Source organism: Lolium perenne, chromosome 1 (assembly GCF_019359855.2).
Source record: "Lolium perenne isolate Kyuss_39 chromosome 1, Kyuss_2.0, whole genome shotgun sequence".
Classification (NCBI taxonomy): Eukaryota; Viridiplantae; Streptophyta; class Magnoliopsida; order Poales; family Poaceae; genus Lolium; species Lolium perenne.
This window is the reverse complement of record NC_067244.2, coordinates 23,653,877-23,725,965: the sequence shown is the minus strand read 5'-3', so window position 1 is coordinate 23,725,965 and position 72,089 is coordinate 23,653,877.

Here is a 72,089-nt window from a genome sequence, read left to right as displayed (position 1 = left end):
AATTCCGAGAATATTTCGTTACTAGGATTTCTGAAACCAAAAACAGCAGAAAACAGGAACTGGCACTTCGGCATCTTGTTAGTAGGTTAGTTCCAGAAAATGCACGAATATGTCATAAAGTGTGCATATAACATGTAGATATCATCAATAATGTGGCGTGGAATATAAGAAATTATCGATACGTCGGAGACGTATCACCAACATGTCGGTAACATAACTTTTACAATGGTTTTAATTAATCGACACTTGACACGATTACAACCAGCAGCACGATATGACTAAATATTGTTTTAACACAAGCAAAATCGACAATCGCATAAAGAGTCTTACAACTTAATTTAAACCTAAAGGGGCTGCATATTTGGACACACGGGCACCATGAATCACTGACTAGCTACTCCAGATCGATTTCAGGCACATGGGTAGCAAACAAGTAAACCCCTGCATTTACCAGGTAAAGCAAGAACAACATCTTGTCACCCATCTCAAGGTGCTTTTCCTTGTCCATGAACTCCTTCCACCCACTGACGCAGAGACGACCATCGTCAGAAGAAATTGCGTAGGACGCACGCACCAAAGTATTGGGATGGCACACAATACTGAATGCACCATATTGTTCCATATCTTTAGGAACCAAACGGCTAGGGATTTTCTGTTCCAACAGTAGAGACATAGTTTAGTTAACACTTGTACGTAATGTAGGTCGCAAAGTTAATGAAATGATATGATCTATGTAATTTTCGCTGTTTGTCCAATTCAGAGTATGCAACATTGGGACAACTAGTGCTCCTTGATCATAATCTCCAGCATTGTGGTACTGAACAAGGTAGTCCAAGTTGTCCACCTGAAGAATGACGGTATGCATCATCCTCCAATTTATCATTGTTCCATCAGTAGTACTGAGCGAGACAACAATGTCACGCTTCGTACGGGACAACTGGTAGTAAGCTGCATAATTAAAATAACTGACATAAGATGGAATAATTAATATGATCAATTGATACGTCCAAAACGTATCTACTTTCCCGAACACTTTTGCTATTGTTTTGCCTCTAATTTGTGTATTTTGGATACAACTAACACGGTCTAACGCTGTTTTCAGCAGAATTGCTCTGGTGTCTCGTTTTTGTGCAGAAATCCAACTTTTAGGAAAATCCTCGGAATTTATGCGAAAGATCTTATTTTTTCCGGAAGATTGACGGAGCCAGAAGGGCAAGCCAGGTGGAGGCCCGAGGGCCCCACACACTAGGCCGGCGCGGCCCAGGAGGGGGGCGCGCCGCCCTATTGTGTGGCCCCCTCGGTTGGCCTCCGACGCCCCTCTCTGGACTACTTAACGCCTTCGACCTAAAAACGCACGGGGGGGTAGAAGAAATCGCCAGAAGACATCCAGTACGCCGCCACCGTCGCGAAACTCCATCTCGGGACCAGAAACTCCGTTCTGGCACTCCGCCGGGACGGGGAATTAGAGGAGATCATCGCCATCATCACCACCGACGCCTCTCCATCGACCAACCATGTTTCCCCCATCCATGTGTGAGTAATTCCCCCGCTGTAGGCTGAAGGGGATGGTAGGGATTGGATGAGATTGGTCATGTAATAGCATAAGATTGTTAGGGCATAGTGCCTAGTGTCCGTAATTGGTACTTTTATGATATTGTTGCAACTTGTTATGCTTAATGCTTGTCACTAGGGCCCGAGTGCCATGATCTCAGATCTGAACATGTTATCAATTCATTATGATATTCATTGCTTTATGATCTTACCTGCAAGTTGTATACACGTATTGCTGTCCGGAACCCGAGGCCCCAAAGTGACAGAAATTGGGACAACCGAAGGGGATGGCGGTGATATGAGGATAACATGTGTTCACGGAGTGTTAATGCTTTGCTCCGGTGCTCTATTAAAAGGAGTGCCTTAATTTCTAGTAGATTCCCAAGAGGCCCGGCTGCCACCGGCTGGTAGGACAAAAGATGTTGTGCAAGTTTCTCATTGCGAGCACGTACGACTATATATGGAACACATGCCTATTGATTGATTAGTACTTGGATACCGCTTTATTATTATCTGCAAATGCCCTGCTTTGATTGTTACATGAGTTTCTCTCATCCATGCAACGCCCATTCATCCATCCCTGTGCCTACAGTATTTTAATCCTGCTGTTTACTATAATCACTACTGCTGTCTTTGTTACACTGCTGCTGTTATTTCACCACTGCTACTGCTATAAAACTGTTACTACTGATAAACTCTTACGAGCAAGTCTGTTTCCAGGTGCAGCTGAATTGAGAACTCCGCTGTTAAGGCTTTCAAGTATTCTTTGTCTCCCCTTGTGTCGAATCAATAAATTGGGTTTTACTTCCCGCGAAGACTATTGCGATCCCCTATACTTGTGGGTCATCAAGACTATTTTCTGGCGCCGTTGCCGGGGAGCATAGCTTTATTTGCAAGTTCACTTGGATTGATATTGTTCGCTGCAAATTCTCCATCATGGGTAAACCTCGCGATACTAAAGTCGCCATATTATCATCCACTACAAGAAAAGGTACAACTCTGAGTACCTCTGCTGCTCTTGATTCACCGTCTGTGATTGATAAACTTGTTTCACCACCACATGCTTCACATGCTGGTACTTCTGCTAGATCTGAAAATTCCTCTCATAATTTTGATGATGCTTCTACTGTGCTTGATAATGATGGTTCATTAGGATATTTTCTAGATGCTACAATTGCTAGGTGTAGACAAATTGAAAATACTAAAAGTACTAATGAAAATGCTGCTACACCTGTTAATTCACCTGAGTCTGTTGAATACTCTAGTGATGATCTTGATGAAGATTATGTAGAGCTTGATGATGATTTTATTGATAAATGCAATGCTACTACTGATGCAAGAAAAATTAAAAAGTTGCTTGCACAACATACTGTTAGATATAAACTGTCTCATGATCCTAAATTTTCCACATCTCCTATAAACATTAAGGATAAGGATTATGATTTTTCTCTTGATTTGTCTCATATATCTATTGTTGAGAAAACACCTTTTTGTGGTACTGAAAAAGAAAGTGCTGTAGAACACATGATTGAGCTATCCACTCTGAGTAGCTTGTTTTCTGATGATGTTAAGAAGCGTACTTATTTCGTTGCTAAGATTTTCCCTTTCTCATTAAAGGATGATGCTAAAACTTGGTATAATAGTTTGCCACCTGATTCTATTAATAGTCCAAAAGAATTGCTTGATGTTTTCTTCCGGAAATACTTTCCTGCTAGTGCTCAACGTATTGCTTTGCAGAGAATTTATAATTTTGATCAGGAAGATGGAGAGAAATTGCCTGAGGCTTGGGCTAGATTTTGCTCTCTTATTAGAGCTCGGCCTGAACATGATTTGGAAAAGCATGATTTACTTGATATATTTTATAGTGGACTAACCATTGAGTCTAGGGCATACCTGGATAGTTGTGCTGGTTGTGTTTTCAGGAAAAGAACTCCAGACGATGCTGAAGAATTATTGGCTAGAATAGGCCGGAATCATGATGATTGGTCTACACATGAACCAACCCCGACACTAATATTGAAGAAGAGGGGTATGATTAAATTAAATGATGAAGATATGAGGGAAGCCAAGAAATCTCTTAAAGAGAAGGGTATTAAATCCGAAGATGTGAAGAATTTACCTCCCATAGAAGATTTATGTAAGATCACTCCCCCTTCATCCATGATTGAGGTACACTCTCTTGAACGCTTTACTAGAGAAGATATTATGTATTCAAAACCTCCTGCTCAATGTTTAGATGAGTTTGATAATTATATTGTTAAGCAAAGTAATTTCAATATGAGAGTAGAGAATCATTTAATGGAAAATTCTCAAGCTATTAGTGAATTGCATGGTATTGTGGAGAGAACCTCCAATGATGTTAAGATACTTGTTAAACATTTTCAGATGGTTCAAACTCAAATTGACCAACTCACTAAAGTGCAAAATGACTTGTTAAAAAATAATTCTAAAGAAAATTATTCTTATGAAGTAACAACTAGAGGCGGTGTTTCTACCCAGGATCCTCTATATCCTGAAGGGCATCCCAAAAGAGTTGAACAAGATTCTCAACGAACTGAAATTAGTGCTCCATCTAAGAAAAAGAAAAAGAAACATAAAACTATTGTAGAATCCTTTGAGCCTGTTAATGATCCTAATAGTATTTCTATTTCTGATGCTGAAACTGAAAGTGGTAATGAACATGATAAAGATAATGATAAGAATGATGCTTCTGATAAAGAAGAGGTTGAAGAAGAATCTGAAAAGCATGCTAAAAATAAAAAGTATACTAAAGAAGATTTTATTGCTAAGAAACATGGTAATGAAAGAGAACCTTGGGTTCAAAAGCAAATGCCTTTACCTGCTAAGAAACTAAAATCAAAGGAAGAAGAACACTATAATAAATTTTGTGATTGGATGAAACCTTTATTCCTGCAAATACCTTTGACTGATGCTATTAAATTGCCTCCTTATTCAAAGTATATGAAAGATATTGTCTCTAACAAAAGGAAAATTCCTAATGAGGAGATTTCCACTATGCTTGCTAATTACTCTTTCAATGGTAAGGTTCCAAAGAAGCTTGGCAACCCAGGTATACCGACTATTCCTTGTTCTATTAAGAATAATTATGTTAGAACTGCTCTATGTGATTTGGGAGCGGGTGTTAGTGTTATGCCTTTCTCTCTTTATAAGAGACTTTATTTAGATAAGTTGATACCGACTGATATATCTTTGCAAATGGCTGATAAATCTACTGCTATTCCTGTTGGTATATGTGAGGATGTTCCTGTTCAAATTACTAATAATTGCTTGATATTAACTGATTTTGTTGTGTTGGAAATGCCTGAAGATGATAATATGTCTATTATTCTTGGGAGACCTTTTCTTAACACCGCAGGGGCTGTTATTGATTGCAATAAAGGAAAAGTTACTTTCAATGTTGATGACAAGGAGCATACCGTTTATTTTCCCAAGAGGATTGAGAAAGCATGTGGAGTTAATACAATTTCTAATGTGAGAAATATCAAAGTGGGGACCATTGATTGTCCTATATATGAGCCTAAAGAAGAATATCAAACTCTTGTGATTGGATCCATATCAATACAATACAAGGCAACATGATTGATTTGAGGTTTAATTCTTCTTATGCTATGTAAAATCTATTTGGTGGCAAGACTTGATCAACCTTGTTAACAAATTCATTTTATATGCATAGAGGAGCTAAACAACATCTCTTTCTTCCTCCACTTGTTTTACTTGCTGTAGCACTTTTGTTTTGCAAGGTTCTTTAGTTAATTAGAGATTTCAAAATCTTTTTCTGCCCAGTAATAATAAAATTGACACCCAGATACGTGCATTTTCAAAGTTTTCAAAAATTCACAAAAATTATACCATTGGTCCTATTTTTCGACGAGGCACCTGGGAACACCTGGGGATGACCAGTGGGACACCCCAGGGTGGCACCCCACAGGCCGGCGCGGCCAGCAAGGGGGGGCGCGCCACCCTGGCGTGTGGGCCCCTCCTTGCCCTACCACTTCATCTCTTCCTCCCACTCTCTTCTCTCTCCCGAAAAAACTCGCACCAGGTTCCTCTCACTCGCATTTCTGCTCAAGAGCTCCAGATTTCTCGATCTCTTTGCTCAGCCCAGATTTCTGTCTGAAATTTGGCACATTTGCTCTCCGGTATGTGACTCCTCCGATCATCCAAGTAGAATTTTGTTTGGTTGAGTATATCTTGAATATTTTGCTGCTGTAGGTAACATGTTTAGTGAGCTTGCATGCTTGTTCTAAGTGGTAAAAACTAGTTTTGATGCATGATTAGTATTCTAGCAAGTTCCTATGGTAGTTTTCCTCAATTATATGTCACCAAATCAAATTTTATATTGTTTGTTGAAAAATTTCAGAAAATGGAAGGGAGTAGGTGATACGTCTCCGACGTATCGATAATTTCTTATGTCCCATGCCACATTATTGATGTTATCTACATGTTTTATGCACACTTTATGTCATGTTCGTGCATTTTCTGGAACTAACCTATTAACAAGATGCCGAAGTGCCAGTTGCTGTTTTTTGCTGTTTTTGGTTTCAGAAATCCTAGTAACGAAATATTCTCGGAATTGGACGAAATCAACGCCAAGGGTCCTATTTTGCCACGAAGCTTCCAGAAGTCCGAAGAGGAGACGAAGTGGGGCCACGAGGTGCCCAGACCCTAGGGCGGCGCGGCCCCCCCTTGGCCGCGCGGCCCTATGGTGTGGGGCCCTCGTGCCGCCTCCTGACCTGCCCTTCCGCCTACTTAAAGCCTCCGTTGCGAAACCCCCAGTACCGAGAGCCACGATACGGAAAACCTTCCAGAGACGCCGCCGCCGCCGATCCCATCTCGGGGGATCCAGGAGATCGCCTCCGGCACCCTGCCGGAGAGGGGAATCATCTCCCAGAGGACTCTACGCCGCCATGGTCGCCTCCGGAGTGATGTGTGAGTAGTCTACCCCTGGACTATGGGTCCATAGCAGTAGCTAGATAGTTGTCTTCTCCCCATTGTGCTTCATTGTAAGATCTTGTGAGCTGCCTAACATGATCAAGATCATCTATCTGTAATTCTATATGTTGCGTTTGTTGGGATCCGATGAATAGAGAATACTTGTTATGTTGATTATCAAAGTTATGTCTATGTGTTGTTTATGATCTTGCATGCTCTCCGTTACTAGTAGATGCTCTGGCCAAGTAGATGCTTGTAACTCCAAGAGGGAGTATTTATGCTCGATAGTGGGTTCATGCCTCCATTGATATCTCTGGGACGATGTGAGAAAGTTCTAAGGTTGTGGATGTGCTGTTGCCACTAGGGATAAAACATTAGTGCTATGTTCAAGGATGTAGTTACTAGTTACATTACGCGCAATACTTAATGCAATTGTCTGTTGTTAGCAACTTAATACTGGAGGGGGTTCGGATGATAACCTGAAGGTGGACTTTTTAGGCATAGATGCATGCTGGATGGCGGTCTATGTACTTTGTCGTAATGCCCAATTAAATCTCACTATACTCATCATAATATGTATGTGCATGGTCATGCCCTCTTTATTTGTCAATTGCCCAACTGTAATTTGTTCACCCAACATGTTGTTTATCTTATGGGAGAGACACCTCTAGTGAACTGTGGACCCCGGTCCAATTCTCTATACTGAAATACAATCTACTGCAATACTTGTTCTACTGTTTTCTGCAAACAATCATCTTCCACACAATACGGTTAATCCTTTGTTACAGCAAGCCGGTGAGATTGACAACCTCACTGTTTCGTTGGGGCAAAGAACTTTGGTTGTGTTGTGCAGGTTCCACGTTGGCGCCGGAATCTCTGGTGTTGCGCCGCACTACATCCCGCCGCCATCAACCTTCAACGTGCTTCTTGACTCCTACTGGTTCGATTAAACCTTGGTTTCTTACTGAGGGAAACTTGCCGCTGTGCGCATCACACCTTCCTCTTGGGGTTCCCAACGGACGTGTCAACCACACGCATCAGTAGGCACCAACTCAACCAACAAGAATTGGAGGTGCAACAAGTTATGAGAGTTCACCGTGAAGAAGGAGTATACCCCGTTTACTACCCGTGCATGGATTTTATGAGAAGTGCAGGAATCTTGCAAGATGTTCAAAGTCTAATTTCTCGTGCAGGGTTGGATGATTTTGTTGTTGGTGAACCATGCCAATATGCAAAATTGACTATGTCTGTAGTGCAGGATTTTGAATTCAATTGGTCGCGATCTAACCCCATGGTTCGGTACAAAATTTATAATAAAACTGTCAACTTGCCATTCGATGATTTTTGTGTAGCAATTAGAGTTCCGCAATGGGGATCATGCGAGAAGATAAGGGGATCGCTGCAAGAGTTCTTGGACCTCTTCAAGATGATTTGTCATGGAAGAAGCTTCTCAGAGGATGGTGGTAAAATCAGTAGCATTCAACTCCCAGCTATTCACTACTTTGCCTATTTCATTACCAAGTGCGTTCTTGCTAGAAAGAATGCAAGTAAATTATCTATCCATGATTTAGCTTTTCTAGCTGCTGCATTGCAAGGTAAAAAGACCTATAATTTGGGTGCTTTGATAGCCTATAGACTTGCTACTAACCGTGAGAAGGGCAGAATTTGTGGAGGTCTCATCGCCTCCCGTTTATCAGCTATACATTGTGGTATCCTCCTCTGAATAATTCACTTGAATCAACTTGGCACATGCTCATGCATGCATATGACTGAACAAATGTCAATTAAGCCTCGATGATTTACTTTACCTCAGAGTTCTTGTATCACTTTTATGCCTCCGTTAATTTATTTTGTCGCAAGCATGATTATGACAGTTACTGCTCTCTTGATTGTCGCTTCCCAGTCTATTGCTAGCCTTCACTTGTACTGAGCGGGAACGCTGCTCGTGCTTCCAAACCCCTGAAAACCAAGTTATTCCAAAGTGTCCACCATAAATACCTATGCATGGTATTTCAAACCATTCCAAGTAAATTCTCATGTGCTACCTTTAAACCTTCAAAATGCTTCTCAATTTGTGTCAATGTTTTATAGCTCATGAGGAAATATGTGGTGTTTATCTTTCAATCTTGTCATTTACTCCTGACAGACTTTCATAATGGACTAGTGGCACATCCGCTTATCCAATAATTTTGCAAAAAGAGCTGGCAATGGGGTTCCCAGCCCCAATTAATCAACTTTCATTAATAATTCTCTTCACATGTTTTGCCCTGATTTATCAGTAAGCAACTTAAATTGCAAATAGACACTCCTCCATGGTATGTGATTGATGGAAGGCACCCGAGGATTCGGTTAGCCATGGCTTGTGTAAGCAAAGGTTGGGGGGAATGTCATCCATAATGAAACTAAAGTACGTGTGTAAACAAAAGAGAAGAGAGATGATTTACCTTGCTGGTAGAGATAACGTCCTTCATGGGAGCCGCTCTTGAAAGTCTGGTTGACGAGGTAGTTAGAGTACCCACTATCATTCGTTGACAACAACAAACACCTCTCAAAATAATTTTATTCTTGTTTTACAAATGAAAAGCTCTAGCACATGTTAATCCCTGCTTCCCTCTACGAGGGTCAATCTTTTACTTTTACATTGAGTCTCCATCCTTTCTTTGAGCACCTTCTTGAGAGCACAACTGTCATTCTTAGTATAATATGCTTGTCCCAAAATGTGATTAATTGTGGTATAACTTTGATGCTTTTATCTTTGATAATCTCTACTTACAGTCTTCCCATGAACTTCAAAGGTGCCCAAGCATTTATGTTTTGCTATACAAACACGGGCAAGCGAGATACCACTTTATCATATCCTTCTATGAACATTGCAATCCTGCTGATAGACATGATTCATGATGCTCATTATTAATTTGTTGGTACCTTTTCCATGATTGACATAGCTATTAGATGATTTTATTCGCATGTACCCTATTATGAATTGCTTAAGTACTTGCCATATCATGAGAATATTTACATCATATGAACAAATGTGTTCGTGAAAGTTCTTTTATCGCACTCAGTTGTTAACTGAATTGCTTGAGGACAAGCAATAAGCTAAGCTTGGGGGAGTTGATACGTCCAAAACGTATCTACTTTCCCGAACACTTTTGCTATTGTTTTGCCTCTAATTTGTGTATTTTGGATACAACTAACACGGACTAACGCTGTTTTCAGCAGAATTGCTCTGGTGTCTCGTTTTTGTGCAGAAATCCAACTTTCAGGAAAATCCTCGGAATTTATGCGAAAGGTCTTATTTTTTCGGAAGATTGACGGAGCCAGAAGGGCAAGCCAGGTGGAGGCCCGAGGGCCCCACACACTAGACCTGCGCGGCCCAGGAGGGGGTCGCGCCGCCCTGTTGTGTGGCCCCCTCGGCTGGCCTCCGACGCCCCTCTCTGGACTACTTAACGCCTTCGACCTAAAAACGCACGGGGGGTTAGAAGAAATCGCCAGAAGACATCCAGTACGCCGCCACCGTCGCGAAACTCCATCTCGGGACCAGAAACTCCGTTCTGGCACTCCGCCGGGACGGGGAATTGGAGGAGATCATCGCCATCATCACCACCGACGCCTCTCCATCGACCATCCATGTTTCCCCCATCCATGTGTGAGTAATTCCCCCGCTGTAGGCTGAAGGGGATGGTAGGGATTGGATGAGATTGGTCATGTAATAGCATAAGATTGTTAGGGCATAGTACCTAGTGTCCGTAATTGGTACTTTTGTGATATTGTTGCAACTTGTTATGCTTAATGCTTGTCACTAGGGCCCGAGTGCCATGATCTCAGATCTGAACATGTTATCAATTCATTATGATATTCATTGCTTTATGATCTTACCTGCAAGTTGTATATACGTATTGCTGTCCGGAACCCGAGGCCCCAAAGTGACAGAAATTGGGACAACCGAAGGGGATGGCGGTGATATGAGGATCACATGTGTTCACGGAGTGTTAATGCTTTGCTCCGGTGCTCTATTAAAAGGAGTGCCTTAATTTCCAGTAGATTCCCTAGAGGCCCGGCTGCCACCGGCTGGTAGGACAAAAGATGTTGTGCAAGTTTCTCATTGCGAGCACGTACGACTATATATGGAACACATGCCTATTGATTGATTAGTACTTGGATACCGCTTTATTATTATCTGCAAATGCCCTGCTTTGATTGTTACATGAGTTTCTCTCTTCCATGCAACGCCCATTCATCCATCCCTGTGCCTACAGTATTTTAATCATGTTGTTTACTATAATCACTACTGCTTTCTTTGTTACACTGCTGCTGTTATTTCACCACTGCTACTGCTATAAAACTGTTACTACTGATAAACTCTTGCGAGCAAGTCTTTTTCCAGGTGCAGCTGAATTGACAACTCCGCTGTTAAGGCTTTCAAGTATTCTTTGTCTCCCCTTGTGTCGAATCAATAAATTGGGTTTTACTTCCCGCGAAGACCGTTGCGATCCCCTATACTTGTGGGTCATCATCAATCATTCTGTCCAAAGGTGGAAAATTACCTGGATGGATTAGTGGTTCAGTTCCAGTTATTACAAGAGTATCCTGACCAGATGAGTTAATTCTGAAAATTAACTCCATGCCAACCTTAAAATTGTACACTCTAGCAAATTCGTTCCAAAATCTTCCATTGATATAGGTTCTGCCAGCTCTGTTGGTAACATTAACAACAAATGCATGTCCATCTTTGGTTCTAAGTGCAGCTTCAAAAGTTGTCCAGTGGGAGGTCTGGACACCATACTTCTGAAGGAAATACGGTCTATAGTAGCAAGGGATGACCTAAATTCAGTAGAGTTAATACAAAAGTAAGTTAACTATTCTAAAAATTCAATAAGATAGAAACATGTGAATGTTACACATCGTGTCATATTAGGACATTGAAGAATCACGAATTGCATGTAGCTACTGTAAAATCTAATGATGAGGTAGAATTATGCGTCTACTCGGATAATCACCGAGTCTTAGATCTCATTAATATATAGGGGAGGTACATTGTTGCGCAAGTAATACATCGTATGTATCTAGGACTTCTATCAGCACATATCTGAACTTCTATCGGTATAGGACTGAACTACCGATACCTCTATCTCTAACAGCTACAACTATCGTAAAACTCATATGAACGTAAAAGTTATCAGAACTATCCTAAAACTGACCAAACCACCATGGATTGGGGCAAGATTTGGCACCCTTGTGCACATTGTGATATGACACCTTGGTTGCTATGGGTTTTGATTTTTTGGAGTTGGTGGCATGGTGTCCCCATGGTGGAGATGTGTCGAAAGAGGGGTTTTCGGACGAAAAGAGGGGGGAATGGCCAAAAAACTGACCAAACCACCATGGATTGGGGCAAGATTTTTCACCCTTGTGCACATTGTGATATGACACCTTGGTTGATATGGGTTTTTATTTTTTGGAGTTGGTGGCATGGTGGCCCCATGGTGGAGATGTGTCGAAAGAGGGGTTTTCGGACGAAAAGAGGGGGGAATGGGCGAAAAATGACCAAACCACCATGGATTGGGGCAAGATTTGGCACCCTTGTGCACATTGTGATATGACACCTTGGTTGCTATGGGTTTTGATTTTTTGGAGTTGGTGGCATGGTGTCCCCATGGTGGAGATGTGTCGAAAGAGGGGTTTTCGGACGAAAAGAGGGGGAATGGCCAAAAAACTAACCAAACCAGCATGGATTGGGGCAAGATTTGGCACCCTTGTGCACATTGTGATATGACACCTTGGTTGCTATGGGTTTTGAATTTTTGGAGTTGGTGGCATGGTGTCCCCATGGTGGAGATGTGTCGAAAGAGGGGTTTTCGGACGAAAAGAGGGGGGAATGTGCAAAAACTGACCAAACCACCATGGATTGGGGCAAGATTTGGCACCCTTGTGCACATTGTGATATGACACCTTGGTTGATATGGTTTTTGATTTTTTGGAGTTGGTGGCATGGTGTCCCCATGGTGGAGATGTGTCGAAAGAGGGGTTTTCGGACGAAAAGAGGGGGGAATGGGCAAAAACTGACCAAACCACCATGGATTGGGGCAAGATTTGGCACTCTTGTGCACATTGTGATATGACACCTTGGTTGCTATGGGTTTTGATTTTTTGGAGTTGGTGGCATGGTGGCCCCATGGTGGAGATGTGTCGAAAGAGGGGTTTTCGGACTAAAAGAGGGGGGAATGGGCAAAAACTGACCAAACCACCATGGATTGGGGCATGATTTGGCACCCTTGTGCACATTGTCCTGTGAGGTTTCAATTTTGCTGATTACCAACACAGATTATATTTATGAAAACAAAACTTGAAACTAACAACAGCAACTACAAGTCGAAAAAAGGAGACATAAAAGTAGTAAACTTGTGGGACGAAGGGATATGTAATCTACACAACTCTGGTGTAGCCAAACATTGGTAGTCGAAATTAACTCGAAACTTGCTTAGCTACAGAATAAAGCATCTACACAAATGCAGCGTGCATCAACATGAAAAAAGAGATAACATGTGCAACAGTAATGCTTCTGCAACAGCAAACAACATATAAACATGACATAGTCTTAAACAACTGGGTATGATTGCCCAGGTTCCAAATAAAAAAAGTAGAACATAGTCTTTGAAACATGACATAGTTTAACCATGAACCTCCAGGGGAACAACTAAATAGAAACTAAATTTAGTGGAGAACATGAGGGCCAATAGCTGGACCGACGAGCGGGATGAGGCTAGTCTTGACGTAGTCCCTGAGGAACTTGCCAAAGGCAGCGTGCTTCGCCTTGCTAGCAGCCTTGTGCTTGTGCGCGCTACCTTTTCCAACTCCCGTCGCGTGCTGGATCAGACTCTCAATATCCTTCGGGAAAACCCTGCCGCAGAATGGGCAATTAGGCTTACCGTTCCGGCGGAAAGGGATCTGGCCAGTCTTCAGCTTCTTCAGAACGAAGCGGCTCTTCCGGTCCCGGTCCTCCTTGTCGCTGTCAATGTCCTCAGAGTCTTCCTGCGAATTTGAAAGTAAAGAAGAAGTGAGAGAAGGAAATTAACTGAAATACAATTCAAGCATTAAATATTTTTTTATGAACATTATTAAGAATTAATCATCATGTAGAATCAACATTTATGATCCAGATCCAACCATAGATAATTAGTTCACTAATATAAATAAGCACCAATTTAAACTGTTCTCACAAATTGTTCATGGGTAGTCCAATCATTATTTCAGTAATATAACTAAGCACCAATTTAAGAAAAAAATGGTGATTATAGATTTCATGGATCAGGGATCAATCATTTGTTCCCTGAAGATGTACTGATTCATAAAACAATATGGATTCATGACGTCAATAAGCAGGAATTCAAGAAAAATGGTGGTCATAAATTACATGCATCTGATCATTCATTTGTTCCCTAAATAAAAATGATGTACACACTATGGTTTCATCGTATAAATAAGCACCAGTTTAAGACAAATGGTGATTATAAAATCCATGGATCAGATCAATTAATAGTACCTATAATATAATTCTTGTAATCATAATCACTCTGGTATGATTCATATTCGGATGAATTTAAGTTTGAAATGCAGTGAGCATTACACTAAGCAGGTATGATTCATCACACAAAAGGAATCATGACCTAATTAAGATAAGTGTCATCTACTAATTTGAAACATGCATGAATATTCATGGTACCATAAATCATTTGGTTGATACTTTGGTACAGTTGAATCAAGATGTGCATCAAATATTACAAATCTAGTAACTACAAACCATAAATCAGATGAGTAAGAACCCCATAATCATCAATTTGTACAAGAAGTAGCAGACAGGGCAAATTAATCTACCCTATGAGCAAACCCTATGGTGAACAGTAAGATCAAGAAAAACAGGGGATCGATTGGAATAGTAGAGTACCTCGCTGCAGTTGTCGGAGGCCTCCTCTTCGAACTCGTTGCACTCTCTGGGGCCATATAGCTCGCGGTACTGCTTGGAGTCGCGGTAGTACGGGTCCTTCGGATCGAAGCCCTGGTCATCTGCTTGTGCCGCGGGAGCGAGGACGTCTCCCTTGGCCTCATCAGCGACGACGATCACGGCCGGTTGGGCGGAGCCCTCCACGGTCACGGCGCGACGAAGAGCGGCTCTAGTTCCGGAAGAAGATCCCGCCTCCGCGGCATCGACTACTACCGGAGCATCGCCTTCACCTCTGTCGACGTTGACGACCGCACTCGCCTCCGGCTCGTCTCCGCGAACATGCTTCATCTTTGGGATCTTCGGTGGAAGGGGAGGTCGGTGGTGCGCTGGTGGAGGTGCAAGCAGGGTTTTTTGCCAGAGATTGGGGAATAGAAGTTGCGGGTGGGGGAGACGATGGGGCCGATGGATATACAGTACTTGCAGCCGTTTGGGTTCCTCTGTGTGACGCGTGCGTGTGAAAACGTGGATTCGTGCATGTAGTCCACTTTCCCATTACTTTGACATGGGTCCCACGCATGACGGATGGGCAGGCACAGAATTTTCAGTATGGGTATTAAAAACTATAAAATATTTTAAATACGAATTAGTGATCACACATAGTGAACGATATTTGTTTACAAACCTTTCCCACCTTTAACATGGTAAGAAAGAAATAAATAAAAAATGAATCGAGTATGTAAATTCTTTCAAATTTCTAAGAATTTCATACCATGATTAGGGCTGGAATTTTGAGTGTTTGGTCAAACCTAGGTTGACCTCATTGTAATAAGAGGTTGTCAAACATTTTTCAAAGTGAAACTTCTGTTCTAGGGTAATGTGGTGATGCCAAATCAGACCAACACGTGCTCCCAATTTTCCCAATACCCTAAGATGTACATGCTTCACAAGTGATGCCTCTTCTTGAGTTTAGGGGATGAATTTTTGAAAATTTTCAAACCAAACTGCCAAGATAGCATGCTAGCGTCATTACCCACATGTTGATGCACCCTTGTGCCAAATTTCAGTCCATTTCAAGTTAGCTACCTCAAAAAATGGTCAAGAACTGCCCGTTCGGGGTAGACGGGCATAATCTTTCACTACGCACCTCACTTTTGTGAGTGCTTTGGTAGGGAAACAATTTTTTTCTAGTTTGTTATTTTCCATGGAAAGTGTTAGCCACACATTGGCCAATACACAAGGTTTGGAAAGATTTCAATAAATTTTCAATTTTATATGAAATTTTGAGTGTTTGGTCAAACCTAGGTTGACCTCATTGCACTAAGAGGTTGTCAAACCTTTTTCGAAGTGAAACTTCTGTTGTAGGGTAATGTGGTGACGCCAAATGAGACCAGCACGTGCTCCCAAATTTCCCAATACCCTAAGATGTAGAGGCTTCACAAGTGATGCCTCTTCTTGAGTTTAGGGGATGAATTTTTAAAAATTGTCAGAAAAATCTGAAACTCCTCAGGCACACATACCTACCCTTCATGACCACTCACAAAAATTTGCAACTCAATCTGAGTCTTTGAAGTGCAGCTTGCTTGAAAAAGAGCCCTTCACCGACATGATCGATGTGGGTCCACACATGGATCGACCCAACCAACATGAGGTTTCACAAGTGTTTTCAGACAAAATCTCACATGTGTGAACAATAACATGTATATGTGGGATGTGTTCTCACATATACCTCACATGCAAAAGGTTTTACAACTTCCGGGGTCGACGATTCGACCGTTATGCCGAAAATGCCCTCACTTGTGTAAATTCACATAAAACTACACCAAACCTCATGAAAAATTTAAATTTGATTTTCCACATGAATGTGACAACATTTACTCAGTCCCACGAGTTAATGATGATTTTACATTGAATTTAGCATTTATTATGAGTTTTACTCGTTTTCTGTCATTTTTTAATTAAAAAAATAAACAAACACCTAAAATTGTCAGAAAAATCTGAAACTCCTCAAGCACACATACCGATCCTTCATGACCACTCACAAAAATTTGCAGCTCAATCTGAGTCTTTGAAGTGTAGCTTGCTTGAAAAAGAGCTCTTCACCGACATGATCGATGTGGGTCCACACATGGATCGACCCACAACCAACATGAGGTTTCACAAGTGTTTTCAGACAAAATCTCACATGTGTGAACAATAACATGTATATGTGGGATGTGTTCTCACATATACCTCACATGCAAAAGGTTTCACAACTTCCGGGGTCGACGATTCGACCGTTATGCCGAAAATGCCCTCACTTGTGTAAATTCACATCAAACTACACCAAACCTCATGAAAAATTTAAATTTGAATTTTCCACATGAATGTCACAACATTTACTCAGTCCCACTAGTTACTGATGATTTTACATTGAATTTAGCATTTATTATGAGTTTTACTCGTTTTCTGTCATTTTTTAATTAAAAAAATAAACAAACACCTAAAGTTGTCAGAAAAATCTGAAACTCCTCAGGCACACATACCTACCCTTCATGACCACTCACAAAAATTTACAGCTCAATCTGAGTCTTTGAAGTGCAGCTTGCTTGAAAAAGAGCCCTTCACCGACATGATCGATGTGGGTCCACACATGGATCGACCCAACCAACATGAGGTTTCACAAGTGTTTTCAGACAAAATCTCACATGTGTGAACAATAACATGTATTTGTGGGATGTGTTCTCACATATACCTCACGTGCAAAAGGTTTTACAACTTCCGGGGTCGACGATTCGACCGTTATGCCGAAAATGCCCTCACTTGTGTAAATTCACATCAAACTACACCAAACCTCATGAAAAATTTAAATTTGAATTTTCCACATGAATGTGACAACATTTACTCAGTCCCACTAGTTAATGATGATTTTACATTGAATTTAGCATTTATTATGAGTTTTACTCGTTTTCTGTCATTTTTTAATTAAAATATACATGTACAGTTCCATTTTCAGAGTAATATTTTTTTCTTTCACGGCAAAAACTTGTTCCCTCCAAATTGTAGTACGCCGGCTGCCAAAACGCCCAAATTTTTTGTTCCCTCCACTCCTCCCGCGCACCCCACCTATCAAATATTTCGCCCTCCCTTATATACGTCGTGCCTCTCCCCCATGATTTACGAGCATCTTAACTCCCCACCCCCCGACCTCATCGTCTCGTGCTCACCCCGATCCGGCGTCTTTGCTGGACGTTCTTCCATCTCGCATCTATCTCCCCGGCCGGTGGTCTCCATGGCCGGAAGTCGTCGAAACGTCGGGGGGAAGGTAAATCGCGCACACACGCCGAAGAAGGCGCCCAGCTCGAAGAAACCCCAAGGTAAATCTGTCGGTGATCGGCTTGTTGTTGTGTTTTTCGGATGGTTCGATCGAGTGATCGGTTTTACATGTCTACCACGCCCGTTTGACCTATATCTAGATCTTGCATATTTGATAGATCCAATCCCGACATCATACGTATAGGGTTTATCGTTTTTATTCCAGAGACAATCATGCCGTGCTATACAATCTTTGCCATCCCGCTGCTGTACAATCTTTTGCATAGACAATTGTTTGCCGAAACACTTAACTGAACTAATTCCAGCCATTGCCGAAAACAGCCTGATGAGCTACAGTGAACAACGACATTGCTTCAGACTTTTATTCCTCAGTTTGAGAGGGAAGCAGAGTTTGATCTAGAACAATTGTTTGCTGTTTTCTATGGAACTAGTTAGTTTGCACGTGCAATGCACGTCTTAACAATATAATGAAGTTTTTTGAATCATGTACTTTGTTTCATCAGTCTATTTCTTTCCACAATTTTTGTTTATCTATGTCTTTCAAAAGTCAAAAATCAAATTTCAGCCTAAAAATGCCCATGTTTCCCAAATCAATTTCATTTCTTGTGAAATTTGTCTCATGTGTCAATTTTTTTTGCGGGTAAAAAAGGAACTTTATTAGACAGGATGGGTTACCTTGAGATCAGATTCCAACAACTGTTCCAACACCAGCAAATTCACCAGAACTATAAGACCCATCAATCGACAGCTTAATCCATCCAGTCGGTGGCTTAGTCCAAGGCTTTAAAGATGGAGTCACACGTTGCGCTGGCAGTGGTGCCATACCCACTAGTGAAGCTGGATGTTTTTCTTTAACTAGGTTCTCTGTAGGAATGGACTTCACATCCCCGACCAGCTTGATATATCCACTCAGAAATCGGTGAGACCCAATAATAGGGGGTAGAGGCTTATCATGAGTAACCTCATTACGTGCATACCAAGCCCGCCAAGCAACCAGAAGGGTAGTATCCACCATGTGAGGTGGTAGTTGTCCAATAACATACTGAAACCAGCTATCAACAGACATGCATAATTCAGTGTCCGAGGGGAGTCTCATGTGTCAATTAACTCTACATCTAGGAGGTTGATCAGGTCCAAAGGCTATCAACCAAACTACCAAACAATTGAGCCATATCTAGGTGATCACAAATCATACTTCCTTTTAAGTTCTTTTCTGATTCTAATTTTGTAACCTCAATGATGCTTTTGGTGCGCATGTGCGTAAGTAACTGAGACAAGGGATTAATCAGGTACAAATGGTGCATCCTAATTACGACTTCAAACAAAAGTAGAGGGACTTGGCTGCCTCCCATTGAAAATTATTTGTTATGAGTAGATATCTAAAAGCACATGATGTCCCTTAGCCTGGCATATGCCCCCTCTTATGTTTTGTTCGCCCACATCATACGTAGACTCTTATGTTTTCAATCATTTGCTGCTGTACAATATTTTGCAAAGACAACTATTTGCTGTTTTCTATGGAATTGGCCCCCTCTTATGTTTTGTTCACGCTCCGCTCTTCCGATTATTTCAGCGGAGACACAATACCCCGTCAAGCTGGCATATGAGCTTGTCAAGGAGAAACAGATGCAAGAAAATATAGTACGCACGGAATTTTTTTTGGATGAAAGATATGGACCTGGCCACAAAATTCAGCAAGATTTCTCTGGTTTTGCACGTTCATTAGTGTATGGTGGGGTACAAATAGGAACTAGTAACAATCTAAAGGACACAGACTGCCAAGATAAGGAGGTCGAAGAGGACCCTTCGTACGAACCGAATCCAGAAGAGATAGCTACTGCTGCTGATGATCTTCATTCAGATGAGGATCAGCGCACTGTCGGCAAAACTTCAGCTCAGGTCTGTGGAACTATGTCTGAACTATGATAGGAAATACGTACATGCTAAATGTTTCTTACTAATGTAGCCTCTACTTTGCTTGCAGATAGTTGCTTCTTCTACAACAGTTGCACAGAAGAAGCGATCCAGACCTGAAGTTGCACCATCCAACATTGCAACAAGATCAATGGCAACAACTGAACCTGAAGCTGGGTCATCTGATGAGCCGACGGCCACTGCTGGTCAGAACACTGAAGGAGCACCCTCACCTAACCAGATCATGACATCTGGAGGCAGCACCTCATCTTCTGAGGACAATCAAATTGTAAACTTTCAGCGGCAAGGTATGAAAGTTTGTAAAAACTAAACACTGTACAACATATTTTCATATAAAAGAGAATCATTTCATATCTCTTATTTCAGAGACATTGACAACATCTGGCGGTAGTAAGAGAAAGAGAGGTGGACGTAGACCTACCATGGGCCATGGACTACATGAGTACACAAGAAGACATGGTGGCAATAAGATGCCAATTGAATTCTCTGCTGGTGTCAGGAGACCCAAGGATTATATCCAGTCAGCAAAGCTGAGCAGTGAGGTTGGTATTCACATCCGTGAGAAAATGCCGCTTGCAACACACTGGACGCAGTACAAGAAAGATGAAACTCTCAGACATGTCATTCCTCATGCTATAAATACAGTAGCGGTGAGTCCAGTATAATCTTGGTTTAACCTAATTAGTATGCTACATGATCAACTATCTAAGAATCTACGGATTAATGCATCACTATTTTGCAGGGAAAGTTTAGTATGGACAAAAATGATAAGGTGGCTCAAGATGTGTGCACTGATATGCTGCAAGTTAGTATTCGGCAGTTCCGATATAGGCTTAAAAAGGAGTATTGGCCGAAAATTAAAAATCTCACAGTGGAGCAAGCATATCTGAAGAAGCCAGATCATGTAGAAGAGAAAAGCTGGAAAGAACTGGTGAACAGATGGTTTGATGAGAAGTACCAGGTACATAAACGTTATTCCTTTCAATAACAGCTACTGAATTCTTACATTTTTCTGATCTGGATAAATAAAATGCATGTACTGAACATAGGTAGTGTGTGTAAAAAATGGAAAGAACAGAGAAGCTGTGAAACAGTTCCATACCACTGGATCTCGAAGCTATGTTGCTCACTGGGAACATATAGTAAGTGTTCTGAATTTCCCCATACAGTTCATACTTCTGTCATACACAGTGTACAATGGTAATGTGCATTCTACATTTTTTCAGGCAGAAGGCTAAGCAGCAGGAAGAAGAAACCTCTCCAATTGAATTATTTAGAATCACACACACTAACAAGGATAACATTATGAGTGCTGAAGAAAAAAGTGCATATGTAAGAAATATTTCATATTAGCACAATATAATATAATCCAGTTTTGTATGTTGTCCATGCAATGATTGTAATCTTTATGCAGGATAAAATGGTGGCAAAAAAAGCGGCGCCACGCAATGAAGATGAACCTGATTTGACTGATTTGCAAATTGTTCAGCTAGTTCTGAGCGAGAAAAGCCCATCCACCACCTGCAACAACACATTCCTACCAAGATTGGGCGTCGCAACAAGTTCCAGGAAGTCTTCTGTCTCAGCTACACGCATCCGAGAGCTACAACAAAGACTGGCAGATCAAGAGCAGAACTCCATACAGGCAGCTGAAAGGTACCACAGTGAGATGCAGGCAAGACTGCAAGAAAAAGATCAAAAATTTGAAGAGATCAGGAAGAAGCAGGAGGAAGAACTTGAAGCTGTGAAGAAAGCCCAAGAAGAAAAGACTCTGGCTTATGAAAAGAGGCAGAGAGAAATGGATGCCGTGCTTAATTTGCTCTTGAGGACATCCCAGCCACCATCCATGTCTGAATCCCAGGGCAACTAATCTATTGCACCACCGTCCTACAACATTATTAATCATAGGTCTTTTAATTTCTTTGTGTTCCAATTGTAATTTTTCTTATGAATCTTTCGGTCTGTGAGAGACATATATACTTCTTGTGCCACCATTTATGCATGATATTTATTGTCTAGTTTTTGATATTTCGCCTGTTTTTTGTTTCCCAAATTTCGCAAATAATTCAAATGCTCTCAAATTTTGTCAAATTCAAAAGGTGACGGAAAATGTCACAACGTCACTATTAAATGAAACCACGTGGCACCAATTTCTGGTCCCACTTGTCAGAATTTGTGGGTCCCACCAGTCAGCATTATTGGGACCCATATGTCGGCAACAACCTGGTCCCACTTGTCTGAATTTTGTGGATCCGACCGGTCAGAATATTGTGGGTCCAGCTTGTCATAATATTTTTTGGGTCCCACCAGTCAGCACCATGCCGGTCCCACATGACAGATATCCATGTCAGCGCCGTCGGACCCATGTTGTCAGAAGCCAAATGGGACCCACATGTAAGGCCACGTATGCTTTTTTTTGGACCAATCAGAAACTTCCCAAGATTTAGATATTGACGAAAGTTGCAATTTTTCATGACAAACCTGTCTGTCAACAATCAACCTTCGATGTTGACGAATTTGCAGGTCGTCACCATCAAACATTTGATGTTGACGAAAAAATGCATACCGTCACCCCCGATATTTTATGACGGAGCTTCCTTGACGAACCCCATGACGATCAAATTTCGTCACCGCGAATTAATCCTTGACGAAAATTGGCCTTCACATGACGAAAGTGATTTGTCAAAAAAAAAAGGTTTTCCTTTGTAGTGACATAGGAACATTCTCATCGCGTTGGTTGAAGCAGACTCCACAACCCGAACACAAATGAGGAGCTACCAGGAATAGCGCATCATCAGCAACAACGTCAACTTGCATCTGATCTGCAAGGTTGGGCACTAGGGCTAGAATCATAGGTGTGTGGACAACGAAGTCTTCTTCGGTAGCATGCGCGGCTAAAGGCCTTGAGCTTGAGAGGATCGATGTTGATGACAGCGATAACATCTCAGAGGCAGCAGCAAGAGCAGCAATGACGTTGATGGTCGGCCGTGGAGCGGCAGCAGCCACATTCCCGGGGAGGGCCGAGACCTTCACACCGACGTTCTAACAACCCTAGGTCCCCTACCTGTTGGGGGCATCCTGAGCTGCGAAAATTGGTGTCACCCTTGCCACCGAATCTAACAACCCTAGGCCCCCTTCTCCTCGCCTCTTGGAGGCTGGCGGTGGAGGGCTGGCGTTCGGCTACGGCGGTGCCCAGGCGTGTGTGGTGTCTCCGGACTATGCGATCTGTGTGGTGCCTCCGGCGGCAACCTTGGCCAGCCTGGGATGGCCACCGGCGTGGGGCCCGACCTGAATAAAGGCGGCGGTCCTAGGGTCTCTCTTGGGCGAAGCTGAAGACTTACCTGAGGCCTGCCCTTTTCGATCTGTCTGGAGTGTTGAGTTCCAGAAGGCGCCGCCGGTGAATGTAACAATGCTTTTTTTTCTTGGAGTTTGCTGGATCGGTGGTATTCGGTAGTGCATACCCATGCTTTTATTCGAACCGTTTGGTTCTGGAGGGAGTGGCGCGAAGCTCTGTTCTATGTTGGAATCAAGAGACATTTTGGTCCATGATGTAGTCAGAAGAAGGGAATAACATGAAGGCCGAATTGGAGGACTAGCTAAGTGGGTTCAAGTCTCCACATTGTTGAGGGACTTGCTTGGTGTCCCGGGCTCCGCAGCAGTGGTATGAAAATGTGGGCGGCATCACATGTGAAGTTCAGAGTCCTACCTTTCAGGGTGAAAACCCAATGTCTGGCCTTAACTGGTTATGCCTGACAATGACCTTGTTGGAGGCATTGTTTTGAGAGCAGGGACTATCTTGAGGGTGAAAACCTAAGATCTTTGGTCGGGCAATGACGGCGCTGGTATGCTGATGGTAACGCCTATCCCAGATTTGGTTATGCGAGTTCCTTCTTTCGTTTCCTAGGCTGCGTCGCAGAAGATACCATTCACCATAGAATTCGTAACCTCCTGTAGCTAAGATGAGGGCTGCAAATAAAGAAGAACGAACAAGAATATTTGCATGAGACACAAGATTTTAACATGGAAAACCCTCTCCAGTAAAAAGAGGCAAAAATCACGGGGCGCCAACCAACAAAATTTCACTACACCAAAGTGTGTTTACAAACGCCACGAGTTATCATATAATCTGATAAATTCTAGCCGCGCGACTTACAAGATGTATAAATAGACAGTGATTTGGCATAAGCCTACCGGCGTCAGGCCTCGCTCTACTCTGTCTATGGCCATCTTATTGAATTTTTGTGCAAGGTTATTCTTCTTTTGTGTTGACATTTCCTTAGTCTACATAGGGGCTCCTGTGATAATTGCATTTGCTTCCCCAAATACTTTTGATGGCTTGCACACTTTCCTGCAAAACAAGGTGTGTTCTAATTTTTTCATAGACACCACAAAAAAGTGTAATATTAGTAGAGTTAATTTGCAGATGTTGGGAAGTAATCAAAGCTTGGACCAAATTAGGAATAAAATGGTGATGCTCTACAATGAGTTCAGTTTTAATAAACCAAGGATAGTAGTACCAAGAATTCTTAGAAAAAGGGCACAAAACAACATACATAATTCATCCTCAAGATTACTGCATCTAGAGCAACTTTTGTTAATGTGTTTTGAATACTTACTTGCCCTCTTAACAGTTGGACTCGCCTTTCTAAGTAATCTCCATGCGAACCGTTTGAACTCGTGGTGCCATTTGGTTGTCTCTACATACTTGTTTAAGTAAGGAAAAATAACTTGTAATGGAACAAACTTTGATCTTTGTTATTGGTGTTATTGGGGAAGCTTAAGATTAGTAAAGTAGTGCTTGTAAGCACTTTGGGCAAGAATTGACCTATAGGGGTTAGTTAATCAAAGTATCATATTCATTTGCGTTAATAATGGCCGTTTGGAGGATAGTGTTTGCAGCTGTGGGGCTGGACAAAGAGTTTATCAAATCCGAGTTCCAAGTATATTTTGGCCAGTAATCCATATATCTTTAATTTGGGAAGTTTACATAAATGGTGGCTGCTGAAGTATATCTTTATCATAGATGGTCTCCCAACCATGGGGAGCTTCAAATAGAGCTATTGCCATCACAATTTGACAAAGAGTCACTGAAATTAGTAGAAGTTTTACCTTAAGTATTGCAGATCAGGATGCTGATTTAGGATTTTTTTACATGGCCCTCCAAATGGAAGTATGATGATGGTACTTAGCCTTCAGAATCCGAGCTATCTGGCTGTGTGGTTCCTTCACCAACCTCCATGCCATCGAAAGGATGAGACCTTAATTGATCGACTATAAATTTCTTATATCAAGACCACCCATTTTTTGTCAATACAAACATCCTCTCACGCCTGAAGGCAAAGGTTCCTAGTCGTTTGGTCATCTTGAACACCTATCCACCAAAAATTCCTGATAATTATCGTGAGTTTTGTGATGATTTTTTTCAAAAAGAGAATATTAGAAATTTACTAGACATGAATGGAGGAGAACACCTGATTTTTGAGTGTTAATTTAGTTGCATGTGAGAGGCGATTTTCTTTATAAGTGGAGAGCTTGGATTTCATTTTGTCATAAATAAAGTCGTAAGTAGCCGATCTCTCTTTGGAGGGCAACATGATAAGGGGTTGCCCAATCTTCTCAGTAAGCACGGTGGTGATGATGATCACGGGATGAACACAGCGGAGATAACTTGATGAAGTGGATGATAACTTGTATGACGCAACGAAGTCTCCTCGATTGGTCCCTGTCGCCAATGCAACAGCTCTCAACCCTGCAAGATATTCGCAACTCCACACACTTACGCACGTAGCCGCCGACCACGAAGCGGTAAGTTGCAACCGTCTAATTCCCAATGGAACAGCAGATCACACAAGACTTTCAGGGTTTACACCAAAACAATGCAATATGGTGTAGAAATTCGATAGAGTTGCAAAGCAATCAACTATGAACTAGGGTTTATCTTAAACATGGTCTAAATCTAATTTGGGGGCGTCCTGGGCACTTATATAGGAGTTCAGGACGACCAGAAGTCGAAAATACACATAGAAACCGAGCCAGATTGGATCTGGTCGAGACAGACTCGAAGTCGGCCAGTAATACGACCGGTCGACCGGGCCTAGGACCAGGCAGGCCGGTCTAAACCAGACCTGGCACCGGGTGGTGACCGGGCTAAGGGTCCAGGCATACTGGATAGTGCCCGGTTGGCACCAGCTGGGGATCCGGTCGGCGCCGGACTGGGCCGGTCGGGCGCCCGGTTGGACCGGGCGTGGGACCGGGCACGCCGGCGTGGCGGCCGATCAGACCGGGCCTGGCACCGCCCTGGATTTCGTCTTCTTCCCTCGCGCATGCCTCCCTCTCCTCCCTCGCGCTTCCATGGAATGTCTTCATGTCCAACTTCATGGCCAGCTCCATGTCTAGCTTCACGTCCAGCTTCTTCTCCAACTTCGCCTCTCCTCCTCGTGCGATGCTTGCTCCTTCTTCATACCTGATCATACATAAGTAAAAGGACTTAGGCAGTATAAAGTTCTCGTCGATCAAAGTATCACTTAGAAACAAGTTCACATGTTGTTTGAGTAGCTTCGCACGACCTCTTGTCATAGGTCCAATTCTGACTTCATTGGACTTGAGCTTCACAGCAGCGTCGTCTTCATCTTGCAATGACGGAGGTAGTAGTGTAGTAGGGATGTCCTCATCATCTCCCCCCCTTCGAAAGGCGTCGACCTCGACGCTCCAAGGTCTTCTCCGTCATATGGTGTCAAATCAGCCACATTGAAAGAATTGCTGACACCAAACTCATCACTTGGAAGATCTATAGAGTATGCATTATCGTTGATTATGCAAGCACTTTGTAAGGATCAGCACCACGAGGAAGCAACTTGAATTTCCGTAGCTTCGGGAACCTATCCATGCGAAAATATACCCAGACCATATCACCAGGCTTGAAAAACATCTCCTTGCGCTTCTTGTTCACTCTTGTAGCATTGTTCTTACCTTTCTTCTCTATAAACTCTTTAGTCTTCACATGAATCTTTCGCACAAAATCTGCCCTCTTTGATGCCTCCATATTGACTCTCTCATGTATCACTACAAGAAAAGTTCTGATAGACAACGTCTCAAAATCGTCCGCTAAGGGGTATTTTTCGTCGCATATGGGCCTAACCCGACGATATGGGTTCTGTTGTGGAAACTGCGTCAGGCAAAGTCCTACGACGATTTTTTCGGTCCGTCGCGCTTGGGCGCCCTTCCGCCACGGAAAATCGGACCGTTGCCCAAGTGTTTCCGGGAGCCCGTTGATCGCCGACGTCATGCAACCGACACGTGGCGGACGCCGTTAATCGCGCGATTAACGGCGTTAACCGGCTGAAACCCCGTGGTAGATGGTAGGCCCACACGAGGCCTGCCACGTCTTAAGCGGGCCGGCCCATTAAGTTTGCGGGCCGGGCCAGCTGACTTAGTTTGACCGGTCAACTATATAGCTGGGCTGGTCAATTAGTTACGTGGGCCGGGCCTAACCTCTAAGGTTGACTGGTCAAAACTTTAAAGGGCTGGCCCACTAAGTATATGGGCCGGGCCGAATGCACTCGTTTGACCGGTCAACAGGCAAAAGGGCCGGCCCACAAGACATGTGGGACCCACTTTCCTGCTATCGGGCCGGCCCATTTACAAAAAGTGGGGTCCACATTAAAGAACCTGGGCCAGCCCAAGAAGTTATTGGGCCGGCCCAATAAGCATGTGGGTCCCACTTTCCTGCTATCGGGCCGGCCCATTTAGTACGTGGGGTCCACATTTGATCGAATGGGCTGGCCCAACAAGCCAGTGGGCCGGGCCAAAAGCACCGGTGGGTCCCACTTTCCTGTTAAAGGGCCAGCCCATTTAGTATGTGGGGTCCACCATATAGCAAGTGGGCCGGCCCAATAAGATAGTGGGCCGGGCCAAAAACACAGGTGGGTCCCACTTTCCAGTTAAAGGGCTGGCCCATTTAGTATGTGGGGTCCACCATATAGCAAGTGGGCCGGCCCAACAAGATAGTGGGCCGGGCCAAAACACTGGTGGGTCCCACTTTCCTGTTAAAGGGCCGGCCCATTTAGTATGTGGGGTCCACCATATAGCAAGTGGGCCGGCCCAACACGCTAGTGGGCCGGGCCAAAAACACAGGTGGGTCCCACTTTTCAGTTAAAGGGCCGGCCCATTTAGTATGTGGGGTCCACCATATAGCAAGTGGGCCGGCCCAACAAGATAGTGGGCCGGGCCAAAAACACAGGTGGGTCCCACTTTCGTCTTAAAGGGCCGGCCCATTTAGTATGTGGGGGCCACCACAAAAGCAATTGGGCTGGCCCAACTAGTTAGTGGGCCGGCCCAGTAGTGGGTGGGGTCCGCCTTAAAGCAAGTGGGCCGGCCCAATAGGGTCCACAGTAAATCAAGTGGGCTGGCCCAATAAGTAAGTGGGCCAGCCCGTTTAGTTGCTGTTTATATGCCGGCGTAATAGGCGCTTTAGGATTTTGCGGGCCGGCACATATGTGATTTCGCTTAATTGGGCCGTTTAAGGGATGGGAATTCGTGATTTAGATACTGAGAATATTTACGCAGCATTGATTTCTGTCGGATAGCCTCACTTACCACAAGCACCAAAGAAAAAATGCGCGAAAGAACTATAAAAACTAACTAAATATTACATCAGCTGCAAGGCATTGAAAAAATATTACAGAACCCAGAGAAATTGAATGGTAATTAAACCTAGCAATACAATGAAGGGATCCGGCAATCTTTTAAGTTGTCCATGCAGCACCTATATCCGAAACAAAGACATTACAAGTTAAGACAGCAACAATGGAAAGGCAAAGACACTACAATATTGTTTGCCAAAGAATTTGGAACTCATCATTTCGTCGTTATAACAAGATCATTGTAATGCGCACAATAAGCAAACAAAGAGTGCATGCCGCATACCAACAGCCAATATAACAGAGCATGTTAGAATGAAACAGCAGACTTACTACTGTCGAGTCCCATGCAAATGAACATGTTCAGGGAGTACAAAATTGGCATGAACAACATAGTAGCAGGCTATAAATTTTGTAACAACGACTGAGCAAGATGAAGTTATGATGGCTACATCTACAGAGCAGGGAATGTAAACCAAAAATAGAAATTACGATGGCAAAAGCTAAAGAGGAGGGAATGTGAACCAACATGTGCCAAGTGCAATTACTTCATTTTGGCCGTGAACTAAATAATACTCCTGAACTTATAGTGAAGGGGATGCAAATCAAGATGTTTCGGGATATAAACTTGTAATGAGCAACACATAGAGGATAGTTAATGCTGGAGCTTAGGATGGACCAGATACAGAATATAGTGGGATCACCTGTGAACTTGTATAAGAGGGAATGCAAACCAATATGTTCAGCTTTCCATATGTGAGCGTCATGCCAAGTCAGAGAAACAAGTCAATAATGCAGCTTTTGAAGAACAAGATGGCACGCAAAATTATTATCTAGTAGTATGACAAGTTTATTTGTACTACAGGCTAGATAGCAGAGTGATAGCACGCCAAACTAAGTCCTTACTTTGTTAGCTTACAATGAACTAGATACAAAACAATGGCATCACCTGTAGTACAGGGAATGCAAGCCAACATATTCATGGAGTAAAAAATTGGCACAAACAACATAGTAGCAGGCCATAATTTTTGTAACAACGACTGAGTAAGATAAAGTTATGATGGCTAGATCTACAGAGCAGGGAATGTAAACCAAATATAGAAGTTACGATGCCAAAAGCTATAGAGCAGGGAATGCGAACCAACATGTGCAATTACTTAAAATTGGACGTGAACTAAATAATAGCAGGATGTTACTATAATACCTATAATTTTTGTAACAACGACTGAGCAAGATAGAAGTTATGATGGCTACATCTACAGAGCAGGGAATGCAAACCAAAATGTTCAATCGCTTAAAGTTAGCAATGAAGTAGAAAATAGCAACGTGTTACGGTCATAGCTAGGAATGAACTAAAAGAGCTTCAGACAAACAAGCATCTGAACCCAGAACATGGCGCTAAAACAAGGGACTTACATTAGGAGAAGCACTCTGTGGGAGTCACAGCAGATCTTCCTGGGGTTGATAGATCCGGTGATGAAGTACGCTACATGTGCTACTTGGGGTTGGAGAGACGGCCATTACACTTCATGGTTACTCATCTCATCTGCAAAAACGTAACGGCGCGTCGTTAGCACAAACAGGTTCCCCCAAGATTAAGAGTTTAGATCATGCACGGCGCCGGTGAAGCAGATCCGGTTCATGCACAGCGGTGTCGGTGAGCAAGATACGATGCGGTGGACGACGGATCCGGCGAAGCGGCTCCGGTGGGGTGGACGATACCGCAGCTGAAGCGACTGCGGTAGACTGCTGGATGAGCATATGGTTTCGAGGTTCGGCGGGGATGATCCGGTCCGGTTGATGACGGCGTCGATGAAGCGGCTCCGGCAGGCAGCCGGATGACGAGGATCGCGAGGGCTCGGGTAGGCCAGGGAAGTCCGGCGGGGATGTTCCGGTGCGGTGGTCGTGGAGGTGGGAGAGAGGGACTTGGAAGTTCCGGTGGGTGGTCTGAAGGAAATGTATTTTTTTGGGAGGGTTTCCTGGGCTAGGGAGGTGGTGATCCAAAAAATGACGAGCAGACCCCCCCACCAACCGACTTTGCTGCCATCTCCACAGGGGTAGAATAGGAATTTGGAAGCATGTGAAATTTTTGTATTTTGTGGGCGGGAAGTTTTGCCGCTATGAGATTTTGAATTTGGCCACCGTCCAAGTATAATGATAAAAAATTGTGACACCGTACTAGTACCTCTGTTCAAGGCCGAGTGCAAAATCAAATCATCATCACGTTGAATATAGGTCACTACCATGATCATGATCTATCTTCTGGACAGAGATCCAGTGCCCCCACGTTCACAGGGCACAACGTGACCTGAGGCTTCCCATCCACCATTCGTTTCAATCCAACGGCAAGGAAAGCAACAGCGTGACCCGATTAATTTCTGCTGAGCTGAAGAGCTGCTGTGTTCTCTCGAACCTGAAGAAATAGAGAAGGGAACAGAAGATGATTTCGGTTCCGAGCGCATCTGTCCGGGCCAAAAATGTATCTGGTACAAACTCCAGCGGGACGACGCATAGTGACTGGGCCGTTCGCAGCGACGCAAACATGCCCAAATATGTGTCTCGGATCCGTCGCGCGGACGCTGCGTGGACGCGTAAAGTGTCCGCTCGCATCTGGAGAACGTTTCGTCGGGCCCGCTTGGCAGTGACCCAGTGTCGATGCGTCTTCTCAGCGGTGCCGCTTCGGCAGTCTGCGGTCGCGTAAAATGGCGATGCCTCGGGTGGCACGCATCGTCACCTACCTCTGCGAATGGCGATGCCACGCGTGCAGCGGCCGTCGCGTGCCTCCGACCTATATAAACAGGAGCGTACGCATATCATCTCCTCCCACACTAAACCCTAGCCGCTGCCGCTCAACCTCCTACTGGGTTTTGTATAGAACTAGAACGCATAATTTAATCTCAAGTTTGATGTGCCCTGTGAACGTGGGGGCACTGGATCTATGTCCCTATCTTCTTAATCCCAATCAAAAATGCGTTTGAAATATTTCAGGATTGGTGGGAGATTTTGCCGCCCGACTGAGATTAAATTAAACCACGCGTTCGACAATTCAAACTTGAGACCAAGGCTATGATACCATTTAAGTTCGAACTGATTGAAAAAGGCTATGCAATTAATTTATATAACATCCACAGGAACAACTACCAAGTTGATCCCAACCGCAGATAAATGCATCCACCAACAATAGTAGGAACGGTGCCTTATTCTAAGGAAACATTTCACAAGACCAATGTACTCACTATGTAGTGTTCATCTCCAATTATCTATGGCATTTTCTAAGTCTTTGGAAGATTATAACGAACTTGATTGGCCTCGTGCAATAGGGCATCACATGCTTCTAATCTCGATCTCAACATGTTAACTTTTGTTCTTAGCATAGCTGTTGCAACTCGTTCTACTTGGAGTTGTTCCTCCAAAACTTGAGCAGAGAAAGACTTGGACTTGGGCTTCAAAACCCAGTATTTCGTAGGAAAGAGATATCTTTATCTTTCCCATGTTTTGCCATCTCGAATTTCATATTAGCATGACAAGTTTTGAGTTGTGTAAAAAGAAAAGTTATTACAAAGAAAAATGCAGATGGTAGATTTAATGTGTACGAACTACTTTTAATCATACAAGTTGGCATGCCTGACTATAATAAGGACCGTCTATCTTGCTAGCAGGCATAATTATTAAGGTATTATTAATGGGCTACCATGTTCATAGTCTTCGAAGAAACAGCCTTTATTGCATTACGAGCAGAAAACAGTTCACACGTGCGCTCAGATTCAAATTTTCAGCATGCAGCCGATTTATGGTTTAATTGAAGTACACATCATTATATTATTTCACACAAAATACAGCAGCCACATGGAACATATCTAATTTTAGTACAACAACAAAATTTGCAATTATTACAGACCAGGAAATTTTGAACGAAATTTTGAGCAGTAATTAATTACAGCATTGGCATCAGGTGCACTTGACTGAACAACATAATCAAAGTTTATTTAGACACCTTCAATTCCCAGACACATCACAACTGGCTTACCATGACAAGTGCATAGGAGATTCTTTGGAACATTTTCTGTCAAAGTTTGCCTATTTTTCAATTCATGTATCTCTTGGTGTGTGTTGGCAATTATTTCATCAGCATCTTTGTTTTCCCGCCCAAATATATCAACTGCCTCTTGGAGTGCATCCCCCAAATCTCTTTGTGCCGGATTAAGTTGAGCAATAGATACCATGGGCTTACAGCTTTGTTTGCAGGCTGAAACTAAGACAAAACAAGTTAAAATGCAATACAATACACGGCAAACAAACAGCACTGTTGACATAATTTTGAAAGAACCATGGGCAGATATAACAAAGAAACCAGTTAAGCCACATGCCTCTTAGAACAAACCAAACTAGATCATGGCGATGATGTATACAATGAACCAAGCAACTAGACATCATGTGCCCAATAACGAAGCCAGGTCACTGCACAGAAGAAATCTAGCAAATAGCCAAATACAGTCAAAACGTGCTACTTACTAGTAGATTACTAGAAAATGAATGAAGCAATTGAACATGGAGTGTATTATATAAACAGCCAGATCATTTGAATATGGATATACCACATCATGTCAATGGGACTCAGAAAAACAAAGCTAGACATTTAAACAAGTAATATAACTATTTTTCACAATGTTTCAAGTAGAATAGGAAGCTAGGTTAAGAATAAAGCAATCATGTTTCAAGTAGAATAGGAAGCTAGGTTAGGAATAAAGCAATCATGTTTCAAGTAGAATAGGAAGCTAGGTTAGGAATAAAGCAATAAAAAAACACGAAGTGCATCATTTCAGCTAGGATCATTTCTATCAAACTTCATGCACTAGCCATGGAACAACAGGCAAACTCAATGAAGCAACAGGCAAAAAATTAACATAATAGAATTTTAGGACTTGTTTAACATAGCCAAATCATGTAACTTATACCCAGGCATGCCGGATGCCAGATGGGTCAAAGGCAGTGTGCAATGTTCCATATGGTCATTGTTTATATTTTATTAGATTCCATTAGGCAACTTAGGTAGTGCAACATACAGAAAATGATGCAATTGAACTACGCACAGAGGTAAATTAACATTCCAAAAAAAACAGGGAACTTACGTGAGCTTTTTTTGAGTCACACGGACCTCATCAGGTACTTGGGCAGAAGAACCTGGTGCCACACTGTTTCTCCTCTGCATGAAGGAGAGGCCAATTGTAAACAGAAACAGGATCCAAGATATAGAAGTTTGCATTAAGCAATATACAAAAAACAGCAGGTACTTACATGATTATAGGCGAGCTTTACTCTACGTTTCTGAGTGTAAGATGTGCCTGCTGCACGTGTAATGACAACAAACAGTTACGAGTCAAGGATTTGCTATAATTAAATTGACACCAAACAGTAGTAGAAACATTATGACGTGCATAAACATGTAATACAGGATCGCAGAAAGATATCAAACATGATGTAACTAGAGCAGTAGCCTACGGCCAAATAGTGAGAAATTGTAATCGTGTCAATGGTGGACTTGTATAGCCTACCCCAACTTGTTTGGGAATAAAGCTTTGTTGTTGGTGGTGTTGTTGTTGTTGTCAATCGTGGACATGTAGAGCATTCAACGGCTCATGATTGGTGGCTCATATTTTGTAGAGTTTCAGCGAATGGGTGGGTTAGGTCACTCAGACCACGACACTCTGTATTTATATCATCTGAGTTAGGGTTACAATACCACTGGACATGGGCCTCTATGGGCCTCACACTGGATACAATATTACTACAGCGCTACTACTAAACTCACTCATGGTCCAACACACCCCCTCAAGATGATCATGGGTAAACAACCATGGCCATCTTGCAACAACATGACACATATGACAACTACAAGTAATGAACTTTCAGCATAACTCCTAGGATACATGACAGCATTGCACTTTCCATCATCTTGTCATCTCGATTCATCTCTTCATCAGCAGCGAAGACATCCAGCTTCAACCATCTGGGATACGCACAACTCCTAACCATACACATCCTCAACAACCCCGGCTGCCTCACCACACAAGTTCCGCAGAACCATCCACACTCGCCTCAATGTCCTCAGCCTCTCTTCTCCACTCTGCCCGGCCACTGACCTCTTCCGTCTCTCCCACAAACCCCCAGCCAACTCCTGCCTCAACCATCCACTCCTCAAGCACCCATGCCTATCCCCCGGTCAGGCCTCAACCAGTCTCACCTCAGGCACGCATGCCTTTCCCCTGGACATATCCACAACCATCACCATCACCACTAAACCGCAGCCTCATCAACTCCATCACGACTCAATCGCAGCCTCATCAACTCCATCACAACATATCCTCACAGCCTCACATCTCCATTTTCTCCTCACTTCCACTCGGATGGCGCCTCGTCTGCGCGCCCTGGCCAACCTGGCAGACCGCACCTAGCCACATCGACCGGCTCGCGCTGGTCAACGTCCAGCACCAACCTCCGGCTCCGCCCTGCGCTCAAAGGCTCGGCCCACTCCGCACGCCTCCAACATCTCCCCCTCGCACGGATCCAGATCTCTCTGCCACGGATTCACTTCCTCTTCTCTCCTTTCTAAACCAAAACGATCTTGACCCTATTCTTTGTCCCCGCGCGAGCAGCCGCCGATCTCACACAACTCGCATCGCTGTGTGTGATAGCCGCAACCCACGCAGAGCACCTGATGCGGCCTCCCGCCGCCTGGATTTCTGCATCTCAACGGTGGTTTTTGTGGTCAAAGGAAGAACTTGTATGGTACTGTTTGGGGCGGCTAGCACTAGCAGGAAGGAAACCTAGGCTCTGATACCATGTAGAGTTTCAGCAAATGGGTGGGTTAGGTCACGGAAAAAAAATACTTATGCGTCGTGTTTAAATCTAAAGGATGAGGTGGTTACAAACGAAAGCACTTGTAAGTTAAAAATATACTAGCACGAATTCAGAAATACAGTCAGCTGCAATACTCCTAACAGAACAAAACGCGTAGGGATGTCTGGTTACCTATTTCTGGGCGGCGTTTAGACGTGTTCCGCGTTCTTACGGGTGACGTGGAGGTCGGCGAGGGGACTGCTGTTGCGGTGGGTGCCGGGGAAGCAGATCTTGGGGGGTCGGAGAAGGACATGCTGGGCGGTCGATGAAGTGTTCAGCGCGCCGGACGAAGTAGAAGGTCGGTGAAGCAGATGATGTGCAGTGCACGGGGACGTCGGTGTCGGCGAAGCTGGTCAGGTGCGGTGGTCGATAGAGTCGGCGAACGAGATACGGTGCGGTGGACGCCGGAGTAGGTGCAGATCAAGCGGATAGGGCAGCCTCGAGGTTTGAAGCCGTGGCAGCTTGAACGGCGAAGTGCGGCGGTGATATTCCGGTGCGGCGGCCGTGAAGGTGGGAGGTAGGTAAGAGGAGCGGTTTCTCTGAGGGCTTGCGGGCGAAACTAGGGCGAAGCTGGGCGATAGAGGAGAAAAAGGGAATTTTGCAGTCCTTCTTTTGAGGGAAAAAAATATTCGCAGATCTGAAACTTTGCGGCGCGAGATATTTGGGCGTTGGCGGGGAATTTTACCGCTCGATGAGATTAAATTTTGCCTGCAGTAGGTAATAATAATAAATAGTAGGCCCTACTAGTAGTACCGTAAGTCCTGTTCGCAATCCAAGGGGGGCGAGTAGAGGAATCCATTATGTGAATCCACATTTCAAAGTGTCCAAAAATTCTAAACTGAAATTTTACATGTATATCTAGACATTTTATGTTGGTACATAAGTTTTTTTTAAAAATATGTGGCTCCTGTAAAAAAAGACAAATTTTGATGTCAGAACACGACTACGTACATTTTTTGCCTTTTTTGTACACACCACACAAAATGTTGTTTTTCCACGAAAACTTATGAACGAACATAGGATGTCACAATGTATACCAAAAAATTTATATCAGATTTTTTTAACATTTATATAATTGTTTTTTTATTATTTCCAATAATCGGTGTATATGCACGTGTGTGCCAAAACGCCACCTCCAGGGGCTAGGAGTTTCTAAACTTCTTATGGCACATCAAATAAAATGTTGTTCAATCAATAATAATAATGTGCTTATGATTGTTACTCCCTTCCACCATTAATAAAGTCCACATCGGTCTCGTGTCAAACTTTGACTCGAGATTTAGGTACCCACATGATAGTGCTAGTATCATAGCTAGTATCATACACATTGGTCCCACAAAACTGCTGATGTGGCAGCTAATTAAGTAGGAGAGAGGAGATTAGTGTAACATAGGTAGATATTGTATCATAGCACAAACAACGAGATACATGCTTAGGGTTAGGGGTAGATACATGATTTTTCTGGTTTGAATATGTCTAGACCTTATTTATCAACTTAATTGAATGCTTACTATATAACATAAGAAGACCTTGTTTTTTTATTTTGTTTTTTAATTTTTATACGGATTTGAATCTTGGTCAAATCCTAGGTTTCACCAAGATTTGAATAAGTTTAAAACATGAATATGAAAAAGTAAGCATGCATGTATGCTTCATAATTAATCACTTCAAAATGAAGCTCTTGGGAGGGTTTTTGAAATTTCTATGTTTGAAACCAAAAACCACATATCATCATGCTTGAATTCATGAGACAGAGTTTAGGTTAGGGGGTAGATACATGATTTCTCTGGTTTGAATATGTCTAGACCTTGTTTATCAACTTAATTGAATGCTTACAATATAACATAAGAAGACTATGTGCCTTGGTTTTTCATTTTTTGTTTTTTTTAAATTATGCCCATTTGAATCTTGGTCAAATCCTAGGTTTGACCATGATTTAAACAAGTTTAAAACATGAATATGAAAAAGTAAGCATGTATCCTTCGTAGTCACTCCAAAATGAAGCTCGATCTTGAGAGGGTTTTTGAAATTTCCATGTTTGAAACCAAAAAACCACATACTTATCTTCATGCTTGACTTCATAAGACAGAGTTAATTAGGGGTTAGGGGTAGCTTGATACATGATTTTTCTGGTTTGAATATGTCTAGACCTTATTTATCAACTTAATTGAATGCTTACTATATGACATAAGAAGACCTTGGTTTTCATTTTTTATACCCATTTGAATCTTGGTCAAATCATAGGTTTGACCAAGATTTGAACAAGTTAAAAACATGAATATGAAAAAGTAAGCACGTACGTATGCTTCTTAGTCACTCCAAAATGAAGCTCTTGGGAGGGTTTTTGAAATTTCCATGCTTGAAACCAAAAACCACTTCTCTTCATGCATGCTTGACTTCATAAGACAGAGTTTAGGGTTAGGGGGTAGATACATGATTTCTCTCGTTTGAATATGTCTATACCTTGTTTATCAACTTAATTGAATGCTTACTATATGACATAAGAAGACTATGTGCCTTGATTTTTTTTTTAAATTTTGCCCATTTGAATCTTGGCCAAATCCTAGGTTTGACCATGATTTAAACAAGTTTAAAACATGAATATGAAAAATTAAGCATGTATCCTTCGTAGTCACTCCAAAATGGAAGCTCTTGAGAGGGTTTTTGAAATTTCCATGTTTGAAACCCAAAACCACTTCTCTTCATGCTTGACTTCATAAGACAAAGTTTAGGGTTAGGGGTAGATACATGATTTTTCTGGTTTGAATATGTCTAGACCTTATTTATCAACTTAATTGAATGCTTACTATATAACATAAGAAGACCTTGTTTTTTTATTTTGTTTTTTAATTTTTATACGGATTTGAATCTTGGTCAAATCCTAGGTTTCACCAAGATTTGAATAAGTTTAAAACATGAATATGAAAAAGTAAGCATGCATGTATGCTTCATAATTAATCACTTCAAAATGAAGCTCTTGGGAGGGTTTTTGAAATTTCCATGTTTGAAACCAAAAAACCACATATCATCATGCTTGACTTCATGAGACAGAGTTTAGGTTAGGGGGTAGATACATAATTTCTCTGGTTTGAATATGTCTAGACCTTGTTTATCAACTTAATTGAATGCTTACAATATAACATAAGAAGACTATGTGCCTTGGTTTTTCATTTTTTGTTTTTTTATATTATGCCCATTTGAATCTTTGTCAAATCCTAGGTTTGACCATGATTTAAACAAGTTTAAAACATGAATATGAAAAAGTAAGCATGTATCCTTCGTAGTCACTCCAAAATGAAGCTCGATCTTGAGAGGGTTTTTGAAATTTCCATGTTTGAAACCAAAAAACCACATACTTATCTTCATGCTTGACTTCATAAGACAGAGTTAATTAGGGGTTAGGGGTAGCTTTATACATGATTTTTCTGGTTTGAATATGTCTAGACCTTATTTATCAACTTAATTGAATGCTTACTATATGACATAAGAAGACCTTGGTTTTCATTTTTCATACCCATTTGAATCTTGGTCAAATCATAGGTTTGACCAAGATTTGAACAAGTTTAAAATATGAATATGAAAAAGTAAGCACGTACGTATGCTTCTTAATTAGTCACTCCAAAATGAAGCTCTTGGGAGGGTTTTTGAAATTTCCATGCTTGAAACCAAAAACCACTTCTCTTCATGCATGCTTGACTTCATAAGACAGAGTTTAGGGTTAGGGGGTAGATACATAATTTCCTGGTTTGAATATGTGTAGACCTTGTTTATCAAAATAATTGAATGCTTACTATATAACATAAGAAGACCTTGTTTTTTTTTTGAATTTTTATACCCATTTGAATCTTGGTCAAATCCTTGGTTCCACCAAGATTCGAATAAGTTAAAAACATGAATATGAAAATGTAAGCATGTATGCTTCTTAGTCACTTCAAAATGAAGCTCTTGGGAGGGTTTTTGAATTTCCATGTTCGAAACCAAAAACCACATATCTTCATGCTTGACTTCATGAAACAGAGTTTAGGGTTAGGGGTAGGTACATGCTTGATTTTTCTTGTTTGAATATGTCTAGACCTTGTTTATCAACTTAATTGAATGCCTACTATATAACATAAGAAGAACTTTTTTTTAATTTTTATACCCATTTGAATCTTGGTCAAATCCTAGGTTTCACCAAGATTTGAATATAAGTTTAAAACATGAATATGAAAAAGTAAGCATGCATGTATGCTTCTTAATTAATCTCTTCGAAATGAAGCTCTTGGGAGGGTTTTTGAAATTTCCATGTTTGAAACCAAAAACCACATATCTTCATGCATGCGCTTGACTTCATGAGACAGAGTTTGGTGTTAGGGGGTAGATACATGATTTCTCTCGTTTGAATATGTCTAGACCTTGTTTATCAACTTAATTGAATGATGCTTACTATATGACATAAGAAGACTATGTGCCTTGATTTTTCATTTTTTTAAAATTTTGCCCATTTGAATCTTGGCCAAATCCTAGGTTTGACCATGATTTAAACAAGTTTAAAACATGAATATGAAAAATTAAGCATGTATCCTTCGTAGTCACTCCAAAATGAAGCTCTTGAGAGGGGTTTTGAAATTTCCATGTTTGAAACCAAAAAACCACGTACTTCTCTTCATGCTTGACTTCATAAGACAGAGTTTGGGGTTAGGGGTAGCTTGATACATGAATTTTCTGGTTTGAATATGTCTAGACCTTCTTTATCAACTTAATTGAATGCTTACTAGATGACATAAGATGACTATGTGCATTGGTTTTTCATTTTTTGAATTTTTATGCCCATTTGAATCTTGGTCAAATTCTAGGTTTGACCATGATTTAATCAAGTTTAAAACATGAATATGAAAAATTAAGCATCTATCCTTCTTAGTCACTCCAATATGTAGCTCTTGGGAGGGTTTTTGAAATTTCCATGCTTGAAAACCAAAAACCACTTTTCTTCATGCATGCTTGACTTCATAAGACATAGTTTAGGGTTAGGGGTAGATACATGATTTTCCTACTAGTTTGAATATGTCTAGACCTTGTTTATCAATTTAATTGAATGCTTACTATATGACATGAGCAGACCTTGGTTTTAATTTTTTATACCCATTTGAATCTTCATCAAATCGTAGCTAGGTTTGTTGACCAAGATTTGAACAAGTTTAAAACATGAATATGAAAAAGTAAGCATGTATGCGTCTTAACTAGTCACTCCAAAATGAAGCTCGATCTTGGGAGGATTTTTGAAATTTCCATGTTTGAAACCAAAAACCACTTCTTCTCTTCATGCTTGACTTCATAAGTCAGGGTTTAGGGATATATAGGGGGTAGATACATGATTTTTCTGGTTTGATATGTCTAGACCTTGTTTATCAACTTAATTGAATGCTTACTATATGACATAAGAAGACTACGTGACTTGTGCTCACTGAAGTGTGGGACCTCACGCATGGGAACCACACGTAAGTGACAGACTTGTTGCTCTAATAACTCGGGTGATCATTATACTGTATTAGTACATAGTTTCCTATGGATCCTTCTTAGTCACTCCAAAATGAAGCTCTTTGAGAGGGTTTTTGAAATTTCCATGTTTGAAACCCAAAACAACTTCTCTTCATGCTTGACTTCATAAGACAGAGTTTAGGGTTAGGGGTAGATACATGATTTGTCTGGTTTGAATACGTCTAGACCTTGTTTATCAACTTTAATGCTTACTATATGACATAAGAAGACTATGTGCTTTGGTTTTTCATTTTTCTGATTTTTTTTATTTTTGATGCCCATTTGAATCTTGGTCAGATCCTAGGTTTTACCAAGATTTAAACAAGTTTAAAACATGAAAATGAAATAGGAAGCATTTATCCTTCTTAGTCACTCTAAATGAAGTTTTTGGGAGGTTTTTGAAATTTCCATGTTTGAAACCCAAAACCACTTCTCTTCATGCTTGACTTCATAAGACATAGTTTAGGGTTAGGGGTACATACATGATTTGTATGTTTTGAATATGTCTAGACCTTGTTTATCAACTTGAATGCTTACTATATGACATAAGAAAACTACGTATGTGCTTTGGTTTTTCATTTTTCTGTTTTTTTTTTGAATTTTCCGCCCATTTGAATCTCTGTCAAATCCTAGGTTTGACCAAGATTTAAACAAGTTTAACACGTGAAAACGAAAAAGTAAGCATGGATCCTTCTTAGTCACTCCAAAATGTACCAATTGATAGATGTGTTAACTTTGCTTCATGGAAAAAATAATGTCATGTAAATGAGTTAACTTGGATTTCCTACCCTTGAATCCATAGGAAACTTTGTTCTAATGCACTATAATAATCAACCGAGTTTTTACACCAACAGGTCTGTCACTTACGTGTGGTGCCCATGCGTGAGGTCCCAAACTTCAGTGAGCACAAGTCACGTGCAGTAGGTACGCAAACTCCCAGCCATCTTCTTTGTCAAGAGAAGACGCATCAGGATGCGTATTGGAAGTATGTGGGTCCTTCTGGATCCTTCGGTTGTCCCTCTCACAAAAAAAAACAAATCTCTCTCATTCTCGGCCTCGCTCGCTCGCACCTCCTGCTCACTGACAAACCCTGCACAAAAGTCAACATCATCACCCGAAAAAGGGGAGACACCATAATGCTCTCCCTCCTTCTTCTCTCCTTCCGAGTGATCCCTCTTCCTCCGAGTTTCACTCGACGGGCAAACACATATGTGCTGCATAGTAGAGTAATACTAATAAAAAGGAACGTAGAAAAATCGACCTACGAATCTATAATTAAATAGGTTAAACTAGGGTTTTGCCCAATACTACAGATCAAGGTTCAAAAAAATCCAACTACGGGGTTCGAACAACCCCATTTCTAATCAAAGAATTTTTTCGACGTCATCCAAATGGCCTCAAACTATAGCATGGGCGGATCCAGACTATAGCATGGGCGGACCAAGATAATTTAAACAAGTTTAAAACATGAAAATGAAAAGGGAAGCTTGTATCCTTCTTAGTCACTCTAAAATGAAGTTTGGGGAGGTTTTTGAAATTTCCATGTTTGAAACCAAAAACCACTTCTCTTCATGCTTGACTTCATAAGACAAAGTTTAGGGTTAGGGGTAGATACATGATTTTTCTGGTTTGAATATGTCTAGACCTTATTTATCAACTTAATTGAATGCTTACTATATAACATAAGAAGACCTTGTTTTTTTTATTTTGTTTTTTAATTTTTATACGGATTTGAATCTTGGTCAAATCTTAGGTTTCACCAAGATTTGAATAAGTTTAAAACATGAATATGAAAAAGTAAGCATGCATGTATGCTTCATAATTAATCACTTCAAAATGAAGCTCTTGGGAGGGTTTTTGAAATTTCCATGTTTGAAACCAAAAAACCACATATCATCATGCTTGACTTCATGAGACAGAGTTTAGGTTAGGGGGTAGATACATAATTTCTCTGGTTTGAATATGTCTAGACCTTGTTTATCAACTTAATTGAATGCTTACAATATAACATAAGAAGACTATGTGCCTTGGTTTTTCATTTTTTGTTTTTTTTATATTATGCCCATTTGAATCTTTGTCAAATCCTATGTTTGACCATGATTTAAACAAGTTTAAAACATGAATATGAAAAAGTAAGCATGTATCCTTCGTAGTCACTCCAAAATGAAGCTCGATCTTGAGAGGGTTTTTGAAATTTCCATGTTTGAAACCAAAAAACCACATACTTATCTTCATGCTTGACTTCATAAGACAGAGTTAATTAGGGGTTAGGGGTAGCTTGATACATGATTTTTCTGGTTTGAATATGTCTAGACCTTATTTATCAACTTAATTGAATGCTTACTATATGACATAAGAAGACCTTGGTTTTCATTTTTTATACCCATTTGAATCTTGGTCAAATCATAGGTTTGACCAAGATTTGAACAAGTTTAAAACATGAATATGAAAAAGTAAGCACGTACGTATGCTTCTTAATTAGTCACTCCAAAATGAAGCTCTTGGGAGGGTTTTTGAAATTTCCATGCTTGAAACCAAAAACCACTTCTCTTCATGCATGCTTGACTTCATAAGACAGAGTTTAGGGTTAGGGGGTAGATACATAATTTACTGGTTTGAATATGTGTAGACCTTGTTTATCAAATTAATTGAATGCTTACTATATAACATAAGAAGACCTTGTTTTTTTTTTTGAATTTTTATACCCATTTGAATCTTGGTCAAATCCTTGGTTCCACCAAGATTTGAATAAGTTAAAAACATGAATATGAAAAAGTAAGCATGTATGCTTCTTAGTCACTTCAAAATGAAGCTCTTGGGAGGGTTTTTGAATTTCCATGTTCGAAACCAAAAACCACATATCTTCATGCTTGACTTCATGAAACAGAGTTTAGGGTTAGGGGTAGATACATGCATGATTTTTCTGGTTTGAATATGTCTAGACCTTGTTTATCAACTTAATTGAATGCCTACTATATAACATAAGAAGACCTTTTTTGTTTTTTTTTAATTTTTATACCCATTTGAATCTTGGTCAAATCCTAGGTTTCACCAAGATTTCAATAAGTTTAAAACATGAATATGAAAAAGTAAGCATGCATGTATGCTTCTTAATTAATCGCTTCGAAATGAAGCTCTTGAGAGGGTTTTTGAAATTTCCATGTTTGAAACCAAAAAAAACCACGTACTTCTCTTCATGCTTGACTTCATAAGACAGAGTTTGGGGATAGGGGTAGCTTGATACATGAATTTTCTGGTTTGAATATGTCTAGACCTTGTTTATCAACTTAATTGAATGCTTACTAGATGACATAAGATGACTATGTGCATTGGTTTTTCATTTTATTGTTTTTTTTGAATTTTTATGCCCATTTGAATCTTGGTCAAATCCTAGGTTTGACCATGATTTAAACAAGTTTAAAACATGAATATGAAAAATTAAGCATGTATCCTTCGTAGTCACTCCAAAATGAAGCTCGATCTTGAGAGGGTTTTTGAAATTTCCATGTTTGAAACCAAAAAACCACGTACTTCTCTTCATGCTAGACTTCATAAGACAAAGTTTGGGGTTAGGGGTAGCTTGATACATAAACTTTCTGGTTTGAATATGTCTAGACATTATTTATCAACTTAATTGATGAATGCTTACTTGATGACATAAGAGTTTTTGAAATTTCCATGCTTGAAAACCAAAAACCACTTCTCTTCATGCATGCTTGACTTCATAAGATAGAGTTTGGGTTAGGGGGTAGATACATGATTTTCCTGCTAGTTTGAATATGTCTAGACCTTGTTTATCAATTTAATTGAATGCTCACTATATGACATGAGCAGACCTTGGTTTTAATTTTTCATACACATTTGATTCTTCGTCAAATCCTAGGTTTGTTGACCAAGATTTGAACAAGTTTAAAACATTAATATGAAAAGGTAAGCATGTATGCTTCTTAATTAGTCACTCCAAAATGAAGCTCTTGGGAGGGTTTTTGAAATTTCCATGATTAAAACCAAAAACCACTTCTCTTCATGCTTGACTTCATAAGTCAGGGTTTAGGGATATATAGGGGGTAGATACATGATTTTTCTGGTTTGAATATGTCTAGAGCTTGTTTTTCAACTTGAATGCTTACTATATGACATACGAAGACTATTTGCTAACGGAGGGAGTAAGCACTCTAGCTATGAAAAGTACCAAACGATGCATACCAAAATGATTTTTTAGAGGAATACTAGTTCGGACTATATAATTTTATATTAGCAGGCCAAAATCGAACCTCGTAGTTGGATTTTCAGAAATTGATCCGTAGTACTGGGAAAAACCCTAGTTTAGCTTATTTAATAATAGATTCGTAGGTCGACTTTTTTACGTTATTATTATTATTACTAGGCAGCACATGTGTTTGCCCGTCCAGTGAAACTCTTTCATTTCATTTTTCTTTTCCGCAAGGTCGGGAGTCGGAGGAAGAGGGATCACACGGGAGGAGACGAAGGGAGAGCAGTCACGGGGCCCCACTTATTTATGGTGTCTGTCCTTTTTCTGGTGATGTTGACTGTTGTGCAGGGTTGTCAGTGCGCAGGGGGGTGCGAGCGAGCGAGAAAGGCCGAGAATGAGAGAGATGTTTTTTTAGAGGGACAACCGAACGATCCTGAAGGACCCAGATTTCCAATACGCATCAGAGCGGAGTTTACAGCAGGACACAAAATAAACAGGAAATTACGTCTAAATCCCTAAGATTTACATGGTAGACCCCATGCTGAAAGCAAGAAATGCGATCGGGTCCTTAATAGGCACCGTCCGGATTGATCCTCGTCGGAGCCGGGGACGAACCACTTGGCGCGACCAAATCGCCATGGCTACAGAGCCTGCACACCATGGCATACGAGCTGAGCTAGAAACGACCTGTCAAAACCGGCAGCCAACGGAGGTGGATAATTGGAGAGAGAGAGAGAGAGAGAGAGAGAGAGTGTTGATGCCTCTCTCTTGACAAAGAAGATGGCCGGGAGTTTGCCTACCTAGCGTACGTGACTTGTGCTCACTGAAGTGTGGGACCTCACGCATGGGAACCACACGTAAGTGACAGACTTGTTGCTCTAATAACTCGGGTGATCATTATACTGTATTAGTACATAGTTTCCTATGGATCCTTCTTAGTCACTCCAAAATGAAGCTCTTTGGGAGGGTTTTTGAAATTTCCATGTTTGAAACCAAAAATAAGAAGACTATGTGCCTTGATTTTTCATTTTTTAAAATTTTTCCCATTTGAATCTTGGTTAAATCCTAGGTTTGACCATGATTTAAACAAGTTTAAAACATGAATATGAAAAATTAAGCATCTATCCTTCTTAGTCACTCCAATATGTAGCTCTTGGGAGGGTTTTTGAAATTTCCATGCTTGAAACCAAAAACCACTTCTCTTCATGCATGCTTGACTTCTTCATAAGACAGAGTTTAGGGTTAGGGGGTAGATACATGATTTTCCTGGTTTGAATATGTGTAGACCTTGTTTATCAAATTAATTGAATGCTTACTATATAACATATAAGAAGACCTTATTTTTTTTGAACTTTTATACCCATTTGAATCTTGGTCAAATCCTTGGTTCCACCAAGATTTGAATAAGTTAAAAACATGAATATGAAAAAGTAAGCATGTATGCTTCTTAGTCACTTCAAAATGAAGCTCTTGGGAGGGTTTTTGAATTTCCATGTTCGAAACCAAAAACCACATATCTTCATGCTTGACTTCATGAAACAGAGTTTAGGGTTAGGGGTAGATACATGCTTGATTTTTCTTGTTTGAATATGTCTAGACCTTGTTTATCAACTTAATTGAATGCCTACTATATAACATAAGAAGACCTTTTTTTTAATTTTTATACCCATTTGAATCTTGGTCAAATCCTAGGTTTCACCAAGATTTGAATATAAGTTTAAAACATGAATATGAAAAAGTAAGCATGCATTTATGCTTCTTAATTAATCTCTTCGAAATGAAGCTCTTGGGAGGGTTTTTGAAATTTCCATGTTTGAAACCAAAAACCACATATCTTCATGCATGCGCTTGACTTCATGAGACAGAGTTTAGTGTTAGGGGGTAGATACATGATTTCTCTCGTTTGAATATGTCTAGACCTTGTTTATCAACTTAATTGAATGATGCTTACTATATGACATAAGAAGACTATGTGCCTTGATTTTTCATTTTTTTAAAATTTTGCCCATTTGAATCTTGGCCAAATCCTAGGTTTGACCATGATTTAAACAAGTTTAAAACATGAATATGAAAAATTAAGCATGTATCCTTCGTAGTCACTCCAAAATGAAGCTCTTGAGAGGGGTTTTGAAATTTCCATGTTTGAAACCAAAAAACCACGTACTTCTCTTCATGCTTGACTTCATAAGACAGAGTTTGGGGTTAGGGGTAGCTTGATACATGAATTTTCTGGTTTGAATATGTCTAGACCTTGTTTATCAACTTAATTGAATGCTTACTAGATGACATAAGATGACTATGTGCATTGGTTTTTCATTTTTTTTGAATTTTTATGCCCATTTGAATCTTGGTCAAATTCTAGGTTTGACCATGATTTAATCAAGTTTAAAACATGAATATGAAAAATTAAGCATCTATCCTTCTTAGTCACTCCAATATGTAGCTCTTGGGAGGGTTTTTGAAATTTCCATGCTTGAAAACCAAAAACCACTTTTCTTCATGCATGCTTGACTTCATAAGACATAGTTTAGGGTTAGGGGTAGATACATGATTTTCCTACTAGTTTGAATATGTCTAGACCTTGTTTATCAATTTAATTGAATGCTTACTATATGACATGAGCAGACCTTGGTTTTAATTTTTTATACCCATTTGAATCTTCGTCAAATCATAGCTAGGTTTGTTGACCAAGATTTGAACAAGTTTAAAACATGAATATGAAAAAGTAAGCATGTATGCGTCTTAACTAGTCACTCCAAAATGAAGCTCGATCTTGGGAGGGTTTTTGAAATTTCCATGTTTGAAACCAAAAACCACTTCTTCTCTTCATGCTTGACTTCATAAGTCAGGGTTTAGGGATATATAGGGGGTAGATACATGATTTTTCTGGTTTGATATGTCTAGACCTTGTTTATCAACTTAATTGAATGCTTACTATATGACATAAGAAGACTACGTGACTTGTGCTCATCGAAGTGTGGGACCTCACGCATGGGAACCACACGTAAGTGACAGACTTGTTGCTCTAATAACTCGGGTGATCATTATACTGTATTAGTACATAGTTTCCTATGGATCCTTCTTAGTCACTCCAAAATGAAGCTCTTTGAGAGGGTTTTTGAAATTTCCATGTTTGAAACCCAAAACAACTTCTCTTCATGCTTGACTTCATAAGACAGAGTTTAGGGTTAGGGGTAGATACATGATTTGTCTGGTTTGAATACGTCTAGACCTTGTTTATCAACTTTAATGCTTACTATATGACATAAGAAGACTATGTGCTTTGGTTTTTCATTTTTCTGATTTTTATTTATTTTTGATGCCCATTTGAATCTTGGTCAGATCCTAGGTTTTACCAAGATTTAAACAAGTTTAAAACATGAAAATGAAAAGGGAAGCATTTATCCTTCTTAGTCACTCTAAATGAAGTTTTTGGGAGGTTTTTGAAATTTCCATGTTTGAAACCCAAAACCACTTCTCTTCATGCTTGACTTCATAAGACATAGTTTAGGGTTAGGGGTACATACATGATTTGTATGTTTTGAATATGTCTAGACCTTGTTTATCAACTTGAATGCTTACTATATGACATAAGAAAACTACGTATGTGCTTTGGTTTTTCATTTTTCTGTTTTTTTTTTGAATTTTCTGCCCATTTGAATCTCTGTCAAATCCTAGGTTTGACCAAGATTTAAACAAGTTTAACACGTGAAAATGAAAAAGTAAGCATGGATCCTTCTTAGTCACTCCAAAATGTACCAATTGATAGATGTGTTAACTTTGCTTCATGGAAAAAATAATGTCATGTAAATGAGTTAACTTGGATTTCCTACCCTTGAATCCATAGGAAACTTTGTTCTAATGCACTATAATAATCAACCGAGTTTTTACACCAACAGGTCTGTCACTTACGTGTGGTGCCCATGCGTGAGGTCCCACACTTCAGTGAGCACAAGTCACGTGCAGTAGGTACGCAAACTCCCAGCCATCTTCTTTGTCAAGAGAAGACGCATCAGGATGCGTATTGGAAGTATGTGGGTCCTTCTGGATCCTTCGGTTGTCCCTCTCACAAAAAAACAAATCTCTCTCATTCTCGGCCTCGCTCGCTCGCTCGCTCGCACCTCCTGCTCACTGACAAACCCTGCACAAAAGTCAACATCATCACCCGAAAAAGGGGAGACACCATAATGCTCTCCCTCCTTCTTCTCTCCTTCCGAGTGATCCCTCTTCCTCCGAGTTTCACTCGACGGGCAAACACATATGTGCTGCATAGTAGAGTAATACTAATAAAAAGGAACGTAGAAAAATCGACCTACGAATCTATAATTAAATAGGTTAAACTAGGGTTTTGCCCAGTACTACAGATCAAGGTTTAAAAAAATCCAACTACGGGGTTCGAACAACCCCATTTCTAATCAAAGAATTTTTTCGACGTCATCCAAATGGCCTCAAACTATAGCATGGGCGGATCCAGACTATAGCATGGGCGGACCAAGATAATTTAAACAAGTTTAAAACATGAAAATGAAAAGGGAAGCTTGTATCCTTCTTAGTCACTCTAAAATGAAGTTTGGGGAGGTTTTTGAAATTTCCATGCTTGAAACCAAAAACCACTTCTCTTCATGCTTGACTTCATAAGACAAAGTTTAGGGTTAGGGGTAGATACATGATTTTTCTGGTTTGAATATGTCTAGACCTTATTTATCAACTTAATTGAATGCTTACTATATAACATAAGAAGACCTTGTTTTTTTTATTTTGTTTTTAATTTTTATACGGATTTGAATCTTGGTTAAATCCTAGGTTTCACCAAGATTTGAATAAGTTTAAAACATGAATATGAAAAAGTAAGCATGCATGTATGCTTCATAATTAATCACTTCAAAATGAAGCTCTTGGGAGGGTTTTTGAAATTTCCATGTTTGAAACCAAAAAACCACATATCATCATGCTTGACTTCATGAGACAGAGTTTAGGTTAGGGGGTAGATACATGATTTCTCTGGTTTGAATATGTCTAGACCTTGTTCATCAACTTAATTGAAAGCTTACAATATAACATAAGAAGACTATGTGCCTTGGTTTTTCATTTTTTGTTTTTTTTTAAATTATGCCCATTTGAATCTTTGTCAAATCCTAGGTTTGACCGTGATTTAAACAAGTTTAAAACATGAATATGAAAAAGTAAGCATGTATCCTTCGTAGTCACTCCAAAATGAAGCTCGATCTTGAGAGGGTTTTTGAAATTTCCATGTTTGAAACCAAAAAACCACATACTTATCTTCATGCTTGACTTCATAAGACAGAGTTAATTAGGGGTTAGGGGTAGCTTGATACATGATTTTTCTGGTTTGAATATGTCTAGACCTTATTTATCAACTTAATTGAATGCTTACTATATGACATAAGAAGACCTTGGTTTTCATTTTTTATACCCATTTGAATCTTGGTCAAATCATAGGTTTGACCAAGATTTGAACAAGTTTAAAACACGAATATGAAAAAGTAAGCACGTACGTATGCTTCTTAATTAGTCACTCCAAAATGAAGCTCTTGGCAGGGTTTTTGAAATTTCCATGCTTGAAACCAAAAACCACTTCTCTTCATGCATGCTTGACTTCATAAGACAGAGTTTAGGGTTACGGGGTAGATACATAATTTCCTGGTTTGAATATGTGTAGACCTTGTTTATCAAAATAATTGAATGCTTACTATATAATATAAGAAGACCTTGTTTTTTTTTGAATTTTTATACCCATTTGAATCTTGGTCAAATCCTTGGTTCCACCAAGATTTGAATAAGTTAAAAACATGAATATGAAAAAGTAAGCATGTATGCTTCTTAGTCACTTCAAAATGAAGCTCTTGGGAGGGTTTTTGAATTTCCATGTTCGAAACCAAAAACCACATATCTTCATGCTTGACTTCATGAAACAGAGTTTAGGGTTAGGGGTAGATACATGCATGATTTTTCTGGTTTGAATATGTCTAGACCTTGTTTATCAACTTAATTGAATGCCTACTATATAACATAAGAAGACCTTTTTTGTTTTTTTTAAATTTTTATACCCATTTGAATCTTGGTCAAATCCTAGGTTTCACCAAGATTTCAATAAGTTTAAAACATGAATATGAAAAAGTAAGCATGCATGTATGCTTCTTAATTAATCGCTTCGAAATGAAGCTCTTGAGAGGGTTTTTGAAATTTCCATGTTTGAAACCAAAAAAAACCACGTACTTCTCTTCATGCTTGACTTCATAAGACAGAGTTTGGGGATAGGGGTAGCTTGATACATGAATTTTCTGGTTTGAATATGTCTAGACCTTGTTTATCAACTTAATTGAATGCTTACTAGATGACATAAGATGACTATGTGCATTGGTTTTTCATTTTATTGTTTTTTTTTTAATTTTTATGCCCATTTGAATCTTGGTCAAATCCTAGGTTTGACCATGATTTAAACAAGTTTAAAACATGAATATGAAAAATTAAGCATGTATCCTTCGTAGTCACTCCAAAATGAAGCTCGATCTTGAGAGGGTTTTTGAAATTTCCATGTTTGAAACCAAAAAACCACGTACTTCTCTTCATGCTAGACTTCATAAGACAAAGTTTGGGGTTAGGGGTAGCTTGATACATAAACTTTCTGGTTTGAATATGTCTAGACATTATTTATCAACTTAATTGATGAATGCTTACTTGATGACATAAGAGTTTTTGAAATTTCCATGCTTGAAAACCAAAAACCACTTCTCTTCATGCATGCTTGACTTCATAAGATAGAGTTTGGGTTAGGGGGTAGATACATGATTTTCCTGCTAGTTTGAATATGTCTAGACCTTGTTTATCAATTTAATTGAATGCTCACTATATGACATGAGCAGACCTTGGTTTTAATTTTTTTATACACATTTGATTCTTCGTCAAATCCTAGGTTTGTTGACCAAGATTTGAACAAGTTTAAAACATTAATATGAAAAGGTAAGCACGTATGCTTCTTAATTAGTCACTCCAAAATGAAGCTCTTGGGAGGGTTTTTGAAATTTCCATGATTGAAACCAAAAACCACTTCTCTTCATGCTTGACTTCATAAGTCAGGGTTTAGGGATATATAGGGGGTAGATACATGATTTTTTTGGTTTGAATATGTCTAGAGCTTGTTTTTCAACTTGAATGCTTACTATATAACATACGAAGACTATTTGCTAACGGAGGGAGTAAGCACTCTAGCTATGAAAAGTACCAAACGATGCATACCAAAATGATTTTTTAGAGGAATACTAGTTCGGATTATATAATTTTATATTAGCAGGCCAAAATCGAACCCCGTAGTTGGATTTTCAGAAATTGATTCGTAGTACTGGGCAAAACCCTAGTTTAGCTTATTTAATAATAGATTCGTAGGTCGATTTTTTTACGTTATTATTATTACTACTAGGAAGCACATGTGTTTCCCATCCAGTGAAACTCTTTCATTTCATTTTTCTTTTCCGCAAGGTCGGGAGTCGGAGGAAGAGGGATCACACGGGAGGAGACGAAGGGAGAGCAGTCACGGGGCCCCACTTATTTATGGTGTCTGTCCTTTTTCTGGTGATGTTGACTGTTGTGCAGGGTTGTCAGTGCGCAGGGGGGTGCGAGCGAGCGAGAAAGGCCGAGAATGAGAGAGATGTTTTTTTTTAGGGGGACAACCGAACGATCCTGAAGGACCCAGATTTCCAATACGCATCAGAGCGGAGTTTACAGTAGGACACAAAATAAACAGGAAATTACGTCTAAATCCCTAAGATTTACATGGTAGACCCCATGCTGAAAGCAAGAAATGCGATCGGGTCCTTAATAGGCACCGTCCGGATTGATCCTCGTCGGAGCCGGGGACGAACCACTTGGCGCGACCAAATCGCTATGGCTACAGAGCCTGCACACCATGGCCTACGAGCTGAGCTAGAAACGACCTGCCAAAACCGGCAGCCAACGGAGGTGGATAATTGGAGAGAGAGAGAGAGTGTGTTGATGCCTCTCTCTTGACAAAGAAGATGGCCGGGAGTTTGCCTACCTAGCGTACGTGACTTGTGCTCACTGAAGTGTGGGACCTCACGCATGGGAACCACACGTAAGTGACAGACTTGTTGCTCTAATAACTCGGGTGATCATTATACTGTATTAGTACATAGTTTCCTATGGATCCTTCTTAGTCACTCCAAAATGAAGCTCTTTGGGAGGGTTTTTGAAATTTCCATGTTTGAAACCAAAAATAAGAAGACTATGTGCCTTGATTTTTCATTTTTTAAAATTTTGCCCATTTGAATCTTGGTTAAATCCTAGGTTTGACCATGATTTAAACAAGTTTAAAACATGAATATGAAAAATTAAGCATCTATCCTTCTTAGTCACTCCAATATGTAGCTCTTGGGAGGGTTTTTGAAATTTCCATGCTTGAAACCAAAAACCACTTCTCTTCATGCATGCTTGACTTCTTCATAAGACAGAGTTTAGGGTTAGGGGGTAGATACATGATTTTCCTGGTTTGAATATGTGTAGACCTTGTTTATCAAATTAATTGAATGCTTACTATATAACATATAAGAAGACCTTATTTTTTTTTGAACTTTTATACCCATTTGAATCTTGGTCAAATCCTTGGTTCCACCAAGATTTGAATAAGTTAAAAACATGAATATGAAAAAGTAAGCATGTATGCTTCTTAGTCACTTCAAAATGAAGCTCTTGGGAGGGTTTTTGAATTTCCATGTTCGAAACCAAAAACCACATATCTTCATGCTTGACTTCATGAAACAGAGTTTAGGGTTAGGGGTAGATACATGCTTGATTTTTCTTGTTTGAATATGTCTAGACCTTGTTTATCAACTTAATTGAATGCCTACTATATAACATAAGAAGACCTTTTTTGTTTTTTTTAAATTTTTATACCCATTTGAATCTTGGTCAAATCCTAGGTTTCACCAAGATTTGAATATAAGTTTAAAACATGAATATGAAAAAGTAAGCATGCATGTATGCTTCTTAATTAATCTCTTCGAAATGAAGCTCTTGGGAGGGTTTTTGAAATTTCCATGTTTGAAACCAAAAACCACATATCTTCATGCATGCGCTTGACTTCATGAGACAGAGTTTAGTGTTAGGGGGTAGATACATGATTTCTCTCGTTTGAATATGTCTAGACCTTGTTTATCAACTTAATTGAATGATGCTTACTATATGACATAAGAAGACTATGTGCCTTGATTTTTCATTTTTTTAAAATTTTTCCCATTTGAATCTTGGCCAAATCCTAGGTTTGACCATGATTTAAACAAGTTTAAAACATGAATATGAAAAATTAAGCATGTATCCTTCGTAGTCACTCCAAAAGGAAGCTCTTGAGAGGGGTTTTGAAATTTCCATGTTTGAAACCAAAAAACCACGTACTTCTCTTCATGCTTGACTTCATAAGACAGAGTTTGGGGTTAGGGGTAGCTTGATACATGAATTTTCTGGTTTGAATATGTCTAGACCTTGTTTATCAACTTAATTGAATGCTTACTAGATGACATAAGATGACTATGTGCATTGGTTTTTCATTTTTTTTGAATTTTTATGCCCATTTGAATCTTGGTCAAATTCTAGGTTTGACCATGATTTAATCAAGTTTAAAACATGAATATGAAAAATTAAGCATCTATCCTTCTTAGTCACTCCAATATGTAGCTCTTGGGAGGGTTTTTGAAATTTCCATGCTTGAAAACCAAAAACCACTTTTCTTCATGCATGCTTGACTTCATAAGACATAGTTTAGGGTTAGGGGGTAGATACATGATTTTCCTACTAGTTTGAATATGTCTAGACCTTGTTTATCAATGTAATTGAATGCTTACTATATGACATGAGCAGACCTTGGTTTTAATTTTTTATACCCATTTGAATCTTCGTCAAATCGTAGCTAGGTTTGTTGACCAAGATTTGAACAAGTTTAAAACATGAATATGAAAAAGTAAGCATGTATGCGTCTTAACTAGTCACTCCAAAATGAAGCTCGATCTTGGGAGGGTTTTTGAAATTTCCATGTTTGAAACCAAAAACCACTTCTTCTCTTCATGCTTGACTTCATAAGTCAGGGTTTAGGGATATATAGGGGGTAGATACATGATTTTTCTGGTTTGATATGTCTAGACCTTGTTTATCAACTTAATTGAATGCTTACTATATGACATAAGAAGACTACGTGACTTGTGCTCACTGAAGTGTGGGACCTCACGCATGGGAACCACACGTTAGTGACAGACTTGTTGCTCTAATAACTCGGGTGATCATTATACTGTATTAGTACATAGTTTCCTATGGATCCTTCTTAGTCACTCCAAAATGAAGCTCTTTGAGAGGGTTTTTGAAATTTCCATGTTTGAAACCCAAAACAACTTCTCTTCATGCTTGACTTCATAAGACAGAGTTTAGGGTTAGGGGTAGATACATGATTTGTCTGGTTTGAATACGTCTAGACCTTGTTTATCAACTTTAATGCTTACTATATGACATAAGAAGACTATGTGCTTTGGTTTTTCATTTTTCTGATTTTTGTTATTTTTGATGCCCATTTGAATCTTGGTCAGATCCTAGATTTTACCAAGTTTTAAACAAGTTTAAAACATGAAAATGAAAAGGGAAGCATTTATCCTTCTTAGTCACTCTAAATGAAGTTTTTGGGAGGTTTTTGAAATTTCCATGTCTGAAACCCAAAACCACTTCTCTTCATGCTTGACTTCATAAGACATAGTTTAGGGTTAGGGGTACATACATGATTTGTATGTTTTGAATATGTCTAGACCTTGTTTATCAACTTGAATGCTTACTATATGACATAAGAAAACTACGTATGTGCTTTGGTTTTTCATTTTTCTGTTTTTTTTTTGAATTTTCCGCCCATTTGAATCTCTGTCAAATCCTAGGTTTGACCAAGATTTAAACAAGTTTAACACGTGAAAACGAAAAAGTAAGCATGGATCCTTCTTAGTCACTCCAAAATGTACCAATTGATAGATGTGTTAACTTTGCTTCATGGAAAAAATAATGTCATGTAAATGAGTTAACTTGGATTTCCTACCCTTGAATCCATAGGAAACTTTGTTCTAATGCACTATAATAATCAACCGAGTGTTTACACCAACAGGTCTGTCACTTACGTGTGGTGCCCATGCGTGAGGTCCCACACTTCAGTGAGCACAAGTCACGTGCAGTAGGTACGCAAACTCCCAGCCATCTTCTTTGTCAAGAGAAGACGCATCAGGATGCGTATTGGAAGTATGTGGGTCCTTCTGGATCCTTCGGTTGTCCCTGATACGTCTCCGACGTATCGATAATTTCTTATGTTCCATGCCACATTATTGATGTTATCTACATGTTTTATGCACACTTTATGTCATATTCGTGCATTTTCTGGAACTAACCTATTAACAAGATGCCGAAGTGCTAGTTGCTATTTTCTGCTGTTTTTGGTTTCAGAAATCCTAGTAAGGAAATATTCTCGGAATTGGACGAAATCAAAGCCCAGGGGCCTATTTTTCCACGAAGCTTCCAGAAGTCCGAAGACGAAACGAAGAGGGGCCACGAGGCAGCCAGAGCATAGGGCGGCGCGGCCCCTGCCCTGGCCGCGCGGGCCTATGGTCTGGGCCCCCCGTGCCGCCTCTTGACCTACCCTTCCGCCTACTTAAGGCCTCCGTGACGAAACCCCCAGTACCGAGAGCCACGATACGGAAAACCTTCCAGAGACGCCGCCAACGCCGATCCCATCTCGGGGGATCCAGGAGATCGCCTCCGGCACCCTGCCGGAGAGGGGAATCATCTCCCAGAGGACTCTACGCCGCCATGGTCGCCTCCGGAGTGATGTGTGAGTAGTCTACCCCTGGACTATGGGTCCATAGCAGTAGCTAGATGGTTGTCTTCTCCCCATTGTGCTATCATTGTCGGATCTTGTGAGCTGCCTAACATGATCAAGATCATCTATCTGTAATTCTATATGTTGCGTTTGTTGGGATCCGATGAATAGAGAATACTTGTTATGTTGATTATCAAAGTTATATCTACGTGTTGTTTATGATCTTGCATGCTTTCCGTTACTAGTAGATGCTCTGGCCAAGTAGATGCTTGTAACTCCAAGAGGGAGTATTTATGCTCGATAGTGGGTTCATGCCTGCATTGACACCTGGGACAGTGACAGAAAGTTCTAAGGTTGTGTTGTGCTGTTGCCACTAGGGATAAAACATTGATGCTATGTCTAAGGATGTAGTTGTTGATTACATTACGCACCATACTTAATGCAATTGTCTGTTGCTTTGCAACTTAATACTGGAAGGGGTTCGGATGATAACCTGAAGGTGGACTTTTTAGGCATAGATGCAGTTGGATGGCGGTCTATGTACTTTGTCGTAATGCCCAATTAAATCTCACTATACTCATCATGATATGTATGTGCATGGTCATGCTCTCTTTATTTGTCAATTGCCCAACCGTAATTTGTTCACCCAACATGCTGTTTGTCTTATGGGAGAGACACCTCTAGTGAACTGTGGACCCCGGTCCAATTCTCTTTACTGAAATACAATCTACTGCAATACTTGTTCTACTGTTTTCTGCAAACAATCATCTTCCACACAATACGGTTAATCCTTTGTTACAGCAAGCCGGTGAGATTGACAACCTCACTGTTTCGTTGGGGCAAAGTACTTTGGTTGTGTTGTGCAGGTTCCACGTTGGCGCCGGAATCCCTGGTGTTGCGCCGCACTACATCCCGCTGCCATCAACCTTCAACGTGCTTCTTGACTCCTACTGGTTCGATAAACCTTGGTTTCTTACTGAGGGAAACTTGCTGCTGTACGCATCACACCTTCCACTTGGGGTTCCCAACGAGCGTGTGCTTTACGCGTCATCAAGCTAAATTTCTGGCGCCGTTGCCGGGGAGATCAAGACACGCTGCAAGGGGAGTCTCCACTTCTCAATCTCTTTACTTCGTTTTTGTCTTGCTTAGTTTTATTTACTACTTTGTTTGCTGCACTAAATCAAAATACAAAAAAATTAGTTGCTAGTTTACTTTATTTGCTATCTTGTTTACTATATCAAAAACACAAAAAAATTAGTTTACTTGCATTTACTTTATCTAGTTTGTTTTATTTACTGTTGCTAAAATGGCCAACGCTGAAAATACTAAGTTGTGTGACTTCACAACCACAAATAATAATGATTTCTTATGCACACCTATTGCTCCACCTGCTACTACAGCAGAATTCTTTGAAATTAAACCTGCTTTACTGAATCTTGTTATGCGAGAGCAATTTTCTGGTGTTAGTTCTGATGATGCTGCTGCCCATCTTAATAATTTTGTTGAACTATGTGAAATGCAAAAATATAAAGATGTAGATGGTGATATTATTAAACTAAAATTGTTCCCTTTCTCATTAAGAGGAAGAGCTAAAGATTGGTTGCTATCTCTGCCTAAGAATAGTATTGATTCATGGACTAAATGCAAGGATGCTTTTATTGGTAGATATTATCCCCCTGCTAAAATTATATCTTTGAGGAGTAGCATAATGAATTTTAAACAATTAGATACTGAACATGTTGCTCAAGCTTGGGAAAGAATGAAATCTCTGGTTAAAAATTGCCCAACCCATGGACTGACTACTTGGATGATCATCCAAACCTTCTATGCAGGACTAAATTTTTCTTCACGGAATTTATTGGATTCAGCTGCTGGAGGTACCTTTATGTCCATCACTCTTGGTGAAGCAACAAAGCTTCTTGATAATATGATGATCAACTACTCTGAATGGCACACGGAAAGAGCTCCACAAGGTAAGAAGGTAAATTCTGTTGAAGAAACCTCTTCCTTGAGTGATAAGATTGATGCTATTATGTCTATGCTTGCGAATGATAGGACTAATATTGATCCTAATAATGTTCCATTAGCTTCATTGGTTGCACAAGAACATGTTGATGTAAACTTCATTGAAAATAATAATTTCAACAACAATGCTTACCGGAACAATTCTAGTAACAACTATAGGCCATATCCTTATAATAATGGCAACGGCTATGGTAATTCTTCTGGTAATTCTTACAACAATAATAGGAGTTCACCCCCTGGACTTGAAGCCATGCTTAAAGAATTTATTAGTACACAAACTGCTTTTAACAAATCTGTTGAAGAAAAGCTTGGGAAAATTGATATACTTGCTTCTAAAGTAGATAGTCTTGCTGCTGATGTTGATCTTTTGAAATCAAAAGTTTTGCCTAATGAGAATCATCATAATAAAATTATTACTACAGCAAATGCCATTCAAGTTAGAATTAATGAGAATATAAGATTAATGGCTGAACTGCGTGCTAGGTGGGATAGAGAAGAAAATGAAAAACTAGCTAAAGAAAAGAATGTAGCTAAAGTTTGGACTATTACCACCACTTGTAACGCTAATGCTACACATGTTGCTGCACCTCCTACTAATAATAATAAAAGAATCGGTGTTAGCAATGTTTCCACTTCTAATGCAAAGCGCGAGAAACTGCCTGAAACTGCTAAAACTGCTGAAACTGCCCGTGATAAAGTTGCTGAAATTTTTTCCAACATTGGGGATGATGATCCCATTGCTTTAGATTATAATGGTTTGAATTTTGATGATTGCCACATCTCTGAAGTTATAAAGTTCTTGCAAAAACTTGCTAAAAGTCCTAATGCTAGTGCTATAAATTTGGCTTTCACGCATCATATTACAAATGCTCTCATAAAAGCTAGAGAAGAGAAACTAGAGCGTGAAGCCTCTATTCCTAAAAAGCTAGAGGATGGTTGGGAGCCCATCATTAAGATGAAGGTTAAAGATTTTGATTGTAATGCTTTATGTGATCTTGGTGCAAGTATTTCTGTTATGCCTAAGAAAATTTATAATATGCTTGACTTGCCACCGCTGAAAAATTGTTATTTGGATATTAATCTTGCTGATCATTCTACAAAGAAACCTTTGGGTAAAGTTGATAATGTTCGCATTACCGTTAACAATAATCTTGTTCCCGTTGATTTTGTTGTCTTGGATATTGAATGCAATGCATCTTGTCCCATTATATTGGGAAGACCTTTTCTTCGAACTGTTGGTGCTATTATTGATATGAAGGAAGGTAATATAAAATATCAATTTCCTCTCAAGAAAGGTATGGAACACTTCCCTAGAAAGAGAATGAAGTTACCTTTTGATTCTATTATGAGAACAAATTATGATGTTGACACTTCGTCTCTTGATAATACTTGATACACACTTTCTGCGCCTAGCTGAAAGGCGTTAAAGAAAAGCGCTTATGGGAGACAACCCATGTTTTTACCTACAGTACTTTGTTTTTATTTTGTGTCTTGGAAGTTGTTTAATACTGTAGCAACCTCTCCTTATCTTAGTTTTGTGTTTTGTTGTGCCAACTTAAGCCGTTGATAGAAAAGTAAGTACTAGATTTGGATTACTGCGCAGTTCCAGATTTCTTTGCTGTCACGAATCTGGGTCCACCTCCCTGTAGGTAGCTCAGAAAATTAAGCCAATTTACGTGCATGATCCTCAGATATGTACGCAACTTTCATTCAATTTGAGCATTTTCATTTGAGGAAGTCTGGTGCCATTTTAAAATTCGTCAATACGAACTGTTCTGTTTTGACAGATTCTGTCTTTTATTTCGCATTGCCTCTTTTGCTATGTTGGTTGAATTTCTTTGATCCACTAATGTCCAGTAGCATTATGCAATGTCCAGAAGTGTTAAGAATGATTGTGTCACCTCTGAATATGTTAATTTATATTGTGCACTAACCCTCTAATGAGTTGTTTCGAGTTTGGTGTGGAGGAAGTTTCACTACAAGAAAAGTTCTGATAGGCAACGTCTCAAAATCGTCCGCTAAGGGGTGTTTTTCGTCGCCTATGGGCCTAACCCGACGATATGGGTTCTGTTGTGGAAACTGCGTCAGGCAAAGTCCTACGACGATTTTTTCGGTCCGTCGCGCTTGGGCGCCCTTCCGCCACGGAAAATCGGACCGTTGCCCAAGTGTTTCCGGGTGCCCGTTGACTGCTGACGTCATGCAAACTGACACGTGGCAGACGCCGTTAACTGGCAGTTAACGGCGTTAACCGGCTGAAACCCCGTGGTAGATGGTAGGCCCACACGAGGCCTGCCACGTCTTAAGCGGGCCGGGCCAGCTGACATAGTTTGACCGGTCAACTATATAGATGGGCTGGTCCATTAGTTACGTGGGCTGGGCCTAACCTCTAAGGTTGACTGGTCAAAACTTAAATGGGCCGGCCCATTTAACATGTGGGGTCCACCTTACAGCAACTGGGCCGGCCCAAGAAGCAAGTGGGCCGGGCCAAACATAGGTGGGTCCCACTTTCCTGTTAAAGGGCCGGCCCATTTAGTGTGTGGGGTCCACCATATAGCAAGTGGGCCGGGCCAAAAACACAGGTGGGTCCCACTTTCCAGTTAAAGGGTCGGCCCATTTAGTATGTGGGGTCCACCATATAGCAAGTGGGCCGGCCCAACAAGATAGTGGGCCGGGCCAAAAATACAGGTGGGTCCCACTTTCCTGTTAAAGGGCCGGCCCATTTGGTGTGTGGGGTCCACCATATAGCAAGTGGGCCAGCCCAACAAGATAGTGGGCCGGGCCAGAAGCACAGGTGGGTCCCACCTTCCTGTTAAAAGGCCGGCCCACTTAGTATGTGGGGTCCACCATATAGCAAGTGGGCCGGCCCAACAAGATAGTGGGCCGGGCCAAAAACACAGATGGGTCCCACTTTCCAGTTAAAAGGCCGGCCCATTTAGTATGTGGGGTCCACCATATAGCAAGTGGGCCGGCCCAACAAGATAGTGGGCCGGGCCAAAAACACAGGTGGGTCCCACCTTCCTGTTAAAGGGCCGGCCCATTTACCATGTGGGACCACCATATAGCAAATAGGCTGGCCCAACAAGATATTGGGCCGGCCCAATAAGCATGTGGATCCCACTATCGTGTAACCGGGTCGGCCTACTAAAGAAGTGGGCTGGCCCAAAATGAAAGTGGGTCCCACACTACTGTAAGTGGGCCGGCCCAATCTGTTGTAGTGCCCTACTTGTTTGACTAGTCAACTTGCATTACATTTCATGAGCCTAAAGTCTGATATCAATGATACAAACAATTACATACACAAATAAAACAGGTAGGAAAATTACAAGGCAATTAATGTGCCCAAACAAAAAAATTACATATAATCATTGAGGACTTCTATTAGCATCATCAATAACACGTTGACATTTGGCAATCGCCTTGATTGAATCTTGTGTACTCTTTGTCAACATATCAGCTACAGATCTTAAAGCAGCAATACCATGTCTTTTATAAAGTACAGCCTTGAGATATTTACTGTTTGATGAAAGCAATTGTCTAGGTTGACGGCTATGAGAAGATGCATCAGAAGAAATATCAGAACTTTTTGTGGGCCTCACTTCTAATGAAGATTGCTTCATCACAACTGCATTCTGATAATAATGCAAAAAAAGTTAAACGATGAACTATGCAAACATTTATTATGCAATGTAGATATAAGATAATAACAAGTTGCATAAATAAGACAATGTATGGAACTTGTACTAAGCACAAACTTACATCATAATGTTGCACATGGTCGCTACAGATCCTTTTTTGGCGACTATCTTCTAATGATGACTGCTTCATTAAAACTGCATTCTGGTAACATTGCAAACATAGTTACAACAATTAACTATTCAAACATGTATTACGCAATGTAGAGATCAGATAACAGCATGTAGCAGAAATAAGCACAAGATAAGATAAGATGCATGTACTAAGCACATACCGCTCGCTGAGTCCTTCTCTTGCGTGCACTAGTCGTGGTCAACATGCCTGTCATTTTAGGTTCAGCCATCAAGTGAAATGCTAATCCTCCTGCTCCATTGTCCTTAATCTGTGTTTAGATATCACATTTAAGACCAAGTCAGCTGGTTTCAAATAACAAAAAACTTGAGCTGCCAAATGAATAAGCCAATATTTACCAGATATCAGATTAAAACCAACTAGATGTTGCTTTGCATGAGATACGGATTTCAGACATTCAGATTTAGAGTAGGGTAATGCCAAGGTTTTCCACATAAAGTAAACTGGCATTAAGAATGACCAAATGTCGAGTTCAAATCACCTTCGCAGCTTCTCCAAGACAAGCATATCAAATAGGCGAAACATAGTAAAGCATGAATGGCATTGCTATGGCAGGGTTCCAAGTGTTAATCTCTTGCATAAGGAACAATGCATATAGGTTATAGATAATAACGGAAGTAAACTGCCAAAATTACCAACCAAGAACTCAGATTCCAACCTTCCCTAGCGTCCCCGTTGTTAATGTTGGATGTTCTAATAAGTGGTTCGCATGATCAATCCCTAGGAAAAATAACATTGACAAGTCAGTCTACGATAATACAAAGACCAGACATGCACGCAGCAATAACTATATAAGCTAAAGACGAGGTATAAGAGCAAGCAGATTGGAAATGCACATAGCATGATTATAAAAGCAGTGTGAGAATAGCAGACACGAGAAAACAGCTAGCAGCTAGCGGTGAGCTAATGACGTGGTATAAGAACAAGCAGATTGGAAATGCCCATAGCATGACTATAAAAGTAGTGCGACAATAGCATGCAGTACAAAAACAGTAGGCAGCAAATGAATGGGTATAAGGCTATAAATATGTGGATGCACACAGGTGTCAGTAGAATGAACAGGATGGTAGCGACCGGATAATGCTTTTGTACTGTACAATATTTAAACAAACTTCATGCGAAGCAACACATCAAGAAAGTTAACGGCATATGAGATCTGCAAATAACTACACAAAACATGGCTAAAGAAACACCGCGATCTAACGGGCCAGCGTACTAACCAAGCTGCGGCGGGGTGGACGGGGGCGGCAACTTGCATTCCAGCGGCGGCGAACGCGGGAGACGATGAATCGACCCTGTTTCAGTAGAAGCGGGAGTTAGTGAAACAGATCTGGTTGGCTGGCAAGGGATTCGGTGAAGTTGATACAGCCGCTGCGCCGAGGTAGTCGGTGGCGAGGTCGGCGGTGAAGCAGATCCGTTGGTGGCGAGGTCGGTGGTGAAGCAGATCCGTCGGTGACGAGGGCGGCGGGGGAGCGGATCAGGTGGGTGGACAGCCAACACGATCAAGGCTACGCCGTGGAGGAGTATGCCGGCGGCGAAGCAGATCTAGTACTGTAGAGAGTCAGAGCTTTGGCGTGTGAGAGCATTTTTGAGCTAATGGGGCGAATGGTTGGTGGGTGGGTGTGGGCCTGTGGGGAGGGTTCGGGATCTAGGCAAGATATTTCATTGTTACCGAATGAGCCCTCCATGGTCGGTGGGTTGTAGCTTCCGGACCAGGGTTAAAAGGGTAAAACTGGTCACGGGATTTTCGAATGGATGCGGCGGGATGATTTGGCGCGCGGCCGAAATTTTCAGTTTCAAGCTACGAGCAGAACGACAAAAATAATGTTCTTCCCCAGGGAGCTCTCATTTCTTCCTCTTCTCTTTCTCTCTCGAGTCTCTCCCACTCCCCCGGCTCCTCTCCCCCTTCTCTCCGGTGGCCTCGCCGGCCGGAGACGAGGCCGACTTCTCTCTGTATATTGTACACCCTCCGAACTAAATTAATTGATTCAACTTTCCTTAGACGTGTATGTATCTAGAGTAAAAACATGTGTGGATACATCCATATTTAGATAAGCAAAGTTGAGTCAGCTAATTTGGATCCGAGGGAGTTAGTGTTGTTGTAAGCTTAGATCCAGTGTTTCCCATGAGCAGAATGGCGCAATGGAGTCGGGGATCTCGTCATCGGTTCAGATCTGGCCTATGGTGAATCTGGCGGATCTTGCCGGCCAAACCCCGATCTGGTGCCATCAACGTGATGGCGCTAACGGCGAGGCTTGCTTTGGTCAGTGCTTCAGATCTGGTCAATGGGGAAGTCAAGCTGCTAAAGTTCACAAGCTCGGGGCATACGACGGCGTCATCCGTCTTGCCCGTGCACATCTTGGCCTTTCAGCGGCCCTTCTCAGAGCCAATATGCCGTTGCTGAGGCCCTTCTTCTCCTTCGTCCTGGCGACTACCGGCGACACCGTCCCAAGTGGTGCGTCCCCGGCGACGGAGTTGCTGGAAAGGATGCGGAGCAGAGATCTGATGTGCGGTCGAGAAGGACTCGATTGATTTTCTTCTATATGTTTTGGGGTCCTTTTTGTAAAGTTGCAGGTTCTATTAGTTATTGTCTAGTACTTTTGGTCCTCTATGTAATTTTTTGGACTAGTTTCCATTGGCACTGATAAACTTGAATTTTGACAAGTTCACAGGGAAAAAAAATCCTTAGCACATATGGCCTATCATGTATAAACATTCTTGAGATTTAAACTATATGTAATGTGCCATGCATTAACCCTAAACCATATATATGTAACTAACCCTAGCTGATCAAACCCAACTTAATTAAAACAAATAACCCTAAACTATATGCATGCACTTTATGCGCATAGGCGCGGGTGCCTCTAATAATGTGTGTGCACACTCGATCGATGATCCCTAAACCTTATACAACCCTGAAACCCTAATCCCTAATCCCTAAACCCTAAACACCCTAAACACTAAACCCTATACCCTAAACCCTAACCCTAACCCTAAACCCTAATTAAACCCTATATATAGGCCAACGACACTTAATTGTGCATCAAGCAGGCCAGGGGTGCCTCGCGGTCCTCTAATTAAATTAAATGTGCCATGCATTAACCCTAAACCATATATATGTAACTAACCATAGCTAATCAACCCTACTTAATGAAAACACATAACCCTAAAGTATACTAGCTATAACCCGATCTAATAAAAACATGCTCTATATATAGCAGCTAGCTAGCAAACCTTAGGTTAACACCAATTAATATATACATGGCCTATATCGATCATGTTGTATAACATATCCCTGAGATTCATTAATTAATTATATAATTATCGTGATAAATTAATTAACTCTAATTTTGACAAGTTCTCTCGAATGAAAACACATTTGATTAAGTTGCCTCATAATATATATATAATTAGTGTGCATGCATGGCCTACCATGCATTCGTGCATATATTTTAATGTATATTTGAACATATTCTTGGGGATTTCAATCTCTCTCTCTCGATCATCTATATATCGTTGGTGGCAAAAAAAACACACATATATATGCATGCAATTTATGCGTAAAGGCGCGGGTGCCTCTAATAATGTGTGTGCGCACTCGATCGATGATCCCTAAACCTTAAACAACCCTAAAACCTTAAATCTCTAATCCCTAATCCCTAAACCTAAACACCCTAAACACTAAACCCTAAACCCTAGACCCTAAACCCTAACCCTAACCCTAACCCTAACCCTAAACCCTAGCTAACCCTAAACCCTAATTAAACCCTATGTATAGGCCAACGACACTTTAATTGTGCATCGAGCAGGCCAGGGGTGCCTCGCGGTCCTCTAATTAAATTAAATGTGCCATGCATTAACCCTAAACCATATATATGTAACTAACCCTAGCTAATCAACCCTACTTAATTAAAACACATAACCCTAAACTATACTAGCTAGCTATAACCTGATCTAATAAAAACATGCTCTATATATAGCAGCTAGCTAGCAAACCGTAGATTAACACCAATTAAAATATACATGGCCTATATCGATCATGTTGTATAACATATCCCTGAGATTCATTAATTAATTATATAATTATCGTGATAAATTAATTATCTTGAATTTTGACAAGCTCTCTCGAATGAAAACACATTTGATTAAGTTGCCTCATAATATATATATAATTAGTGTGCATGCATAGCCTACAATGCATTCGTGCATATATTTTAATGTATATTTGAACATATTCTTGGGGATTTCAATCTCTCTCTCGATCATCTATATATCGTTGGTGGCCCAAAAAACACACATATATATGCATGCACTTTATGCGTAAAGGCGCGGGTGCCTCGATCTAATAATGTGTGTGCGCACTCGATCGATGATCCCTAAACCTTAAACAACCCTAAAACCCTAAATCCCTAATCCCTAATCCCTAAACCCTAAACACCCTAAACACTAAACCCTAGACCCTAGACCCTAAACCCTAACCCTAACCCTAACCATCTGCCCTATCTAACCCTAAACCCTAATTAAACCCTATGTATAGGCCAACGACACTTAATTGTGCATCGAGCAGCCCAGGGGTGCCTCGCGGTCCTCTAATTAAATTAATTAAATGCACCATGCATTAACCCTAAACCATATATATGTAAATAACCCTAGCTAATCAACCCTACTTAATTAAAACACATAACCCTAAACTATACTAGATATAACCCGATCTAATAAAAACATGCTAGCTCTATATATAGCAGCTAGCTAGCAAACCGTAGATTGACGCCAATTAAAATATATATGGCCTATATCGATCATGTTGTATAACATATCCCTGAGATTCATTAATTAATTATATAATTATCGTGATAAATTAATTAACTTGAATTTTGACAAGTTCTCTCGAATGAAAACACATTTGATTAAGTTGCCTCATAATATATATATAATCAGTGTGCATGCATGGCCTACAATGCATTCGTGCATATATTTTAATGTATATTTGAACATATATATTCTTGGGGATTTCAATCTCGATCTCTCTCTCTCTCGATCATCTATATATCGTTGGTGGCCCAAAAAACACACATATATACGCATGCACTTTATGCGTAAAGGCGCGCGCGGGTGCCTCTAATAATGTGTGTGCGCACTCGATCGATGATCCCTAAACCTTAAACAACCCCTAAAACCTTAAATCCCTAATCCCTAATAATCCCTAGCTAATCCCTAAACCCTAAACACCCTAAACACTAAACCCTAAACCCTAAACCCTAACCCTAACCCTAACCCTAAACCTAAACCTAAACCCTAGCTAACCCTAAACCCTAAACCCTAGACCCTAGACCCTAAACCCTAACCCTAATTAACCCTAAACCCTAGCTTACCCCTAAAACCCTAATTAAACCCTATGTATAGGCCAACGACACTTAATTGTACGTGCATCGAGCAGGCCAGGGGGTGCCTCGCGGTCCTCTAATTAAATTAAATGTGCCATGCATTAACCCTAAACCATATATATGTAACTAACCCTAGCTAGCTAATCAACCCTCCTACTTAATTAAAACACATAACCCTAAACTATACTAGCTAGCTATAACCCGAGATCTAATAAAAACATGCTCTATATGTGTATCAGCTAGCTAGCAAACCGTAGATTAACACCAATTAAAATATACATGGCCTATATATCGATCATGTTGTATAACATATCCCTGAGATTCATTAATTAATTATATAATTATCGTGATAAATTAATTTACTTGAATTTTGACAAGTTCTCTCGAATGAAAACACATTTGATTAAGTTGCCTCATAATATATATATATAATTAGTGTGCATGCATGGCCTATAATGCATTCGTGCATATATTTTAATGTATATTTGAACATATTCTTGGGGATTTCAATCTCTCTCTCGATCATCTATATATCGTTGGTGGCCCAAAACACACACATATATACGCATGCACTTTATGCGTAAAGGCGCGGGTGCCTCGATCTAATAATGTGTGTGCGCACTCGATCGATGATCCCTAAACCTTAAACAACCCTAAAACCCTAAATCCCTAATCCCTAATCCCTAAACCCTAAACACCCTAAACACTAAAACCTAGACCCTAGACCCTAAACCCTAACCCTAACCCTAATTAACCCTAACCATCTGCCCTAGCTAACCCTAAACCCTAATTAAACCCTATGTATAGGCCAACGACACTTAATTAATTAAATTAATTAAATGCGCCATGCATTAACCCTAAACCATATACATGTAACTAACCCTAGCTAATCAACCCTACTTAATTAAAACACATAACCCTAAACTATACTAGATATAACCCGATCTAATAAAAACATGCTCTATATATAGCAGCTAGCTAGCTAGCAAACCGTGGATTAACACCAATTAAAATATACATGGCCTATATCGATCATGTTGTATAACATATCCCTAACATTCATTAATTAATTATATAATTATCGTGATAAATTAATTAACTTGAATTTTGACAAGTTCCCTCGAATGAAAACACATTTGATTAAGTTGCCTCATAATATATATATATATAATTAGTGTGCATGCATGGCCTACAATGCAATCGTGCATATATTTTAATGTATATTTGAGCATATATATTCTTGGGGATTTCAATCTCGATCTCTCTCTCTCGATCATCTATATATCGTTGGTGGCCCAAAAAACACACATATATACGCATGCACTTTATGCGTAAAGGCGCGCGCGGGTGCCTCTAATAATGTGTGTGCGCACTCGATTGATGATCCCTAAACCTTAAACAACCCCTAAAACCTTAAATCCCTAATCCCTAATAATCCCTAGCTAATCCCTAAACCCTAAACACCCTAAACACTAAACCCTAAACCCTAAACCCTAACCCTAACCCTAACCCTAAACCCTAGCTAACCCTAAACCCTAAACCCTAGACCCTAAACCCTAGACCCTAAACCCTAACCCTAATTAACCCTAAACCCTAGCTTACCCCTAAAACCCTAATTAAACCCTATGTGTATAGGCCAACGACACTTAATTGTACGTGCATCGAGCAGGCCAGGGGGTGCCTCGCGGTCCTCTAATTAAATTAAATGTGCCATGCATTAACCCTAAACCATATATATGTAACTAACCCTAGCTAGCTAATCAACCCTACTTAATTAAAACACATAACCCTAAACTATACTAGCTAGCTATAACCCGATCTAATAAAAACATACTCTATATGTAGCAGCTAGCTAGCAAACCGTAGATTAACACCAATTAAAATATACATGGCCTATATCGATCATGTTGTATAACATATCCCTGAGATTCATTAATTAATTATATAATTATCGTGATAAATTAATTAACTTGAATTTTGACAAGTTCTCTCGAATGAAAACACATTTGATTAAGTTGCCTCATAATATATATATAATTAGTGTGCATGCATGGCCTACAATGCATTCGTGCATATATTTTAATGTATATTTGAACATATATATTCTTGGGGATTTCAGTCTCGATCTCTCTCTCTCTCTCGATCATCTATATATATATCGTTGGTGGCCCAAAAAACACACATATATACGCATGCACTTTATGCGTAAAGGCGCGGGTGCCTCTAATAATGTGTGTGCGCACTCGATCGATGATCCCTAAACCTTAAACTTAACAACCCCTAAAACCTTAAATCCCTAATCCCTAATAATCCCTAATCCCTAAACCCTAAACACCCTAAACACTAAACCCTAAACCCTAGACCCTAAACCCTAACCCTAACCCTAACCCTAACCCTAACCCTAAACCCTAGCTAACCCTAAACCCTAAACCCTAGACCCTAAACCACCCTAGACCCTAAACCCTAACCTAACCCTAACCTAAACCATAGCTAACCCTAAACCCTAATTAAACCCTATGTATAGGCCAACGACACTTAATTGTGCATCGAGCAGGCCAGGGGGTGCCTCGCGGTCCTCTAATTAAATTAAATGTGCCATGCATTAACCCTAAACCATATATATGTAATAACTAACCCTAGCTAATCAACCCTACTTAATTAAAACACATAACCCTAAACTGTACTAGCTAGCTATATATAACCCGATCTAATCAAAACATGCTCGATCTATATATAGCAGCTAGCTAGCAAATTAAACGGTAGATTAACACCAATTAATATATACGACATGGCCTATATCGATCATATGTTGTATAACATCTCCCTGAGATTCATTAATTAATTATATAATTATCGATGATAAATTAATTAACTTGAATTTTGACAAGTGTTCTCTCGAATGAAAACACATTTGATTAAGTTTCCTCATAATATATATATATAATTAGTGTGCGCACTCGATCGATGATCCCTAAACCTTAAACAACCCTAAAACTCCCCTAAACCTAAACACCCTAAACACTAAACCCTAGACCCTAAACACCCTAAACACCCTAAACACTAAACCCTAAACCCTAGACCCTAAACACCGTAAACACTAAACCCTAAACCCTAAACCCTAAACACCCTAAACACTAATTAAACCCTAAACCCTAGACCCTAAACACCCTAAACTAAACCCTAGACCCTAGCTAAATACCCTAAACACTAAACCCTAAACCCTAAACCCTAGCTAACCCTAAACCCTAATTAAATCCTATATATAGGCCAACGACACTTAATTGTGCATCAAGCAGGCCAGGGGTGCCTAGCTCGCGGTCCTCTAGTTAAATTAAATGTGCCATGCATTAACCCTAAACCATATATATAACTAACCCCTAGCTAATCAAATCCTAGTTCATTAAAACACATAACCCTAAACTATACTAGCTAGCTATAACCCGATCTAATAAAAACATGCTCGATCTATATATAGCAGCTAGCTAGCAAATTAAACGGTAGATTAACACCAATTAATATATACGACATGGCCTATATCGATCATATGTTGTATAACATCTCCCTGAGATTCATTAATTAATTATATAATTATCGATGATAAATTAATTAACTTGAATTTTGACAAGTTCTCTCGAATGAAAACACATTTGATTAAGTTTCCTCATAATATATATATATAATTAGTGTGCATGCATGGCCTACCATGCATGCATTCGTGCATATATTTTAATATATATTTGATCGAACATATTCTTGGGGATTTCAATCTCTCTCTCTCTCGATCATCTATATATCGTTGTTGGCCAAAAAAACACACACATATACACATGCACTTTATGCGCAAAGGCGCGTGTGCCTCTAATAATGTGTGTGTGCGCACTCGATCGATGATCCATAAACCTTAAACCCTAATTCAATAAACCCTAATCCCTAATCCCTAAACCCCTAAACACCATAAACATTAAACCCTAGACCCTAGACCCTAAACCCTAACCTCCTAACCCTAAACCCTAAACCCTAATTAAACCCT